General features: G+C 35.1%; 1 protein-coding gene across 1 annotated transcript; it reads right to left on the reverse strand.

The window, feature by feature from the left end:
* Nucleotides 1–47498: 47498 nt before the first annotated feature.
* LOC131876597 (uncharacterized) lies at nt 47499–58676 on the reverse strand. The gene is made up of 3 exons (XM_059222037.1): nt 58662–58676; nt 56930–57243; nt 47499–47811 (listed from the first exon to the last, which is right to left on the reverse strand). The coding sequence occupies exons 1-3, from the start codon at nt 58674–58676 to the stop codon at nt 47499–47501; spliced, it is 642 nt and encodes a 213-aa protein (XP_059078020.1).
* Between the last annotated feature and the right edge of the window lie 12659 nt (nt 58677–71335).

The following is a 71335-nucleotide window of genomic DNA, read 5'->3' on the forward strand; positions in this document are numbered from 1 at the left end:
TACTTGATTACTCGACTACACTACACTTTTGCACTTTCATATGCGATCCTACTTGCAACCACACTTTTGTTCTTTGTTGAGCTCTTGTGCACTAAAATCTAAGAGCAAATATATCAAGCAAGATCAATGGAGATAGGAAGAATGGATATCCAAACCCTATTGGACATGTGATGGTATAATCTTTGTGATTTCATTTGATTTGCATTGTCTTAGGTAATCTTCATATGTTATGGTAGATCTTTGTTGTTGTTAGGCTAAGGTTTTATGGTTGAATTCATCTAGTCTTTCAATATTGTTGTTATCCATTTTCACCGTATACACCACCTATATATACAATTCATCAACTTTGACTACAAGGTCGGCCAAACCCTCAACCCTCAATTATAAAATTATGTCTCACGATACATAAATCTACCACCACAGCAATACAATGACATAGTATGGACCTAAATCAAAATTCCAAACATGCATCACCATTGAAAATCTTGCCAAGATCAACTGCAACACGTTACACCACCAAGAATAGTGCATAACATGAAAAATATCACCGGATCAACAAAATCATCAAGAACATGCACAAGAATTAATGCGGACCATCAATAAAAATAGGACATGATCAAGAAACACCAATAAGAACATTAAAACCATCCACAATAGCTGCACCAACACCACTTATTCAAATCTTCGTCGATCAACATGCTAACTCATAGGAACACTCAACAATAGCAATTCGAACTAGAAAAATGACTTGCAGAGCACCAAATCATGAACCATCTAAAATGAAGATACACATGAACATCCAAAACATTCTCCCAAATCCAAACCAAAGATATGATCATACCAGAGCTCACTGGATCAAACACCAAACTCTGCCAACCATAGAACAGAAAGACTGAACACCAAACTAGTTCAAATAATATGATCAAGTAAACTTCCAGATCACTGAAACCAATAAGGAATGAAGTATTCCAACATCCCAAATAGATAAACCAGCCATATCAACTCAATGTAATCACCAAAACACTAGACAACTCTCTACAACACAAGGATACAAGAATATGTTGACATAAATGACAACAACATATCCTAGCAGCAACAATATTGAATAATAGCATCTCCCATAATTATTATCAACTCCTAACCCCATCTCTTTCATGACTCCCAAGAGAATAACATTTATGGTTGCATCGAAGTCAATCATACAGTTTTTCACAAACTTTTTGTTTATCAATAGAGTCAGATAGAAGGGGTCAACCTAAGAAGAGTTTTTTGTTATAACTTTTACCAGATATATCTCAGGAACTTTCATAACATCTTTCTCAATATCATTAATATGTACATCATTATTTTATACAAAAATAATTCTTTAATATTCTGAGATGTACATGTAGCATTTGATATTAAAGACAGAGCATTATTTCTATATTCTTCTATCTTCATCATTTTGAGCAAGCGAACAAATACTTTTATCTGAGACAATGTTTGAGCCATATTAAAAGAGAAAACTCAATGAATACCTAGAACAACTATAAGGCCTTCCCCAAACCAAGCTTTGATTTACTTAGCTGACCATGTTTGACCCTATTAATAAATACTATAAAATTCAATAGAATGGACTGTGTTAGACAGATAGATTGGTGAGAAAAATAATCGAACCAGGTTATGGAATCATTTTACCTTGAGGTATACATTTTGATGTGTTATGGATACATAACTTTATATGATTCTAGAATAGGATAACTTTGAGATGATGTATGTCATTAATGAATTTGCAAGACTTTATGATGATGATAAAAATAGGATGCATGTCTTATGTATAGATCAAAATTATGAGAATTATGATAATGGCTTATGTGGATAAATTGGGATATATGAGATATTGATTTGTTAATGTCAATTGTATGTAGATTGTTGATGTGTATTCTTATTCATGTGTTTAATATTTTATGAGGGTATTTGAAATTACTAATGTGTAATTGAGATGCACAGGAAAACTATCCACGTGACCATGGAAATATTATGGAGAACCAAACCTAGACCTATGTACGTTCGTAGAACTAGGGTTTGTCTATTTGGAGAGACAACACCCCATTTGTATCATATTTTATTTGTGAAAGTGAATGTTGCATGAATGTTAAATTGAATTTTGTTAATTTGTGTAATTCCAACAAGACACAAAATTTCAAGCATAATTTTATAAAAGTATTTTTATTATGCCACTTGACACATATGATCCATTTATGTTTTGATTTTTAAATTGTCTCTTGGAAGGAGTTTTTTAACCATAGCTTTTTCAAATAATTTAATGTGGTTCTATTTTTGCCATGGGTAGAGAATTTTTGGGGTGGTCAACTTAGGTTTGACCCGAAAATTAACTTCAAATGGGTTTAAAAAGGGTTAAATGGACTCCTAGGGGTAGTTTAAAAGTGTTTCCTAAAGCCCATAAGGTATACCTAAGGGTTAGGAGTAATTTTAGGCATGTACCAACTCCCATGTGACCATTTAGACACACTAAAAAGTGGGTTTCCTAATTTGAGCGAAAATTGAAAATTAAAACGCATCATCTAAGTTGTTAACTTTCCTTTTTGATGAGAGATCCCTTTTGATCTTTTTTCTAACTTTTCCTTTTTCAATTTTAGAAACCTATGAGAACTCTCACTGAGGTCTTCTTAGGCAAGAATGAGAGATTTTGTGGGTAATCACCCACTCTCCATTTTTGGAGACAAGAATTTTTTTTAAAAGAAAAAGATAGATTTGAATTAGGTATTTGGCTAAGTGTAGAGAAGCAAGGGGTTGTGGAATTGGGCTGCTCATCCTCAACTAATCTAGTGTACCTTTGGGTAGTTTGAAGGTTGGTTTAACTTTTCTTGTAATGTTTTTCATATTGCATGTTATGTAGAAAAGAATTGCTTGTGTAAAAAGGCTAGTTTCTTGTATGTTTTCCTTGGAAAATTATTTGTGTTGTATGTTTTACTTATTGTATGCATTTTATGTGCTTTGGGAGTAACCTTGGCCTCCTACTCTTGGGAGAGAGGATAGTCTTGTGGGTGGTAGAAGTTTGACAGCCCTTAAGTGAGAGGCTATCGTTATGAGAGTGATCACAAGGGATATTTATGTGACCCTTGCTGCATGACTTGTTTATGCATTTGGAGGTCATAAGGAGGGAAATACAACATGAATGCCTTGGGGGGCATAAGGATGTGGGTTTGTTATACTTATGATGTATTTGGTTTTCCATGAGGTGGCTTTGTGTTTTACCATACTTGTAGTCTCCTCAAGGTACTTGGTCCACCACCACCCTTGAAAAGACATCACATTGTGTGGTGCAGTATAACCTTGGTTGGGAATATGTTTGTGATTGTTTTCCCCTGCTTGTTGTGTTTGCATGTGTGTAACCTATCTAGGGCTTGGTTCTCCAAGCTCAAGGGTGGCTACTAGTTAGCCTAGGCTGGGAGGTGAGCACTCCATGGTCATAGCCTTAAAGTTTGTTTTGCAGGATTGCTTGGATAGAGAAGGAAAGGAAAGAAGGCTACGAGTTGATCCTAAATTTCATTGTATTTAGTTGCAAAATGTATATGTTTTGGGAAGCCCTCATTTAGTAGACATGAGAGGCTTAGTTTTGAGATCTATCTAATGTAAAAGTTATCAAATGTATTAAATGTACTTATTTGTTTTCATTTAATTATGAAGTAAAGATGTAAATTTACTTGAGTATATTCTTACAAGGAAAATAAATAAAGGAGTGGAGATATCTCCTTATAAATATTTGAGATAAATTCTATGTTTACTTGTTGCAATGTATTATGAAAGAAAATTAGTTGTGCCTTATTAAGTTTTTGAAAATAAATGAAATAGGTAAAAGTTAGTGGTGTTGTTGTGCAAAAGAAAAAAAAATAAAAATAAAAGAATATAGTATAAATCTAGATGTTAATAAAGCAATCTCTTTTGAATAAGAAATGAAAATATTGATTTAATGATATTTAAAGAGAAGTTAGTTGCAAATAAAATAAATCTATTTCTATCATATTCCTAAGGCTGAAAATATTGATTTAATGATATTTGAAGAGAAGTTAGTTGCAGTTAAAAATAAATTCATTTCTATCACATTTCCTAATGCTGAAAATACATGTTAGTGGGAAGTAAACAAATCTAGATCTAATTATTTTAAAGAAAAAGGAAACCGTATGTAATAAAAGAAAAAAAAAAGATAAAGTTTTATTCTCTTCTGTTTATTTGAGATTAGCATGCTCTAAGCTATAGGAATGTAGCTTCAACCATATAAAATTATATGTAAAGATATTTTATTTAAGAAAAGGCAAAATGTTTTTAAATGTAATACTAAGCTAGTGTATTGTTCTAAGAAAATAAATGCATTAAGTTTGTGCGTGTGTCTTATTTAATCAGATTAAATAAACTAGTCTTAATATTGACCTTTAAATCAGATCGAACAAGTGTATTGAATGTTATATTAATTGTTGGAGCAGGCTGCCTTATTCATACATATATCTAAGTGTATATTAGCAACCATATAAAAATATAATTGTGTATGTATGCTAATATATATATATATATATATATATATATATATATATATATATATATATATATATATATATATATATATATATATATATATATATATACATTTAACTATTTAAAAAAAAACAAAAACAAAATATTAAATTAAGTTAAAAAAAAAAAAAAAAGGTTGGGGACTGCCCCCTGTTGGCGGGCTGCGGAGCTACGGCCACCCACCATCGTAGGCTTACCCCTATGACTGTGGGGAGACTACCCCATAGTTACAGGGCCAAGGCCCTGCAGACTGTGGGAAGGCATCCCCATAGCGAAGCCGCCTCCGCGGACCTTTCCCCCCCGCAGACCCTGTGTGCCACCCTCCCTATCGGTGTCACCGCTCCCTTCGGCACCGCCCTGCCATTCAGTGTCGCCGCTCCTGATGGTGCCATCCGCACCCTTCAACGCTGCCGCCTCCCCTTCCTCTGCTCTCTCCCTCATACTCAAACCCCACCCGCGGGTATCATTCCAGCCTGTAGCAAAAAAAAAAAAAATTCTCCATGAAAACTCATTCGTGGTGGAACCCTAATTTGACCTAGGGTTAGGGGCAAGGTAGTTTAAAAGGAAGTAAAGAGAAGATATGTTAGGGTAAGGAGAATGAAAAGAATAATATAAAAAAAAAAGAGGGGCTCAAAGGATTCTAAATAAAAACCTAGTTAGGTTAGATGTAGATTTAATAATAAAATAAAAGTTGGAGAAAAAGATTTTCCTTTTAAAATTTGAAATGGGAGTTTCTCATATTTTTCTTAGTATTTATTGGGGTTGGCTCTTATGTTGGGAATTTAATTATTGTATAACAATATTATTTTCATAATTGAGTAAGTCCATTAAAGAAGAATATTTTTGGAATGTATATAATTTATTGATTAAACCTAAACCAAAGGGTAATGTGAATATTGCATATAATATATTTAATATTTAATGTTTGGGAGTAGTAATATAAAACAACTTGATTAAAGTTATATAAATACATTTTAGAGATCTTAATTATTTCCATAATTAAACGGAATAAATATACACAGTTATTAAATATTTAATTTTATTTATTCAATTAGATAATAATAATACATTGAAATTGTATAAATGTTAAATTAATAGATGCAAGAATTAATTAAGCTTTAAAGGAATGATGTAATAACATGATGGAGGAACCTTGATATTAATTAAAAAATTGATATTGAATCAAGTAATTATATTAATGTCTATTTAGTAGAAGTTGATCTAATTAAGAATTATTAAACGCAACTGAAATGAAAGGGACATTTGAGTGAATTGAATAGTACCCTTATAAAGTTAATTTGATCTCTTGATTATTAGAGTTATCATAATTGTTACGTAAGTAATATTTTGATTATCATCTAGGAGTTTTATCGAAACTTTAGGTTTCTACTTAAACTTTAATCCACCGTTCTCTTTAGAAAACCATTTTCCTTATAATGTTAATTAAGGTTTCATTTGGAACAAATTTGTTAAGTTGTCACAATTAATTAAGCTAGGGTTACTTATAATTAAGTGTCAAAAAAAAAAATTGTTGTTTGTGTTTTTTCCCAAAAGTTTTGGCATGACAACAACATCCTTGTGGGTAACCTCCCTTGATTGTATCTCCTTTTCAACAGCTACAACTAGGCTCAGAGAAGCCTCTGCAGTAGCTTCTTTGTCAGTTCTCTTTCCATTGGGATTAAATTTGGGGACATATTGCTGAGGTTGAGGAGCCCTAGGAATTTTACCCTTATCTTCCTACTTATATGTTAAAGGTTGTTCCTTTGGGTCTAATTGCTTTTCTCTCATAAACAATCATCCCAATATTTCTTGATTAGGTGTGGCAACTTTAGATCTCAAGTTGTAATCACTTCTGACCTAAGCAATTGTAGATATAGTGAGTTCTTTGATTTCCTCTTTAGTTGGCCTCCTCAAATTCACATCCATATAGTGATCATGAGAGGCATTCATCCTATACTTTTCCACATCTTCGTCATCAAAGAAGACCTCTTGGTGTTCTCCTTTGTTCCACTACCTCTAATTATCCACGTCAAGCTCTGATCCATCTTCCTCAGAGGAAGAATACCCTTCATCATTATCATAAAGTGACAACATATTGACCATATGGTCAGGCTCAAAATTATCCTCCCTACAGCTAGCATAAACTTCATCTTCATCTATCACCCTAACAATAACACATTGAGCTTGGGAATATGGTAAGCTACATACAATACACCAAGGTTTTTCCTCTACAAAATGCACTCCTAGATTCTTGAAGGAATCAAGAATTTTCTTGTTGTTTATTGGTCTCTGATGATTGTTTTGTGGCCTACCATCTTTCCAATTAGTATTATAAGGCATATCATGAAGCCTTGGCCTATCATGCCTCTAATAGTTGGGCCTATCATGAGATAAACCCATTTCATTCTTTGCAATCTTGTCGTTTAAGTCCTTAAGGGAACTCATGACCTTATCCATCTTGTCTTCTTCCTTGGGTTGCTTGGTATGATGTCCTTTAGGATTTTATAAAATTCTGACATCATCCCTTTTGGCTACTTTACCAGAAGCCTTTCTATTTTTTTTAATAGTAGGTGCAGCCTTGAATGCCTCACTGAGAGTAGGAGGATTCCTAGACCTCATCTCATATCCAACCTTTAGATCAAAATAATCATAGTAAAAAAATAAACACATGTGGTCAGTAGGTTTGAATAGGGGAGGAATCTTATTGAATAACTTGATGAATCGGTTGTTGAAGCATGACACTTCCTCATTCTGATTTTTCTTGATATTCAATTCATGCAAGAAAAATGTAGGATTTGAATGGTCTCCATATTGATCCTTGAACATCCTTTTAAAATTATAAAATCACCTTATTGATAAATCAGGCAAGCTCTTATACCATTCTCGGGCATCATCAGTGAGTGACTGCATTAAGAGTTTCATAAACACGACCTCATTTTCAACCTTCAAAATTATCCATAATATTATGAAATGCCCTTATGTGTTCCTTGATGAAATAGCTTTGATGACTGGGAGACAACTGAGAGGGGGGATGAATCAATTGTCATAAAACTTAAACAAATTAAAACTTGATCTTTGATCTGATTATTTACCATGAAAGCATAAATCAGCCACACATCAAGAACACATATAACACCAATATTTTTGATGTGGAAAACCCGGTCAAGGGAAAAACCGCGGTGGGAACCTCCCCACAATATGATGATTCTCTATTAGAAGTATATTAAATATTACAATGGGGAATGCACATGAATTTAGGAACACTACGTAGAGCTCACTTCTTTGAAACAAGAAAGGGCTACAACCCAAGTAAGACTCATTGTCTTACAAAAAAATTTAGATCACATTCGGAAGATCATGAACCGAGAAAATAATATCTCCTTATTCTTGGTTATAGTTCTAGTTAAGAACAAATCAACTTCTTATTCTCACTCTTCTCTGCCTCTGAAAGATAAATACATTATTCGCACATACACTCATCCACGACATATAATTACAAAGATATTACATTTATTTATACATGACATCAACCTTGGAAAGATCAACAAGGTCGGCTCAACACACATAACTTAATTACAAAGATATAAGAATACACACTACAATATCATATGTAGACCAAGCAATGTCAGCTAAGACATAGCACAAACCTATATCACACACCTCAAATGTGAAACACCTCCAAGAATTATGCATTGAACATCCACAACACGCTACAAGCATTTGGTCGGCCAAAATAATGAAGAATACTAATACATTGAAGAAAATCATCAATTATGTGCACAAAAATCAATGCAGGCCACCAACACAAAAGGTACATGACCCAGAAACATCCACAAGCATCATGAGTTACCACCACAACATCCACATCAACTCAAATTACTAGAATCATATCATCATCATACTGAACTTCAAGAACACTAACTGGAACAACTGTCAACCTAGAAAAATCACTTACGGAGCTCCAAACCATGAACCAACCGAATTAAAGATACACATGAACGTCCCAAACACTTATATAGATCTGCAAATCAAGATATTACAATGTGGAGCAATACAGATCAAAATATTAAATACTCTAGCATCACTAAATAACAGAGAAACCAACCATTACACATATATCCATAAATCACTTAGATCTTCATGCAGACTTCTGAAAATTATACAGAATCATCTATACACAATCCTCTGTAAACCTTTTGATCCACAAACTCTGATCATCACCATACAGAACAAACCAACTCATTGAAATCACTGCATCACTGTTATAGATAGAGAAATATGTTGACATCAATGACAACACATCTCTCAAACATCCTCAAATGTCTCTCAAGAACATATTTGCAACATACTATTAGCAATCTCCAACAATCTCCCCATTTGGAATTGATGGCAACATATGATGTGAAAAATAATCAATGACAAAGAAAAGGAAAATCTCTCTCCCTCAAATCTCTTATGATACTCACTCCCCCTAAACTCTTCACAATTTTTCAAATGCATCTCTCTCTCCCTTTGACATCAATGGAAAATTCACATATTTGTATTAAAAAATACAATAACTAACTCACAAAAATGAATCACTGACTACTCCCCCTGAGTAGAAACCTCCACTCGTCAATCTGGATCACAAGATATGACTATGAAAAGCACTGGACTGATGCATACCAATCCATCTTAGTTCTCATCAGGAGAGACAATCACCCCTAGCTTCTCTCTAAGATACTCAAAATTATCCTTAGACAAAGGCTTTGTGAAAATGTCTGCAGTTAGTTCCTTTTTAGGCACATACTCCAATTTGACTTCCTTCTCATTTACCTTGTCTCTCAAAAAGTGAAACTTGATTGATATATGCTTTGTCTTGGAATGCAACACCAGATTCTTAGAAATGTTAATTGCACTTGGCTTGTCACAGTAGATAGAGATAGGCTCATCATACATTACTCTGATATATTTCAACATTTTCTTCATCCATATTACCTAAGTACAATTGTTACCAACAACAATAAATTCTGCCTCTACAGAAGATAAAGAAATTTAGTTCTTTTTTTTACTCAATAAGAAACCAATCTCTTACCCAAGAAAAATGCACCACCGCTAGTACTCTTTCAGTCATCAATATCTCCTACCCAATCAACATTAGTAAAAGCACTCAAAGTAAAATCATCATCTTTAAGATACCATAAACCAAAATCAACAGTTCCTTTCAAATATCTAAAAATTCTTTTAATAGCTGTAACATGAGATTTCTTAGGTTCAACTTGGAATCTAGCAACAAGACAAACAACATTCATGATATCCATCCTGGTCTAAGTCAAATAGAGAAATCCACCAATCATATATCTATATCTGGTTTGATTTGCTTTAGGGGAATCATCATCCTTAGTCAATTTATATTCGGCCACCATAGGAGTACCAACCAGGACTTTGTATCATCCAAACCAAACTTATTCAACAATTCCCTCACATACTTGGACTGATATATAAAGATTCCTTTATCTAACTGAGTAAATTCCAATCCCCAAAATAATTTCATCTCTCCAATCATAGACATCTCAAATTCATTTTGCATCTCATTAGGAAACTCTTTGCACAAACCATCATTTCCTCTAAAAATAATATCATCAACAAAAACATCAACAATCAGAATATTATCATGATCAATCTTGAAATACAAATTACTATCAATGGTACCTTTGTTAAATCCTAGCTTCAGTAGATACTTATCTAATGTAATGCCCACCAAAATACCCTAGAGAAACTAAACATCTAACATACTAAATGGAGATAATTATTTTTAAACATCTAATGCTACACATAATATCATCTATAGAAAGAATCAACATTCATTATCATTTAAGCATAAAGAACATAAACCAATCACATAAGTTCATTAACCAAATATGCAAGTAGAATAAACATCACAACCATTACAACTATCTATCTATGGTACTTCAATGTCATTACTTAGTTAACTATCCTAAGCCATATCTTTCTACTCTCTTGATTATACCCTCTTTATTAATTAATCCTTTATCATATTTAAATGCAACATATATATTTTCTTCCATTACCATATGCAACCTACTTGATTATTTAATCATTATGAGATGCACTCTACTCTACATGATATGTGTACTCTTTCCATGAAAAACTAACCCCTTTTCTCTTAAATTCATTTTATGACCAACTCCAAATGTGCTTAATCCCCTACCGATTTTCTATCTAAATGATCTTTAACCATTCCTAACGATAATGCAATACTTAATGCATGAACGTAATCCACTTTACATATCTATCTTATCCACACTACACATGCATCCATATTCCTAGCATGATCAATTATTTAACATGAGTTCCATATGCATGATACAAGAATCCTAATGCCTTTCTTTAGTTTAATCATCTTGTGTGTTATTCATACTTCCTTACATTCAATTCAATCTCATAAATGACATTATCAACTAATCATGATATTATTAATCAACCACAATTCCTACATTATACATTCTATTTACTCAAGGTTCTATTACACATTGATCTATGTCCTAAGTGATAACCATGGGATTTAAACAGTATAATAACTCATCACATGAATTCATTCTATTACAAACATCTAAGTACATGAAACTCATATACTTTGTCATGCCCAAACTTTTGGGCAAAAACCCAAACAATTTTTTTTTTTTTGAAACATATAATTATATGCAACCTATGCTTAATTAGATGTGACAACTTAACAAGTTGTTCCAAGCGGAAATCTTAAATTATAATAAAATGTTTTCTAACATGAGCGATGAATAGAACAAATCTATCTAGAAGCCTTAGGTTTCTATAAGACTCCTAGATGACAAAGTTAGGATATTCCTAACATAACAAATTACGATAACTCCTATAGTCAAAAGGAATAATATGATTTTATAAGGACAATAATAAATTTACATCCCATGTCCCTTTTATTACAGTTGCAAATTATAATTCTTAATTAGATCAACTTCTACTAAATAGGCATTGATATAATTACTTGATTCAATAATAGTTATTTATCTCCTAACAAGTTTCCTCCATCCGTGATAATACATCCTTCCTTTATAACTTGATTAAATCTTGCGTATATAAAATAATTATAATATGATTTTAACGTAATAATACTAATTAATCAAGCAATTGAAAATTGAAGTGTCAAACGTTAAAATGTTAATTGCTTTATTTAGTATAAGATTCCATCTAGGCTAAATGAGTTTGCAAGAACAAGGTCTTGGACTTAGTTTTGAATATATATAATTCCACCATGATATCCTCTTCCAAAGAAATTATTATTATCTCACCATTTAATAAATAAATAAATTCGTTTATGCTAAAAACCTCTAAATTAATTTGACAAGAGGTATTATCAGTCTCAATTTATCTTTTAATCGTTGTAGGAATTAATTAAATTAACTCTAGCACTTAGATTTTTAAAACACCTATATTTCAATTTAACAATGATTATAACGTGTATTAAATTTAACTAAAGGGCTAAATAAATCCATAATAAAATTTGCTCTTTAAAGTTTATTCTCGACAAGCCTAAATCTAGGCGAACTAAAAAAAAAATCCCCTATGGCCAAAATAACTTACAAAGTCATTATAATTTACCAAAAGATTAAACTCCAAAATATTTTATAATTTTTTACGGCATATTTAAATGTTTATATAACATATATACAAAATATGAATGTTTAATTAAAATAATTAAACTCAAGTTAAATTCATACACTCATAAATTAAGCTATATATATATTTACATTAAACACATATATATTTATATAGAAATATTCATGCAACCTAATTAATAATATTATAAAATGCCTTTCCAATCCATATTTTTCTTTACAACATCAAACTACCCTAACCCGAACCGGGTTAGGTTTTTATGTTTTTGTGCAGGGCTGAGGGTGAGCGGGCAGAGGTGTTTAGAGGCGGTCGTAGGGTTAATGGAGGTGCGACAGTGTTGGGGACTGTGGGGGCTCCCTACAGGGACGGCTGAAGCCTCCCCGTCTGTGGGTTGCGGCCCACAGTGTGGCTGCGGTCGTCGCTAGGGGTAGCCGCCCATAGCGTGGGGGGGCCGAGGCTCCCCCATTTTGTTTGTTCCCCTTTTTCTTAAAAAAAAATGAATTAAATCTCCCTTTTTTTTATATATATAAATGTATATATATATATTTATGTATATATATATATATGTATATGTATATATATATATATTTATGTATATATATATGTATATGTATATATATATATATATATATATATATATATATATATATATATATGTATATATATAAACAAATGTATTTTTCTGTGGTTAAAATATTTTCAAACAAATAGTTTCAAAGGCTGGAAATATTAATAAATAATATATATACATATATATATATATATACACACACACACACTTAAGCATTCTGTCTTTTTTTTTTTTAAATATATATATTCAAGGATTTTTTTTTAAAGGCTGATATAAATGGAAAAATAAACTAGCAACTTAAATGGCTAGATATTCCCTTTTATTTTGTATAACTCTCTTTAATATGTATGCATACATATTTGAATTTAAAGTACATGGAATTTAAACTTAGCCCTATTCTTTTTTAAATCTCTTTGGATATTTGGATTTCCTTTTCATGGCAAAAATCATATCTTTTTTAAAACATTTAAGGCAGAATATATAACCTAACAGATTTTAATAGATATATATCTCTCTATTTTAATAATCATATAGTTAACTCTAGAGCTAGTTTAGTTTATCTAGGTTTGTATTCTGCAATATTTGTAAGGAATAAAATGGCAGACTTAGATAGTTTACATCAACATTAATATAGCTTAAAATTTCATATAAAGTTATTTTACTAAGATTAATACCACATTTATATCCATACTAAACTCTAAGTTACTATATTTGCACTTGAAATTAAATAAATAGGATTAAGAGTTCATTTCTATCTTAATACTTACATGCTATTCTAGTTTATGTAACTACACTATTTTCATTATGCATAAGAGATGAAATGGATTTTTATTTTCAAAATAAACATAAATACAACAAACATTATTTCAATAGCTATAGGAACAAATTTTCAAATATAAAAATTTCATTTTTGCAATATTAACTTGATAGAAGAATTTTTGTTTTTTGATAAAACAAGAAATAGCAAACTGTTATCATTCCCAAAATAGTAACTTTTACAAAGGGGAAGAAAACCCCTCTTAGCCTCTCTTTACTATCAAGGAGGCTTAAACAAATAAATACATTTCTTTTCAAAATAAATACAACATATAGTTTTTCTTTTACATTGTTGCAACTAAAACATAATATCCCATTTCCAAATTTTTTTCTGTAAATCAAGTAAAACCAGCAACTCCTAGCTTGTCTTTTTCTTTTCTTTCATAGCAACCTGCAAATAAATCATAAGGTTTTGACCATGGAGAGCTCACCTCCTAGCCTAGGCTTACTAGAAGCCACCCCCGAGCTTGGAGAACCAAGCCCTAGACATGTTACACACATGCAAACACAACAAGCAAGGAAAAAACATATAGCAACCACTTTCCCAACCAAGGCTACACTTCATCACAAAATGTGATGTTCTTACATGGGTGGTAGTGGACCAAATACCCTGAGGGGACTGCAAGAATGGTAGATCAAAAAACCACATCATGGCAAACAAAAATATATCATAAGTTCATTAACCCCACATCCTTATGCCCCCCAAGGCATTCATGCCATACTTTCTCCCCTTATGATCCCCAAATGCATAAATCAGGCCATGCAGCAAGGGTCACATATACACCCCTTGAGTTCACTCTCATAATGAGAGCCTCTCACTCGAGGGCTGTCAAACTTCTACCACCCACAAGACCATCCTACTCCCAAGAGAGTAGAAGGCCTTGGTTACTCTCAAATCACAAGAAAATGCATAAAAGAAGTAACAGATAGGTCACATAATAATTTTCACAAAGGAAAATACAAGAAACAACTTTTACATACAAGTAATCTTTCCAACATAAACATGCAACATAAAAAGAAACAAAAGGAGAAGATGAACCAACCTTTAATCTACCCAAAGGTTTGCTAGAACTAGTTTGAGGATGAGCAGCCCAATTCCACAATTCTTCCTCCTACACTTAGCCAAAATTCTATCCCAAAACCTATTGTTTTTTTAAAATTGCATGATCTCCAAAAATGGAGAGTGGGTGATTGTCCACAAAGTCTCTCATTCTTGCCTAAAAATACCTCAGTGAGAGTTCTCACAGGTTTGTAAAACTAAAAAAGGAAAAAGTAAGAGAAAGTGGGAAATAAAGATCTCACATCAAAAGGGAAGGTTATCTAACCTAGATAGCACCTTCTAATTTGAATTTTCGCTCACCTTAGGAAACCCACTTTTTGAGGTGACTAAACAGTCACATGGGAGTAGACATGTGCCTAAAAATACTCCTAACCCATAGGTATACCTTATGGACTTTAGGAAACACCTTTAAACTACCCCTAGGAGTCCATTTGACCCCTTATAAACCCATCTGAAGTTAACTTTCGGGTCAAACCTGAGTTGACCACTCCAAAGACTCTGTACCCAAGGAAAATTTAGAACCACATTCAAATTTTTGAAAAGGCTATGGTTGAAACAACTCCCTTTAAGAGACAAGTCAAAATTCAAGAAAATAAATCAACACATGTGTCAAGTGATGCAATAAAATACATTACAAAATTACACATGAAATTTGTCTCTTGTTGGATTTACACCAATTAATAAGTTTAATTTAACACACATGCAACATTTAATTTCACAAATAAAATACGATACATACGGGGTGTTGTCTCTCCAAATAGACAACCCCTGGCTTTACGAACATACATAGGTCTAGGTTTGGTTCTCCATAATGTTTCCATGGTCACATGGATAATTTTCCTGTGCATCTCAATTACACATTAGTAATTCCAAATAACCTCATATAATATTAAACACATGAATAATATTACACATCAAACACTCTGCATACAATTTACATTTAAGCAAATTGATATATCTTATATCCAAATAAATCCACATAAGCAATTATCATAATCCTCATAATTTTGATCCATGCATAAGTCATGCATCCTATTTCTATCATCACAGTAAAGTCCTGCAAATCCAATAATGACATTCATCATCTCAAAGTTATCCCATTCTAGAATCATATAAAGTTATGTATCCATAACACATCAAAATGTACATGTCAAGGTGAAATGATTTTGTAACCTGGTTCAATTACTTTTGTCACCAATCTATCCATCTAACATAGCCCATCCTATTAAATTATAGCATTTATTAGTGGGGTCAACCATGGTCAACTGAGTTAACCAGAGCTTGATCGGGGAGGGGCTCTACATACTTTCATTAGACAAGATCATCACCATACATCTCATAGTCTCATTATTACAAATCATCATCCTAAGGTATCAACTACAATACAATTACATTTAAAATCATAAAATTAATACATCATGAGCACAACTCTTCCTAATACATCTATATCCTTTACATGGTAATACATTACATAAATCCAAGATATCCACTACATAAATCTTCTACAAGAACCATTCATAACTATTGAAGAATCCACATCCATACATGAGAATCCAAGAGAATATCCCAATGGTTGAAAAGAACCAACCACCCGACCATGTGTAACCAAAGGAACCACCCCGCATCCTAGGAGATGACACATGGTCCCAACACACACTCTAGACCTAAGATGGCACCTAACAACCAAGGAGACTAAACAATACAAGGACTCTCAAGATGGAACCAACCACAAATATTCACAAGAAGAAACTCCCAGAGGCTTACAAAGCATCGAGTCGTAATTGCAAACCCACAAGGCATAACTACAAATCAACAAGGGGACACATGTAGGAGTGGAGTGTCATCACATGCCATCCTTTAACATAACAAATACTATAACACAAGGCATAATCCTGATGGACATGTGGAGCCATCTCAACCTATAAGAGATCAAGGGAGATTGACTTACCATCACAATGGTCTTCCCATGCCTATTCTAAAACATCCTCCCTAGGATCAAGTCATGGGGCTCAACTATTCATTATCTTGTTTAGTGAATTATTTACCCATCCCATTAATTTATTATTATGATATCACTTGTTTACATCATGGTAAACTTCCATTGTGCCTTGGTAGTCTAGACTTCATGCATCCTTACAAGGAACCTTATACAATCCTATCTCTCGTGACCCCAGTCATCACATGGAAGCCCACTCCCCCTAACATGTTCCCAAAATAAAATCTCAACAAGAGGCTCATAATCAACATAAAAATATGAATCCATATGTAACACCATGCAACCATAAATCATGTATGATCATCCAATTGCCATTTTTAGGATTCCCAAAGATACTGAGAGGTGGGGGGGGGGAGGTGGGGGTGGAGGGCGGGGGTGAATCCGTATCTAACCGATTAATTGATTTTCTTAACTTATTAAATGAAAAGAATTCCAAAACTATGTACCAGTAAACCAAAATTAATGCAGTAAATAAGAACAACAACCACAACATAAAAGACACACCATAACACAATATTTTTAATGAGGAAACCTGGTGTGGGAAAAACCTCGGTGGGATTTGTGACCCAAAATATTCACTTACTAGCCAATAAGAGAATATTACTGTTACAATAGGGTCATGCACATGCAGGAATGCCAACTGCCTAAAGCTCACTGCTTACATACAAAAGAGAAGTCTCACTGACTTACAAAAGTGGATTATAAAAATCTAATGTCATGTACTGCTACAAAAGGGCATATGCTATGCCATATCCAGTATCGGTTTAAGCTCTACAACTTCCAAAACCTTATTCTAAACTCTACCTTAATGTTCGCACATAATATCCATCATTTATCCTACATACAAATGTTCTCTAAGATCTCATACTTATATGTGAGCCTTATTACAATATGCCTTGTCGACTTTCAAAAAGATATTACAATTAATTACATTTTGCAATAAATAAAATCATGTCAGCCAGGGTGTCGGTAATCAATCTTTTTGATGCCGGTGAATGTATGTTGGTGTAGAGTCTGCCTGTGCCAGTGCCTAATGGTATCATATGATTGTAAGGTTGCCATCAATGAATATACCTTCATTCACCTACAATTTCTCATCAGAGTGTGCATTTGCCAACAATATCCCCCTTTGGCATTGATGGCAACACTCATGAGAAAAATCCAAAAAGTGTTGTCCAAAAAGGTGTCTTACCAAAACTGTCAAAACTGTGTTCTCTGCGTGCTCCCCCTGAGCTAATGATGTCTTCTGCTGATCATTTTTCTCATCTCCACAACTCCCCCTTTGACATCAATGACAAAGGTTGTCAATGAATGTCAATTGAGTATGGTTCCTGCCTAGTTCCTTGTAATCTATTTATTACAATCCAATTAATTCCTGTTAAGGCAACATTCAGACTGTTGTAAAATCTCTCACTGTCTTTTAGTGTTGCTTCAGTTATTTGAATTGTACTAGTGAGAAAGTGCATTTTCCCTTCCAGTGTCTTAAGTCTTGGAACAAGAGCCTCATAAATCTATTTTCTCAAAGAGATGAGGATATCCAGTTTAGGACTTAGTCTGCATTTAAGTTCTTTTGCCTTAAAATTTATCCTTTCCTTGTTTTTCTCAAGCTTTTCTATTTTCTCTTCAAATCCTACAATTTCATGTTCAATTACTGATATTGAGTCTGATGAACCTATCAAGTTGTCAACAATATCATTTATTTCCTTCTGGGCTATGCCAATATCTTTATCTATGTCTTTTGTCAAAATGTTTGTTTTACATGCATCTCTATACAATTTCTTGAAGTCCAAAATTGCTTTTCCTAATACCGATAATAAGGTTTCCATATGTTCCTTATTATTCTTTACTGTCTCCTCAAAGAATTTTTCCTTCTCCTTATTCATTTTCTCTCTGAAGGTGTCTTCATTTATCTGATCCAGTGTTATTAGGTTACCAATTATATACTTAGACAATGTGTCTAATTGGCTCAAAGAATCTTTATTTTCTATGTTGCACTTTGGAGCTATCATCTTCAAAATTGGTAAAGTATCATCTATAGCCTTATAAGCTGGTGCATTACACTCTGTTATTTTCTTTATTGAATCTAATATTACCTCTGTTACATTTGTAGGTCTAAAATCTTTCATAGATGTTTCAGATGACTATCTAATTGTCTTTACAATTTGTAAACCGCTGGTGGTTGTGATAGCTTTACTTTCCTCTTTTTTTGGAGGATCTGTTTGTGTTTGCATTTCCACTACCAAAGGCTTGGGCTTGTCAGATGAAGCTGGTGGTATTGTCTATGAAGGAGCCTATTTCTCTGTCGGTTTCTTAGTGTTTTCTTCAGTATGAACCTGTTGCTCTACCAGTTTCTCAGTGTTCTCTCCTAATGGTGTCTCTGTTTGTGCCTCTGAAGATTTCACTATAGTGACCACTGCCGATTTTTCTTTGTTTATGTAGTACCCCTACCCTAATCAATCTCTAATCTTGGTTTAATCTTGGTTAGTGTATCTTAATATAATGTTATAGTCAGATGCTTGATTTAACGCATAGCTATTGATGTGATTTTCACACTAGTTGTATGCAAGATGTTAGTGTACCTAGTTTGTGGTATTAATATCGGGCTAACGTTTTCATTAAATTTTATATATGTATGCATGTATGACTCTTGGTTGCAGGAGATTTCAGGTACAACGCCGCATGAGTGCGAGGTTCGTCTTCACCTAGATGTGCAGGTTTGAGTGTACCTCTTTAATCCTTAGAGTTGGATTAGGTGGTCATAAGACCCTAGTTGACCTTCATCGTGCTCAAGTGAGCATCATCAGTCGTCGTCGGTGTTCCCTTTGTGTTTGGGTTTGCGAGTCATCTGTTTGGTTGACCTTCTCGGTTTGCATGCTTGGTGTGCATGGTTAAATTGATTAATTAGTCCTTAGTAATTATTTTGATTAAATATGTATTTGTGCATTAGAGATAAATGGAATAAAGTAATCGGATATGTCGTTATGCGATTTTCGTGATTTTGGATTACTCGTTTTAAATTGGGAGTAAGTTCGATTAAATGTCTGATTTTGAATATTAAATGCATTTCGTATATGCTGTTGAAAAGAAAGTTTTGTATTTTATCGCAATAGATTGATTGTATTCTGTTGGCTTTTGAAATTAGAAAGATTAAATTTCAGTTGAATGAGAAAATCGATTTTGAATTGAAAAGCAAGTCAATTTGTTGTGATAGTTAGAAAGGATTAAATTTGGAGAATTATTTTTAAATAAAAATTTTAATTCCAAAAATGGAATTTTTTGGTCAACTCTTCCATATAACCCAAAATTTGGGGAAATTTTAGAGGATGGACATTTTTGGAGAAGTTTTGGTTGGAAAAGAAATTTTGGAATGAAATTTGGGGGTTTTTGGATGGAAAAGGAAGGTTTGGTAGCTGGGGTTCTTCAACAGATCTTGCCAGGAACGCGAGATCAGGTAGGATCTAATTCTCAATTTTAGTTATCGTATAAAATGGAAATGAGGGTTTGAAGGTATTCATACTATTTGGTTCCAGATTCTCCATTGAATGCCATGCTTATGAACTGATTTAGTAAATTAATTGGTTTGGCTGGAAATGTATTTGAGGTGATGTTAAATTCCTCTATTCTTTGTGGGTGTTTGAAACCCTTGGGTGTTTGTAAAGGATGAGAAAACCATCAAGAAAATATAATATCAATCGCAGTTCGTTTAAACCGAATTCATAGTAACCGAAATTTATTATCATATTTGTGATGGGCATTTTGGTTTTTTTTCTTGTTTCGAACCTGTGTGTTTTAAAAAAAAGAAGTTATTTATTTGTTTATAGCGAGCTGTGCGTATGTTTTTATAAACCGTGGGTTTGGGGTTTGGAGGGCGGGGAGCAGAGCTCCACCCGCCCCTCCTCCCCTCTCCCCTGCTCGTTCCCCCTATTTCTTCCCCTCGCTGGTGTTGGAAACCCTGGCCGTGGCACACTGCGGTGGTCGCAGGGCGCCGCGGACCTGCGGGCACCGCAGTGGCGCCGCCCGCCAGGGCTATGTTGAACGGCGCTGCGGCTAGGGCACGGCCCGCCCTCGCCTCTTATTTTTAAAATGCATTTTTTTTTTTAAAGAAAACATAGTTTTAAAATGGTATTTTTTTTAATGTATTTTTTTTTATTATTCAAAAAAAAATGCATATAATAGTTAATATCATTTTCATGTAAGTTATATTATTGTTAAGTGGAAATTAGTTCTTAATTTTGATTAAGGTGGCATAATCGTGACAAATGTTAGTTTGATAGTGATTAATTTTATAATGGAGTTTATAGGTTAATTGTTATTCAACTTCATTTCGTGACTTATGCCTCCTTTTAATTAAGTTCTTAAACTGCGAATTTTCGCAACTGAATATCATTGATTATATTTTGATTGATCTTGGATTAATATATTTATATCTTACCTTCTAGCTGATTAGGGGAGTTGGCTAATTGAGGTAGTATTGTTTAAAAACAAATAGAATATTATGCTATTGGAAAATCGTCGAAATACGATGTAATTACTAATTGATTATGTGAATTATTATCTTAGAACATATCATTTGAGTAATCGAGAAGTAAGTGAGATATTTTACCATTGATTGTAGAAATTGAAACAATGTGCTTTTGGAAATGATTAGCTTCATTAGATTCTCTTTTTATAATTATATTTCATGATCCGTATTATGCATCTGGGTTTGAAAAATATGAAATTGTAGAGGTTGGTTTCAAACCAGTATGTCAATGATGTTTTGATTGGAGATTAAATATCTTATTTTAGTTGATTAATGGTTGTCTGAATTTTTATTAATATGAATTGGTTTAAAAACCCATTATGACTTTATATGTCTGTTCGATGCTTTGAACCTTAGAGAGTTAGAAAACCGAGAACAACTCATTCCTAGATGAGGTAGATAACTGTAATCTGATTTAGATCATGTTGGAAACTTGATCGACGTTTAATGTTTAGATCAATTCGGAAAGATTGAATCTGTCGAATATTGTCTTTTCTGTTTATTGCCTTTGCGATTTTAATTGCTGTATTCACTTTTAATTATGAAATGGCAAGAGTGCTTTGTTTGATAGGACCCTGTCGTATGGAATGATTTGAGGTACCTGTTTCAGTCCTTGATTTCGAGTTGACTGTGGTTTTGTGGTAATGTCGTATTTGGTCATATCCTCTTTGTGTGAGTCGAATGATGATTTGTGGTTGACCGTTGTTGGTCAGGTCTCTAGTTAGAGTACCGTTAGTAAGTGTGCATCTGTGAGTCATGTTTGACCTGATGGTTGTTTCTCTCTTTTTGAACTCTGATCGTCTGACCATGTGTAATCCTTGGTTTTGAGTTCGTCTGAGTATAGCCTAGTGTCGTATGGGAAAGTGGCTTTCGATTAGGGGCCACGCCCAAAGTGGCTGCTGGGTAACCCGTCGAAAGTGAGTCTAATAAGTGATAACCTAATAGTAGATTAGAATGTAATCTCTAAGTAAGATATTGTGCCTCACACATGGGACGAGTGCTATCATAGATTCGACATGCTGTGAGAAGGCCTGAAATGGCAAACCATCATCCTTGTCTTCACGAGAGGATGTGTGGGTCCACATGAGGCTTGGATGGGCCGGAAGCTCGGATTAGGTTGCCAGGGAACCTAGTGTATGGGGCCGGGACCTATGAAGACTTGCCATGGTATCCATACCAGGTTGTGTGATGACACTTGTCCCTACGTTCGCTAGTGTGTTGTCATTTTGTCCTGTTAGGAGTACCTTGTGGGTCATCCTTTTGTTTATGCCCTTGTGAGTGTCAGTTTCATGATAGACCTTGGGTGGTGATGGCTTAGTTTTATGGATGCTCTTCTGGACTTATGTTTTTAGCTTTGATTATGTTCAGCTGGATCCTGTTCTTCTCAGGGATCGTTTATGTATTGATAGACCGATGCGGTCGTTTGTATATTGTTTATATTTCGCCTTGATGGCCGGATTGTAATGGTGTAACCTCTTGTATTCTTAACTTTATTAATTATCAGAGGGGTCTTGCAGTTGAGCAGACCCGAAGATGTAGCCCTTTAGGGGTGAACTCCGAGATCATTATGGTGTTATGTGATGTATTCTCTTATGATTCCTTTATTCAGCTTTATCATGTATGAATAGCTTATGTTAGAATGGTTAAGTGGATAAATGGAATTAACTTTAAATGGTTATATGTAGTTCTTTCTTGAATGGCATGTTGATTGAATGTGTAAGTGGTTTAGATGAGATTTATCGTAGATGTATGTATGTAATCGTCTTTTAAAATGCAATAAGTTGGAATATGAAAGAATGTATCTTGGAGTAATGGAATCTATTCAGTTGTGGTTAGGAAATTAAGTATGCTGAATAGACCTCTTATGTTTATGATGGAACTCTAGTGTGTTAGAATATTAGATGTATGGCTTGTAATTTTAAATGAAAAGCTTGAATGAAGATTATGAATAGATCTTAATGGATGAACCTTTGCTTGTGATTTATATTTCCATCTTCTGAAAGAAATTATCCTGATTAAGAATTATCTCATTGTTAAGATAATCCGCTTGTTGGATTAATTGTGTGAGTTAGTGAATTGTGAAATTTAAGTAATCTCGTTGGGAAACTCTTTAGGTGTTAGTTGATGTCTTCCGCTATGTAATCTGAATCTTTGATATCTTGTTGTATCTTATGTGGTGTAGTTTAAAAAAAAATTATTGCACTCTATTCTTGTGTTATGGCTTAATCCCTTCAGGGTTTCTTGGCGGGGCATTACAGTTTACCTCTATGTTGTCTACTACCGGTGACTCAGTAGGTTTTTCAATTTCAGTAGTTGTCGATGGCTCAGTAGATGCATCAGTATGCACATCTGTGGTCTTTGCCTTTCCAGTGTCCGGGGGTTCATTTGTTCCTTCAGTTTGTTGTTGTTCCCCAATTCCAATGTTTTCAACTCTAATATTTCCTATTGGTGGCTCAGTTGCCACATCTCTTTTGTCAGTTGTTTCCTTATCCACCATAATATTGACTTCCTATGTGTCAATGTTCATTGTGTATAGCACCTCAAAATCAAGATTCGTATCCTCATGTGGTATTTCCATACTCTTTGTTGCTAGTTGTGTGTCAGCAGTTTGTACCGACGGAGTATCAGAAGGAGGTGGGGGTAAGTTATGTGTCACCTTTATGCTTGGAGGTCCACCTACCTTACCTTTCCCCTTATCCTTGTCCTTTTCTTTTTGGTAGACTCTGATAGTCTCTGGTCTTTTTAGCTCTTCTTGTTTCTCTTTTTCAACAAAAAATATATCCCACTGATCTGCAGTCTCTTTTGTTATTTCATTTATTCTGCCTACCATCATTGCTTCATGTCGGTGACTAGTCAAAAATACTATCTAGTTAGCCTCACTAATTAATTCATCTATCTCCTGAATGGAGTTCACTGGGTGAACTGCAAGTAGTTTCTCTATTTTTATCTTTTTGTCCAATTCCACAATGACTACCCTTCTAGCTTCTAATATTTTGTACAAGTCATTGGGTATCTCATCCATAATTTCCATCAGAAATTTCTTATAGATGTCTAAGTGTAAGATTACACTATTTTCTATGCTCTCATTTTCATCATTTGATAGTGTTTAATATAACTTACTGATGTTTTTCAATTTCCCATCCTCAGTAGTCTCATCTAGAAGTTTGTCAAAAGGTGGAATAACTTGTCTTTTCTTTCTTTTCTTTGGTGTCAATTTCTTAGTCGGAGGCCTAACTGGCTATTGCTTTTGTCTTGTCCTTTTGGGTGTAGGTGAGGGTACCAGTGAGGGTTTTCTTTTCCTGACTACCCTTTTAAATTTTGCTTGTATTTCACTATCAGGGGAAGTAGCAATTGGTGAAATATGTGCTTCTGGTTGTAGTCCTTCCAATTCACTCTCCTTAATACCAGTTTTGTTTAATACATCTTCTTTTATTGCTTTTACCTGCCTTGAACCTCTCCTAATTATCTGCTCAGTTTTCTTGATTCTTTTCTCAGATTGAATTTTGCTTTCTATGGTCTCTACATTGCCAAAAAATTTCTCAGTTGGTTCCTTAGGTGCCTCTAAGAGGGCTTTTGCATAGGTTTCAACTATGTTGTCATATTCCTCATATCCCATCTCTGTAACCCAAACAGTCCTAGGGATAACTGCCTCCATCCAAATTTCATCTTTCTTGATCACAAAGCATATCTCCTTTTGATACTTATCAACAATTGCTTGAGATAGCCTTATTCTTGTATTCATCTTTTCTTTCAAGGTTTGAAAATGTTCATTTATATTTTTCTCTTTGTCATCTCCCATGTTGTTTAGTATATCAAGAAGTTATTTTCCTACTAGGATATCAAAACCAAAGTCTTTCCTACGAATACCGAGAACTTGCCTGGTAATGTACAACATTAAACATACAATCAGGTTGCCAAATCTAAAAGTTCATTTCTTATCACCTTTAATTTTCTTCAAGTTGTTTATTAGTTCATCTTTTAGCCACTCACATACATCAATCATAGCATTTTTATTCACCGTGTCATATACACTTTTAATACATAAGCTGGAAACAGAGTTTAGTCGGTTTGCATGTGTAGCCTTATAACCAAGAATCATACTAACAAATATAACATTGATGTCCTTCACATCATTGACTCTGAGGGATCTTTTATCAAATGTTGCACCGGTTAGGGTCATCACAGTGTCATTTGGAACCTTTTAAGTTTTATCAGGCCTACTACTGGTGGACGGTAAGCCTATCACTGCTCTAATTACTTCTTTGGTAATCTTATGAATGGAATCCAACCAAAAGAACTCTCCATGAACTCTTCTCAAGACTATCCTTATCACATCCTTAGGAAAATCAGGGATAGTAAGAATGTCTACAAAGCCTAGGGTTTCCACTATCTTGTGTTCCGGTTTAACATTTCCTTGTTCATCACAAATAACAGTCCTATACATGTTCATTATTTCTTCGGCTCCTAGTACCTTAATATGACAATGTATATATATTCTAGGATCTTCTGCATAAACTACTCCCTTAGGTATTTTTGAAAATGCTCCTAGGGTATCATCTTTCTTTGCAATTTCGGGAATAAGTTTGAACACGGGTCTAGGGTGCTTAATAACTTCAATCATAGTAGGGTTCGCAATGGATTCAAGTGTAGATGAAGAAGCCATAGTTATAAATACCTTAATCTACCTTTTAGGATGATTTTCTTCACTTTTCGCTATGGATGCCTTCGCTCAAGAATTTCACGCTCTCTGGAGATTTGAATGCTCAGTGAATGAAAAAGAGCCAAAACACTTGCTTTATAATGTTATTTCTTTCAACTACCACATTTAATTCCTACCAGTTAAGTCAAAACTTAACTCATCTATTGGTAAATAAGTAATTCAACTTTTCACCATCAACCGAGGGTAAACTAGCATGTTTTTCAATTTGTTGCTATACCCCCAAATGATTATTTCTTAGTTAGATGAAGAATTTCCTACCGGTGGAGTGATACTTTGTTCTATCGGTGAAGGAATAGCTTCACTATCATTCATGTCAGACTTTTTAATCCATTGTTTTGAAAATTCTTTCTTTACCTCTTCAACCTTCTCTGTACCTTTCAAACTGGGTTCTTTGTTATTTGCCGGTGATGTCTCACTTCTACAAAATTTTGCAATATGTCCAATCTTGTTACAAGCATAACAAGTCACATTGTTTTTCTAAATAGCTTTCCCATATCCTATGTAGGTATGTGTTCTGCATTGATTAGATAAGTGTCCAAATCTTCCACAAATATAACATCTTACATTCATTTTGCAATTTTCTGAATTATGATCAACTTTGTTACATTTGGAGCATTGACCAGTGATTGCATTATTATTCTGATAGCTTCTAGATCTACACTAATTTTCTCTATGACCATACTTGTTACAATTAAATAATTTTCCATTGAATTTATAAGCATTACGTTGTCTTACTAGTTTGCTATGATCATGTTTGTTTGCAATACCAGAGCTTTCACCAACTTCAAATCCAAGGCCATTTGTATCTCCATTAGGTTTCTGATTCTTCCGCATATCATCAAGTTCTTCTAAACTTTTCTTTAATTTCTCCTTGTGTTGATTTGTAGTAGCCAATTCATTTTCCAAGAAATCTTTGTCTCATGAGTTCAGTTTTATCATGTTCCAAGTGTATTAGATCTGTCTTTAGCATATCATTCTCATGACTAAGTCTCATATTTTCATTTGCAATATAATTGATTCTTCTAGCCAGATCATCTTCATTCTTCTTTCTATCTTCAGTGTCTTTACAAAATCTCATGGTCATAAATTACATCTCATTCTTCATTGTATTGTTTTCTTGTCTTAGTTTGTTCACAAGGTCATTAAGAGTTTCTTTCTCATCATCATCACTCTGCATCTTCTCAAAAAGTTCTCTTCTTTTGTTCCTAGCAATAGTGAGATTTTTTTGAAGTCCTCGAATGATTTCCCGTGCAGCCTTTAGATCATCTTCAAGTTTGATATTCTTCACTTTTTCTGCATCATAATCTGCAAGAGATGTTTCTAGTTGCTTTCTCAGATTATCCATCTGTACTGGTGTCAGAATCTTCCTCAAGCTATTAGGATTTTGAAAATAGAGGACCAAGCTATGATACCAATTGTTAGGATTCCCAACAATACTGAGAGGGGGGGTGAATCAGTATCTAACTAGTTAATTGATTTTCTTAACTTATTAAATGAAGTGTTCCAAAACTATGTACCGGTAAACCAAAATTAATGTAGTAAATAAGAACAACAACCACAACATGAAAGACACACCATAACACAATATTTTTAATGAGGAAACCCAGTGTGGGAAAAACCTCAGTGGGATTTGTGACCCACAATATTCACTTACTGGCCAATAAGAGAATATTACTATTACAATAGGGGTCTGCACATGCAGGAAGACCAATTGCCTAAATCTCACTGCTTACATACAAAAGAGAAGTCTCAATGACTTACAAAAGTGGATTATAAAAATCCAATGTCATGTACTGCTACAAAAGGGCATCTGCTATGCCAAATCGAGTACCATTTTAAGTTCTGCAACTTCCAAAACCTTATTCCAAACTCTGCCTTAATGTTCGCACATAATATCCATCATATATCCTACATACAAATGTTCTCTAAGATATCATACTTATATATGAGCCTTATTACAATATGCCTTTTTGGCTTTCAAAAAGATATTACAATTAATTACATTTTGCAATAAATAAAATCCTGTCGGTCAGGGTGCCGATAGTCAATCTTTTCAGTGCCGGTGAACGTATGCCAGTGTAGAGTCTGTCGGTGCTAGTGCCTGTCGGTATCATATGATTGTAAGGTTGCCATCAATGACAATACCTTCAATCACCTACAATTTCTCATTGGAGTGTGCATTTGCCAACAACCATAATGCCAAGTAAACCAATAAAGAGCCTCATAGAAAATTAATACATCAAGGACCACAAAATGCCATCAAAATATGTCACAAATATGAAATGAAAGTAACATCAAGGAACATTCACTTGTTGCTTGAACAAAAATAGAACAACACTCACAATCATGACTCATCAAGAGAGTTCAAAACCTGAACAAAGAAGCTTAACAATAAATAGAAGAAAAAACAACAAAAGATCATCAAATATGATCAATCTCAAAGCTAGAAAATATTAATAAACCTCCATAAATGCCTATGGTATGACACCAAAACTAGAAAATATTAATCAAAACACCTAACATGGCCAATTTAGCGCATTTGTGGCATAAAACAGCGCATTCATTATGTTCTGCAACACATATATAACATCCTACAACACCTTTACAAAGCTCTAAAGTGTTTTTGCCTAAAGTTACAATGCATTTATTCAGATACAGTGCATATGCCAAAACAAACATCACAAATAAAATATAGTGTAGCGCATATGCCCTAAACAAAATCACATTTGAACAAGGAAATAGCACATTTACTCAAATAGCGCATTTATTCAGAATGAGGCACAAACTCGGAAAACTTACAACACAAAAATAGAATTGTACAAGTTATCAAACTTCTTAAATGAGGGCTTAAAAGAAACACCCAAATGATACAAAATGGCTGATATGAATGTAATATGTTGTCATTGACTATAATGAAAGATATGTTGAAATACAACTTCATAGTTGCACACTCAAAATGCACTTTATAAACTCACAGAGAGTTTAATAAACCAAAATGATATCTACAGAACAAAGACAGGCCAGAGACCAATTACCCAAATATATTTTCCCTTCCTAAAGTCTAAACTATATAATAAAAACTATGCAAAAAAATATTTCTCTTCAACTATAGTAAAACTATATCAACTAATTTTTTCCAAGAATATTCCCACACAGGACATCTGTAGACACGACAAATATAGGAAAATTAAAACAAGAACAAATGAAGGGCACCACCTACTCGCAACTAGAAGTGATGGAAGAAAATTGTAAGAGCGCCCACACAAAATCTAGCAAACTCCAAAAACCAAAATCCAAGCTCAAAGTTAAATTTGCAAAAGAATTTCAAAATATGGTAACTTGACAACAAGCTTAGGCAACTTGATAAAAAGAAAACCAAACCTAAACCCTAGCCTCCAAGTCAACCAATGAGAATAGAGGGTAGGTAAGGAAAATATTAAAACACTTTAATAAATATAAGTTGGATATAAAAGATATATTATAAGATACTTTATTTCTCCCACATAAATAATAATTAAACTATACAAACAACTATAGGCTAAGATCAAATAAATAAATTGGGTAATTAAATAAATAACCCAAAGGCTAATAAAATAATTAAATAACCTTTAATAAATATTACTCAACATTAAAGCTAAAAGGCTTTATTAAACAATAAATAATTAAACCTCAACTATTAAACACTAAATAAATAAATATATCGCAAATACAAATTAAACAAAATAAATAAATAAATAAACATTAAATTGTAAATAAACAATAAATGTATATTAAATCTTAATTAATTAAACACCAATAAATTAATAATAAATGAATGGGCATTAAATCCCCAAAACTAAATAATCGAATAAAACTATATTAAACCAACAATTAAATTAATCAACCATAAACCATATTAAACCAACAAAAAAAATTAATCAACCATAAACTATTTATAGTAAGTTTTGATTTGAGCATGAAATGTTGTGAAATTCTTCCCAAAGCTTCTGGTTGGATAGATAAGCATTCCGGTAAAGTTACGTCGCAAGATCACAACTAGTTTTGAAGATATTAAATTTTTCATTTTGGAGGGGTCCAATGAAAGGTTTAAATTTGATTTTGAATATTTTAGAGGCCCCAAAACACCCTACAAATTGGGTGCAAATGGCATAGCTTTTTACAAGGCAATAGAGCACTTTGTGAGCTTTCCAGTGCTTCAAACGATTCATCAATAGAACACACAGTTCTCAAGTTATGGCCTCCGAAAGTTTGTACTCATCAAATAGGAAATATAAAATACAATGGACACATAAATGAGTTGTAAAAGGGGAGGTATATGTCAAAGGGCATCTCGAAGGAAGATAAGGTTGGCTACACCTTATTGGGTGGTTTTAGCCCAATATATAGGAGGTGCATGAGATAGAGGTTGTGTATAATTTTCTTATAACTATTGAGTTACCTTTGAATCGCTGATTAGTGGTACTCCTGCGAAGAGCTTGCTCTGTAAGTATATTGTAATCTATTTTGATTGTTGAATAATATATTGGACAAATTTTGGAGTGTGGGGTTTTTCTCCTGAAAGGGTTTTCCCCACATAAATCATTGTGTTATGGTTTGAATGTTATTTTATCTATTTCTGTTTTCTGTAACTGTTGTGATGATCTGTAACAAAAATTTGCATTACCCTCCTCTCAAGGTTAGTGTAGGAAGTTGTTCCACTACTTAACTTCCTTACAAGTGGTATTAGAGCTTGATCACCTTTGGTTTCAATTGTGGGTTGTTGGGTTTTTTGAACTAATCCAGATTTGAGTGAGAGCTTTTGAAGAAGACACTTTTTGATCTTGTTGCAAGAATTTTTAGATGGCAAGTTCATTAGGGAAAATAAAGGTGGAGAAATTTAATGGAACAAATTTTGAGATGTGGAAGCTAAAGATGGAAGATCTGCTAATACATCAAGATTTATGGGTTGTTGTTGATGTGAATGTCCAAAGGCCCTCAGATCCTACTGTGGCGACTCAGTATGATGTTATGGACCAAAAAGCCAAGGGTCTAATCAGACTGTTCCTATCAGACTCTGTTCTGATTAATGTCCACAAAGAAAACACTACAAAGAAGCTATGGACTAAGCTTGGTGAAACGTATCAATTGAAATCTTTATTAAATCAAATTTTCTTGAGGAAGAAATTACATTCCTTGAAGATGGAAGAGGGTGGACGAGTTGTAGACCACCTGGAAGCATTCAATATGTTGGTGGCTCAATTAGTATATGTCGGTGTTAAGATGAATGAATAGGAGAAATGCCAAATCTTGCTTTATTCTTTTCTTGATTCATGTGATTCTCTTGTTATGGCTATCGATAGTAGTTATGTTGTTTTGAAGTCTGAAGATGTGGTGGGTGCCTTACTTGGTGAAGAGATGTGAAGGAAGGTATTCCACAGTTCGAAGGAAGCCCTAACTATTCATGGAAGACCTAAGGAGAAAGGAAAGAAGAATGAGAAGCATGATAAGTCCAAATCAAGAGGGAGATTGAAATCTCCTGGACAGTCCAAAGTCATTTGTTGGAATTGCAGTAAACCAGGTCACGTCCATAAGGACTGCAAAGAAAAAAAGAAGAAGAAAAAGAAGAAGATTGATTCTGATTCTGAGTCCAAGAAGGGAGATGGTGATGTATTTATTGCATCTTTGGTGACTCATGCAGGTAATGATTCCTGGTTAAGTGAATCAGGTGCATCTTTTCATATGACTTCCAATAGAGATTGGTTTTCTGGATATGAAGAATTTAATGGAGGTAAGTGTTAGGGTTTCAAGAAGATCCAAAGTAAATATGAACTAACAATTATATGCATATTTAAATACAAAAGATAAATAAATAAAATAGGACACAGGTAACACAAAGATTTAACGTGGTTCACCCAGAATAGGTTACGTCCACCATACACTGTAGTACCCCTGCCCTAATCAATTTCTAATCTTGGTTTAATCTTGATCAGTTTATCTTAATATAATGTTATAGTCAAATGTTTGATTTAATGCATAGTTGTTGATGTGGTTTCGCACTAGTTGTATGCAAGTTGTTTAGTATTCCTATTTCGTGGTATTAATATCGGGCTAATGCTTTCATTAAGCTTATATATGTATGCATGTATGACTCTTGGTTGCAGGAGATTTCAGGTACAACGCCGCATGAGTGCGAGGTTCGTTTTCACCTAGAATTGCAGGTTTGAGTGTACCTCTTTAATCCTTAGAGTTGGATTAGGTGGTCGTAAGACCCTAGTTGACCATAGTCGTGCTCAAGTGAGCATCGTCAGTCATCATCGGTATTCCTTTTTTATTTGGGTTTGCGAGTCGTCCGTCTGGTTGACCTTCTTGGTTTGCGTGTTTGGTGTGTATGGTTAAATTGATTAATTAGTCCCTATTATTTAATTTGATTAAATATGTGTTTGTGCATTAAAGATTAATGAACTAAATTAATCGAGATTTCGTTATGTGATTATCGTTGATATTGGATTGCTCGTCTTAAATTGGGAGTAAGTTCAATTGAATGGTTGATTTTGAATATTAAATGCATTTTGTATATGCTATTGAAAAAGAAAGATTTAAATTTAATTGCAATAGAATTAATTTAATCTTTTGGCATTTTTGAAATAGAAGGTTAAATTTCAGTGAGTGAGAAAATCAATTTTGAATTGAAAAACAATTTAATTTGTTGATATAGTTGGAAAATAGTAATTTTTGGGAATTATTTTAAATAAAAATTTTAATTCCAAAAAAAATGAAATTTTGGTCAACTCTTCCTTATAACCTAGACTTTTGGAAAATTTTGGAAGATGGATATTTTTGGAAAAATATTTTTGGGATGAAATTTGGGGGTTTTGGAAGGAGAAGGATTTCTTGAGCTATAGGTTGGGGCTCTTCATCAGATCCCTTCCAGGAATGCTTACTAAGGTAGGAATTCTGGTTATCAGTTAGTTATTGTTTAAATTTTAAAAAATGGGCATTGGATGTTCTTCATGCTATTTGGTTTTAACTTCTCCATTGATTGCCTCAAGGTTATGAAATCATTGTGGAATTAGTTGGTATTGGTTAATTGTTTGCATCCTTCCATGGAAAATGAGCTTTCTTATGCCCAAAAGAATTATCCTTTCAATTTTGAAAACCTCTCATATTCTGGAAATTTCTATGTTGTTTTTCAATAAAATAAAAATTAAGTCCCATATGAATACCTTCAGTTTCATGCCTTAAATCAGAGATTTATGTCTGTGGTTGGATATATGGAAGTTAATAAATCTTTGTACCAAATATGTTGTTGGTTTAAGAGAATCTGGGTTTTCTTTGAAACTATAAATGGAGAATAAAATAAAAATTTAGTTATTTTGGTCTCTGCTGAGACTGGCTGGAAACTGTGTTTTTTTTTAGCAGTGACTGTTTTTTTTTTTTTTTTATAAATTTAATATATAAAAAAAAAATTGTTTATATTTTGGGGAGCTGCGTATCCCATTGGGATAGCAGCGCACCCCAAGGGGTGCTGCGTGCTTCCCTTTGGTAACAGCAGCGCTCCCTTTGGGGAATGCTGCATGCTCCCTTGGGAAGCAGCGCTTCCCCTTTTGGGGCTGCGTGAGCTTCCCATGGGGACCACGTGGGGTCCACGTGGAAACCCCCACCCCCTCCTTTTTTTTAATTTGTATTTTTTTTTATTATTTTTGTTTAGTTAAAAAAAATAAAAATTAAGAAATAAATTTATTAGTTTTAAAAGTTTTTTTTTATAAAGTGTTTAATTAATTATTAATTAATATTAATATATATTTATCAATGGGAATAAATGTATATATGTTGATTAATACTTAATTGGATTATTATGCAAGATTTAATATTAATTGTGTATATTTTGGGAAGATGAAATATTGTTTATATTGGAAATTTTTTTGAGATAAAGCTTACTTTATTCAAGAATATATATTGTTTGAAGATTTTAATGATATAGGCCATTTGGAAATGTTAGAAATGAATATTTAACCCTTGGCATTATGAATTTACACGATGTGCTTTTGGAAATTTAATTAAGTATCATTTGGGAAAATTGTTTAGTTACTGATAATCTCATTTAGTAAAATGAATGGTTAATTTATATTTTTCCTCTGCTTGAGAAATAGACAATGGTACTATTGCAAATTGTGATATTGTATTCACCTTGCAATGATGATTTCCTGCTAGCGTATTTTTGGAAACATAGATCATGTAGAAAACTTGATCGACTTTTAATGTTTAGATTAATTCGGAAAAGATTGTATCTGCTGAATATTACCTATGCGAGTTTAATTTCTATATTCGCTTTTGCTTATGTAATGGCAAGTCGTGCTTTGTTTGATAGGTCCCTGTCGTATGGATTGACTTGGGGTACCTGTTTCAGTCCTCGGTTCCGAGTTGACTGTTGTTTTGTGGTAGTGTCGTATTTGGTCATATCCTTTGTGTGGGTGTCGAATGATGATTCATGTTTGACCAGATGGTTGTTTCCTCCTTCTTTAACTCCGTTCGTCTGACCATGTGTATTCCTTGGTTTTTGAGTTCGTCCAAGTTTAGTCTAGTGTCGTATGGGAAAGTGGCTTTCGATTGGGGGCCACGCCCAAAGTGGCTGCTGGGTAACCCGTCGAAAGTGAGTCTATTAAGTGATAACCTAATAGTAGATTGGAATGTAATCTCTAAGTAAGATAATTGTGCCTCACACATGGGACGAGTGCTAACACAGACTCGACATGCTGTGAGAAGGCCTGAAATGGCAAACCATCATCCTTGTCTTCATGAGAGGATGTGTGGGTCCACATGAGGCTTGGATGGGCCGGAGGCTTGGATTAGGTTGCCAGGGTAACCCAGTGTATGGGGTCGGGACCTATGAAGACCTGCCATGGTAACCATACTAGGTTGTGTGATGACACTTGTCCCTACGTTCGCTACTGTGTTGTCATTTTGTCCTGTTAGGAGCACGTTTGTGGGTCGTCCTATTGTCTATGCCCTTGTGAGTATCGGGTTTCATGTTAGACCTTGGGTGGTGATGACTCAGTTTTGGGGATGCTCTCCTAGACCTTTGTAGTAGCTTTGATTATGTTCAGCTGGATCCTTTTCTTTTCTGGGATCGTTTATGTATTAATTGACCAATGCGGTCACTTGTATATTGTTTATGTTTCGCCTTGATGACCAGATTGTTATGGTGTAACCTCTTGTATTCTTAACTTTATTAATTATCAGAGGGGTCTTGCAGTTGAGCAGACCCGGAGATGTAGCCCTTTAGGGGTGAACTCCGAGATCATTATGGTGTTATGTGATGTTATTCTCTTATGTTTCCCTTATTCAACTTTATCATGTATGAATAGCTTATGTTAGAATGTATAAGTGGATAAGATGGAATTAACTTTAAATGCTTATATGCAGTTCTTCCTTGAATGCCTTTTGATCGAATGCATACGTGGTTTAGATGAGATTTATCGTAGATGCATGTATGCAATCATCTTTTAAATGCAATAAATTAGAATATGAAAGAATATAACTTAGAGTAACGGAATATATTCAGTTGTTGTTAAGGAAATTAAGTATGCTTGAAAAGATCTCATATGTTTATGATGAAATTCTAGTGTGTTAGAATATTAGATGTATGGCTTGTATTTTAATGAAAAGCTTAAATGTAAAGTATGAATAGATCTTAATGGATGAATCTTTGCTTGTGATTTATATTTCCATCTTTTGAAAGAAATTATCCTGATTAAGAATTATCTCGTTATTAAGATAATCAGCTTATTGGATTAATTGTGTGAGTTAAGTGAATTGTGAAATTTAAGCAATCTCATTGGGAAACTCTGTAGGTTTAATTGTTGTCTTCCACTATGTAATCTGAATTTTGATATCTCGTTGTATCTTAATGTTGCATTTAACTTTAAAAAAAAAAATTATTGCACTCTATTCTTGTGTTTTGGCTTATCCCTTCGGGGTTTCCTGGCGGGGCATTACATTTGGTATCAGAGCCCATGTTGCAAACACTGGGATCTCTGGTGTTGCGTGTGCCCTCTATTGGTGTGAGGTGTATTGACCTTATGTGTATGCTTGTCCTCCTTTTGCATGTGAGTGATTGAGCAGACCTTAACTTGTGTGTAACGTGTGTGTGTTCACACCTTGTTTTCACCTTCTTGATGTTGGTGTTTGAGTGTTTATATGTGCTTTGTTTGCCTATTGATGTATTGGTCTACGAATACTCTTATTCTAAAAGAGAGTCATATGAACCTTCCTTATTGAGTTTTGTACTCTTTAGACTAATCCATCTGGGTTGGTCAGTGCTTGTCTTGAATCTGAAAGTGCGTATCATGCTTGTTTAAGATTATGATCTAGCTTAGTGTTGTCCACTTGAAGGACTAGTATGGCAATTATTGAATGCTTATTTTGTAGAAAATTAAATGATCATCACCATTCCTCTCTCTCTCTCTCTAGGAATTAAAATGATTAGGATATGTGTAATTATCTTTGATTCGAGTTTTCTTGTTTGCGAGAGAGAAAAGGGTGTGACTTCTTGAACCCTTGTGTGAGCCTTATGACGCTTATGTTTTTAGATTATTAAAGGGCTATGGGTTTAAAAATTTATTTTGGTTATTGGGAGAAAATTGTATGTGTACGTTTAAAGAATTCTCCATGTGTATTTTGTGGGAGTAGCATAATTAAATTCTATCTTAGTAAGGTGCATTACTATGTGAATAGTTGAATTATGTGGAACTGCTTGGTTTGTAGAAGAAGTATTAAAAGGAGCATGTTATTGTAGCTTCGAGAGAGTATTAATGTGTTTCCCGAAAGATTGTTTTATGTGTTTCATTAAACCAGTTTGATTGAAAATTTATTTTAGCAAATGCTCCATTGAACTCATTTTTGGGTATATGTAATTACCTTAATGTGTTTAGAAAGTGTGAATGAAAAGCTTGTTTGATGTGTATGCATTAATATGTTTTAATTGGGTGATAGCTCCTTGCTTATCTTTTGATCATAATGTGATTTCTATAATAGGTTGCAAATTGTGACATGTGTCTGTATTGTATTAAGTATAAGAGAGTGTTCTCAAGAGGTCTGGTATTATCGAAAAGATTGCCTATCTTGATCTCTGTTTTGTTTGGAAAACTAGAACCTCCTGTTGCAACCATAATTATTGGAAGTGTTTTGTTAGGCTGATTGTCATCCTTCCAAACAGTAGTGAAATGAAAACCGTGTAATTAAAATGATAGGCTTATAGTGAGAAATTTTATGATGTAGTGTGACCTTGATTGATCTTGTGTCTTTGTAAGAAACAGTTTGATTATCAAACTCTCTTTCCCTTCTCTTTTCCTAATCATAAGATTTTTAGAAATGGTATTAAAGAATGCATTGATTTAAATAGAATGTTTATAAAACATGTGAAATTGTATGTTTGCTTTTGGGCTTCTTATGGAAAGATGAAAGTCTTAAGCTTTAGAAAAGAATTTGCATAGCTAGTAATTTAGTTATGAATGCTTAGTGAAATTTGATAAAGATATAGGAATGATGTTATTTCCTTATATAATTGTGAATTGTTAATAATTTCAGTACCTAAATCTAGAGTAAACTTGATTCAGTCATTTATATAGAAAGCATAATTAAAATCTTCCTTGAATAGATGTTAGCGTACTGAAAAGTACTCCCCGTAAATGTGACTAAACCAGTACTGGTGTTTTCGTGTGTATTGTAAGAAACCCGTGCTTATTATATGTGCCCATGGATTGGTGAAGTAATCAACCATGGAGGATATGTTGCTTATGAGTATGGGAAACCATACTGTTTATGTGATGTTGCTTATTTGTTTCCCTACTGAGCACCAAACCTTGGGTTGTGGGTAACTCAGTATGTTAAGGGGTAGTATTCGAAGTAACCATTCCTTGAATAGTATGGATTGGCGTACGAGTAATATCGGCACGAAGCGACTTTAGCTTCTCTACTTCAAGGAATGATATAGTTGTACTATTAAACTGTATCAAAGGTGTACTCAATACTTTCCCTTTTGATGAATCTATTTATAGGTTTATATGTGACAGCCTATTCCCTTCCTTTATTTGAGCATTTCGATGATGATTCTTGTGTATAGTGATGGTGTGATTTGGAGGATCCTTTGCCTTGTCTTCATGAAAGGTAGGTTTATTCAGATGTGCTGCTAGTTAGTACGTGTTGGTGGGCATGTGGGTGGACCCTAGTCATGTATACCTCTGACTTACAGCGAGTATCCTTCTAGATACGTCGCTATGCGGGATGTGACCTGCGCGTGCTTTTTCTGTGAGGTACACTACCATACGGGATACGCCCATTGCGTGTTTTCTCCGCTTGGGGTATTGCCATGCCGCGTGACAACGTGATGTGGGGTGATGTCGAGGTGCACACCGCCATGCCATGTGGGTAGTGTGACTATGACGCACCACATGATGAGCTAGTGCAATAGCTAGTTAGTTGTTCCTTCCTTCCTCGTTGGTGGCTAGATGCTAGTCACATAGTGATGTTATGTGCAGTTGTGATATTCTTTATATTTATTTGGGGATCAACAATTTATTTTACTTTGACTTTGAAGGTTTAGCCACGATCTTGTGATCTTTTTTACTTTTGACTTGGTGTTGCAATTCCGGATTATTTTCTTGCCTTACTATTGGAATTGATGATTTATTATCTTTATTCATCTGTACTTTGGTGGCTAAACTGGCTTATCCTTATTGTTTTCATATGTTGGTCTTGTGTTGAAATGTGAAATTCCTCTCCAAAGACGTATGACATGGATTTGGTAGAGTGTGTACGAGGAAGTGGTCATAAGGAACCTTGAGGATGGGGGTATGTGAGGCTGTGATGCAACTAGGATCCACTACCTACCTATGTGTGGTGACTATCTCTTGGAGGATAACCACCTTGCTCAACAAGGGATATTCACAAAGGTCTTGTATGGAAGGTAGCACCACTATGGTGTGCCTAGCACCATCGAGCCTTTGAGTGAGATATTGGATATTTATGATCATATTGTTGTTCTGAGATCAGGCATAGAGATGCTGATCATGCATGTTACCTTTGACCAAGCATTAGACATGCTCACATGTGGCCTTTTGAGTTATGCATTCTAGTTATGTGGATAGTTATTATTTGTATCATGGAGTAAATTGTGTTAACTTGTCTTTGAAAAGGTTTTTATATTCCTAGCAAGTGTAAACAATTGAGTTATTTATGTTGCTCTTATTTCATGAAAGTTAATTTGGTTGTAGAAATTGATATTTAAAGCTAGTTCTATTCAATAAAATTTTATGATAAAGATGGATTGGTAAAAGAAATTGATCATGATGGCATGTTTCTTGTCTTTTTTGGTAGATGATTATGGTAATTGTTGTTTACCTCTTTGTAATGCTTTAATTTGGTGTAATGAAAGGGAGAGAATTCTTGTTTCTCTGCTATGATTGTGGATAATTCCTAGAATATTTTAAGGAATGTATGGTTTTAGATGTATCTTGCTAATGGATAATGGCGTTTGTAAAGGATTTTGCAATAATATTTCATTTATTTATGGAAAGATTTCTATGTGCAATTTGATCTTTGTTGAATGAGTTTCAGGGCTGAGGCATATGACATGTTCTCCATCTAGCCTTACGACTTCCAGGAGTAAGTCAGAACCTAGGGGGGGAGAATGTAGTACCCCTGCCCTAATCAATTTCTAATCTCGGTTTAATCTTGATCAGTTTATCTTAATATAATGTTATAGTCAGATGTTTGATTTAATGCATAGCTGTTGATGTGGTTTTGCACTAGTTGTATGCAAGTTGTTTAGTGTTCCTATTTCATGGTATTAATATCGGGCTAATGCTTTCATTAAGTTTATATATGTATGCATGTATGACTCTTGGTTGCAGGAGATTTCAGGTACAACGCCGTATGAGTGTGAGGTTCGTCTTCACCTGGAATTGCAGGTTTGAGTGTACCTCTTTAATCCTTAGAGTTGGATTAGGTGGTCGTAAGACCCTAGTTGACCATAGTCGTGCTCAAGTGAGCATCGTCAGTCGTCGTTGGTATTCCCTTTTTATTTGGGTTTGCGAGTTGTCTGTCTGGTTGACCTTCTTGGTTTGCGTGTTTGGTGTGTATGGTTAAATTGATTAATTAGTCCTTAGTATTTAATTTGATTAAATATGTGTTTGTGCATTAAAGATTAATGGACTAAATTAATCGAGATTTCGTTATGCGATTATTGTTGATATTGGATTGCTTGTCTTAAGTTGGGAGTAAGTTCAATTAAATGGTTGATTTTGAATATTAAATGCATTTTGTATATGCTGTTGAAAAAGAAAGATTTAAATTTAATTGCAATAGAATTAATTTAATCTTTTGGCATTTTTGAAATAGAAGGTTAAATTTCAGTGAGTGAGAAAATCAATTTTGAATTGAAAAACAATTTAATTTGTTGATATAGTTGGAAAATAGTAATTTTTGGGAATTATTTTAAATAAAAATTTTAATTCCAAAAAAAATGAAATTTTGGTCAACTCTTCCTTATAACCTAGACTTTTGGAAAATTTTGGAGGATGGATATTTTTGGAAAAATGTTTTGTTGGAAAAATATTTTTGGGATGAAATTTGGGGGTTTTGGAAGGAGAAGGATTTCTTGAGCTGTAGGTTGGCGCTCTTCATCAGATCGCTTCCAAGAATGCTTACTGAGGTAGGAATTCTGGTTATCAGTTAGTTATTGTTTAAATTTAAAAAAATGGGCATTGGATGTTCTTCATGCTATTTGGTTTTAATTTCTCCATTGATTGCCTCAAGGTTATGAATCATTGTGGAATTAGTTGGTATTGGTTTATTGTTTGCATCCTTGCATGGAAAATGAGCTTTCTTATGCCCAAAAGAATTATCCTTTCAATTTTGAAAACCTCTCATATTCTGGAAATTTCTATGTTGTTTTTCAATAAAATAAAAATTAAGTCCCATATGAATACCTTCAGTTTCATGCCTTAAATCAGAGATTTATGTCTGTGGTTGGATATATGGAAGTTAATAAATCTTTTTAGCAAATATGCTGTTGGTTTAAGAGAATCTGGGTTTACTTTGAAATTATAAATGGAGAATAAAATAAAAATTTAGTTATTTTGGTCTTTGCTGAGATTGGCTGGAAACTGTGTTGTTTTGTAGCAGTGACTGTTTTAAAAAAAAAAAAAAATTTAATATATAAAAAAAAAATTGTTTATATTTTGGGGAGCTGCGTATCCCATTGGGATAGCAGCGCACCCCAAGGGGTGCTATGTGCTTCCCTTTGGGAACAGCAGCGCTCCCTTTGGGGAATGTTGTGTGCTCCCTTGGGAAGCAGCGCTTCCCCTTTGGGGGCTGCGTGAGCTTCCCATGGGGACCACGTGGGGTCCACGTGGGAACCCCCACCCCCTCCTTTTTTTTAATTTGTATTTTTTTTTTTTTTTTGTTTAGTTAAAAAAAATAAAAATTAAGAAATAAATTTATTAGTTTTAAAAGTTTTTTTTTATAAAGTGTTTAATTAATTATTAATTAATATTAATATATATTTATCAATGGGAATAAATGTATATATGTTGATTAATACTTAATTGGATTATTATGCAAGCTTTAATATTAATTGTGTATATTTTGGGAAGATGAAATATTGTTTATATTGGAAAATTTTTCGAGATAAACCTTACTTTATTCAAGAATATATATTGTTTGAAGATTTTAATGATATAGGCCATCTGGAAATGTTAGAAATGAATATTTAACCCTTGGCATTATGAATTTACATGATGTGCTTTTGGAAATTTAATTAAGTATCATTTGGGAAAATTGTTTAGTTACTGATAATCTCATTTAGTAAAATGAATGGTTAATTTATATTTTTCCTCTGCTTGAGAAATAGACAATGGTACTATTGCAAATTGTGATATTGTATTCACCTTGCAATGATGATTTCCTGTTAGCGTATTTTTGGAAACATAGATCATGTAGAAAACTTGATCGACTTTTAATGTTTAGATTAATTCGGAAAAGATTGTATCTACTGAATATTACCTATGCGAGTTTAATTTCTGTATTCGCTTTTGCTTATGTAATGGCAAGTCGTTCTTTGTTTGATAGGTCCCTATCGTATGGATTGGCTTGGGGTACCTGTTTCAGTCCTCGGTTCTGAGTTGACTGTTGTTTTGTGGTAGTGTCGTATTTGGTCATATCCTTTGTGTGGGTGTCGAATGATGATTCATGTTTGACCAGATGGTTGTTTTCTCCTTCTTGAACTCCATTCGTCTGACCATGTGTATTCCTTGGTTTTTGAGTTCGTCCGAGTTTAGTCTAGTGTCGTATGGGAAAGTGGCTTTCGATTGGGGGCCGCACCCAAAGTGGCTGCTGGGTAACCCGTCGAAAGTGAGTCTATTAAGTGATAACCTAACAGTAGATTAGAATGTAATCTCTAAGTAAGATAATTGTGCCTCACACATGGGACGAGTGCTAACATAGACTCGACATGCTGTGAGAAGGCCTGAAATGGCAAACCATCATCCTTGTCTTCACGAGAGGATGTGTGGGTCCACATGAGGCTTGGATGGGCCGGAGGCTCGGATTAGGTTGCCAGGGTAACCCAGTGTATGGGGCCGGGACCTATGAAGACCTGCCATGGTAACCATACCAGATTGTGTGATGACACTTGTCCCTACGTTCGCTAGTGTGTTGTCATTTTGTCCTGTTAGGAGCACGTTTGTGGGTCGTCCTATTTTTTATGCCCTTGTGAGTATCGGGTTTCATGTTAGACCTTGGGTGGTGATGACTCAGTTTTGGGGATGCTCTCCTGGACCTTTGTAGTAGCTTTGATTATGTTTAGCTGGATCCTTTCCTTTTCTGGGATCGTTTATGTATTAATTGACCGATGCGGTCACTTGTATATTGTTTATGTTTCGCCTTCATGACCAAATTGTTATGGTGTAACCTCTTGTATTCTTAACTTTATTAATTATCAGAGGGGTCTTGCAATTGAGCAGACCCAGAGATGTAGCCCTTTAGGGGTGAACTTCGAGATCATTATTGTGTTATGTGATTTTATTCTCTTATGTTTCCCTTATTCAACTTTATCATGTATGAATAGCTTATGTTAGAATGTATAAGTGGATAAGATGGAATTAACTTTAAATGCTTATATGCAGTTCTTCCTTGAATGCCTTTTGATCGAATGCATAAGTGGTTTAGATGAGATTTATCGTAGATGCATGTATGCAATCATCTTTTAAATGCAATAAATTGGAATATGAAAGAATATAACTTAGAGTAATGGAATATATTCAGTTGTTGTTAAGGAAGTTAAGTATGCTTGAAAAGATCTCATATGTTTATGATGAAATTCTAGTGTGTTAGAATATTAGATGTATGGCTTGTATTTTAATGAAAAGCTTAAATGTAAAGTATGAATAGATCTTAATGGATGAATCTTTGCTTGTGATTTATATTTCCATCTTTTGAAAGAAATTATCCTGATTAAGAATTATCTCGTTATTAAGATAATCAGCTTATTGGATTAATTGTGTGAGTTAAGTGAATTGTGAAATTTAAGCAATCTCGTTGGGAAACTTTGTAGGTTTAATTGTTGTCTTCCGCTATGTAATCTGAATTTTGATATCTCGTTGTATCTTAATGTTGCATTTAACTTTAAAAAAAAAAATTATTGCACTCTATTCTTGTGTTTTGGCTTATCCCTTCGGGGTTTCCTTGCGGGGCATTACATACACAGTCGTCCAATCTTTCTTATTATCCAACAAAAATAGTACATCAACCTTCCAATGCCTTAAGCATCCTAGCCGCTTATAACATGCATTTTTAGGGCAACAAACAAAGTTGGCCTTTTTAGGGTTTTATTACAATGTCGGTTTTCATCAACAAAAAATTGACAAAAAAAATTTCTCAGGGGCTCCCGCCCCCGAACCCCCATTTTTCTCTGGGGCCGTCGGCTTGGCCCCGAACCCCGGTGAGGATACGTACTAAGTGTACAGTACTTTGTTGATCAGTCACCACATTTCAACAATCTCCCACTTGGAGACTGATCAGGCTCCACACCGAACAGTAAGGTGTACGTGGCTGATGATTCACATTTAGACATTGTTAGTAGAGGTAAAATTTGAATCAAGTTTTCTGATGGTAGAATAAAAAGGATTAATGATGTGCTGAATATCCTTGGTTTAAAACTAAATCTATTATCTATGAGCAAACGGATAGATGTTGGTGTGCAGGTAGTATTTTCTTAAGCAGAATGTAAAGTGATTAAGGGTGCTATGGTAATTGTTAGAGGTGTCAAGTTTGACACGTTGTATAAAATAGATGCATACACTGTTGTGTGTAATAACACTTATGTAAAAGGTAAATCTATGGAAGATTTGAGGGTTTCACCTTCAGCAAATGGAAATGGCTTTTGGGTACCTAAGGGTTCTCTTTCTTTTGAAGAAAATTTACTTGCAGATAAGACTATGTTATGGCACCAGAGGCTTGGCTGTGAGGCCCTACCCCGATTCAGTTTGACATTTTCAGTTATTTGCATATTGAGACTATTATGGTTGCTTTATTTTATGCATTATGGACTTAGAACTTATATGATTCCATGATTTGGATCACACTGACATTTGTTGATGTTTTATTTCATGCACGATGATTATGAAACTTTAGATTTGTTACTAGAATAGAATTACATTATGATGGTGAATGTCGTTATTGGAAAATTGCAGGATTTCATTTTGATGATAGAAAATGATGCATATTTATGAATGGTTCATTTTTGGGAAATTATGTTAATTGCATATGTGAAATTGAATTTGAAACAAATGAGATATTGAATTATTGTTGTCAAATGTATGAGTGTTTGATGTGCAATGGAATCCATGTATTTGATTATGTATAATTGTGATTATTTGGAGTTACTAATGTGCTAATTGAGATGCGCAGGAAAATTATCCATGTGACCATGGAATTTAATGGAGAACCAAGCCTAGACCAATGTGTGTTTGTTAAGCCGGGAGTTGTCTATTTGGAGAGACAACAACCCCTCCCTTGTAATGTATTTTATTTGTGATGTGTATAATGCTTGAGTGTAAAATTTAATTTATATGTAATTTTGTAATCCTTCAAGAGACCAATTTTCCATGTGTGATTTTTATATTGTATTTTGTTGTGTCACTTGACACATGTGCTGATTAAGTGTCATTGATTTTGACTTGTCTCTTGGAGGGAGTTTTGTTTCTACCAAAGCCATTCAAAAACATGAGTGTGGTCCCAAATTTGTCTTGGGTAGGGAGTCATGGGAGTGGTCAACTCAAGCTTGACCCGTAGGTAAACTTCAGTGGGGTTTCCAAAGGGTTTAATGGACTCCTAGGGTAAGTTTTTAGGCTTTTCCAAGGGTCCAAAGGGTATACCTATGGGTTAGGGGCATTTTGCAACATGTGACTTCTCCCATGTGACTAAGTAGTCACTTCGAAAAGTGGTGTTTTCAAGATGCACGAAAATTCAACTTAGGAAGTTCTTCCTAGGATAGAGAACCTTCCTTTTAGAAGTTAAACTCTCTTCCCCATCTTCTTCCACCTTTTCCCTTTCCAATTTTGGTAATGTGTAAGAGTTTGGGAAGGGCAACCAATGGGAACTCACACCTCACCCAAGGGGTTGGGAAGTGTGTGAGAGGCCTTCTTAGGCAAGAATTTGGAAACTTAGTGAGTAATCACCCACTCTCCTTTCTTGGAGATTATGCTTGTTTTGAAAAAGTTAGTAGGAGTTTAGCATTTTTGGAGGAATTTGGAGAAAGTTAGTGTGGAATTGGGCAGCTCATCCCCAACTAAAGTTAGCAAACCTTTTGGCAGAATAAGGTTGGTTACTCCCTTCTTCCTCTTGTTATGTTGTAAATGTTAGTTTATGTTGTTTTGTAAAAGAAAAGAGTTGCTTGAAAGATTGTGTTTTATGAAGTTTTTGTGTTGAAGTTAAAATGTGTAGTTTTCTTTTCTATGTGTTTGTTTGTGTTTCTTGTTGTTTTTTGGGAGTGTCCAAGATCTCCTATCCTTGGGAGGGTAGGAAGATCTTGGGGTGGAAGGAGTATGACAGCCATGGGTGAGAGACTCTCCTCATGGAGAGTGTTCTCAAGGGTGTCCTTGGTGACCCTTGATGCATAGCCTTGTGTATGCATTTGGGGGTCATAAGGGGAGTAAATATGGCCTTGAGCCTTTTTGGGGGGCATAAGGAATGAGGAAGTATTTTTGGTTGCATTTGTGTTGCCATGAGGTGGTTTATGTTGTATTGTTTTGGCATGTATTCTCCCCATAGGTACTTGGTCCACTTCCACCCATGGAAGAGTCACCATGAAGTGGTGAATGTGTAGCTTGGGAAGGGAAATTTGAATGTAAGTGTTTTCCTATGTTTGTGAAGAGTTTGCATGTTTGTAGCCCGTCTAGTGCTTGGTTCTCAAAGCTCGGGGGTGGCTTCTAGTAAGCCTAGGCTGGGAGGTGAGCTTCCCATGGTCAAAAATGTGTTTAATGCAGGTTGCATGGGAATGGGAAAGGAAGGAATGAAGAACTAAGTTGCTGTTTTATGTTGCAGAAATTAGTTAATAAGACAATATATTCTCTTTTGGAGTTGTAAATGAAAAGAAAAGAAAAGAGCTAGATTGTGTTATTTATAAGGAAAGAGGATTTTGTATTCCATGTTAGCTTGTAAAAGAAAAAGATAGGCAATGATGTATTTATTTTCCAAATAGTAAAGCAATGTATTGGAAAGGAAAAATGTAAATGTTTATTTGCCAAAATCTTTGTGTTCATCTTTATTTGTAATAAGTTTCAAAAAAAAAAACACATGTATAATGTCCTCACTCTAGTTAGTGTTGCAAAGAGGTGAAGGAATGTACTAAATAGGGTATGAATCTTCATGATTTGCAAAAGAGAAAATAAAAGGAAAATTTTTACCAAATGCCTATTTAAGATTTCTGCTCCTAGATGTAGTTTATTACTGCATGTTTCTTATGTTAATAAGCTGCTGTATATAAATAAATCAGTTAGGTATTTATCTCTGATTAGCAGAAATAAATCTTTTTTTTATATTAGTCTAGTTATCCTTCAAAAAAAAAGGAGCACTTAGTGTTAGGTATATTTGCTATACAAAAGGTCACACTGCTATTTTCTGATAGATTTCCTTATTAGTTTTAAAGAAAGTTATGCCTTTTTGAGTTGCAAACTATCCTTATACAAATATATATATATATATATATATATATATATATATATATATTTATATATATATATTTATATATATATATATGTATTTATATAAAAATTTAAACAATAAGTATCATTTGAAGAACCTGTATTAAAAAGAAAGAAAATGATAGGGTTTCAGATCTGGTTCTAATACAAAAAAAGAGAGACTGATTTTAGTGCTAAGTCTCTCACTATATATATATATATATATATATATATATATTTATACATATATTTTTAATTACAATGATGTTATTAAAAAAAATATATTATAGAAACCTGATCGTTTAACCTTGCTTTTAGGAAAAATAAAATAAAAAATGAAATAAACTCGAAATGGTGCGTTTAACAACCATTAAACGTTTAAGTGAAATGAAACCCCCGCAAGATCGGCTTGGCGCGGGCCGCAGCAACCGGCAGCGGCGGCCGCAGCCTGCGGCATCCGCAGACTGCGGGCGGTGACGCCGTAGCCTGCGGCGGCGCCGTCCGCAGCCGGCGGTGTCGCGGCTGCGGTGGCCGCTCTGCCCCTCCCTTTCTCTCCGCCGCGTGTAGACCCTACCTGCGTCGTGTTGAAAACCTTACTCCGCCTCCCCGCGCGCACGATGGTTGCTGTAGACCCTCCGCCCGGTTCCTCTCGCTCGGCCCTGCTTCGTCGTCCACCCTGCACTCTTCACACCAACGCAAAAAAAAAAGATGTGTGGTTATGACGTGTTCGCCCTAACCCTAATTTCGGGTTAGGGCAACACTCACAAAGCTTTAAATATAAAAAGGGGGGGAAAATGATTTTTAAAAGGATAAGTATTACTTCTTTCCCCTCCCATTATGATAAATAAATATAAACTCATTTTTATAAAGTTATGAGTGCATGCATGGGTAAAAATGTAAATATATATATATATATATACAAATATATATATATGTATATATATTTATATATTTTATATAAATAAAAATAGTGGGATTAGTTTGGCATTTAATTTGTATTAAAATTGATAGAATGTGAAGATAAGTTTTGTACATTTTGGTTAATATTGGGCATAAGAAGGAGGAACGATATAAAATGATTTAATTACCTAGGTGGATTAGATTTTAAAAAGAATAATATAGGGGTGTGGCCACTAAATTTTTGTAGGGGCCAAAGAGGGCCAAATTAAGTATATGATTATAACGTAGTTTTAAATTATGGGGGTCTAAATTAAATAAAGTATATTATTCCAAGAGGTTTTTATTTTAGTAAAGTGATTTTAGACTATGGGGGCTTCAATTAATTAAGGTGTTTTAAATTACCAGGATAATTAAATTAGGAATCCTAGTGGATTAAGATAGATAAATAAGATAAATTTTAAAAAGTATATGGTCGAGATTAATTCGCCATTTTGGGATATTAATTATTTATTAATGAAGCTTAGTGAATTTCCGTTTTGGGAGAAATTTTAGTTCATTGATAACTTAGTTACCCTCTCTTCCTAAATTGGATTTAATTACCTGATTGACTCAAACATAGTTATGACCTAACCCAAAATGCATTATTTATTAAAGTTGATCGCACTTAGTTGATTATTTTAACTAAGTAAGTCACTAGTTAGTAAGTATTTTAACAAAAAAAAAAAAATTTCCGTTCGTGCCCAAAAGTGGGCATGACATTTTGGTATCAGAGCAAGGTTGCCAACACTAGGGAACCTTACTCCATTACGTTTCGCTACAATTGTTTAATTAATTAAATTGTATTTAATTTTATTTTTTAAACTAGCTAAAATATTTTCTCATAAAATAGTTATTTGTTTCATTTTATTTTATTTTCTTAAAAAGGATGCCTCCAACTACGCGACAAGCTCGCAAACGTGGAAGAGGCCCTAGGCGTGCATGCATGGCACGCGAAGAGGTCATTAGGGAGGAATCGGTTCAGGAAGTGAACCCAGCAGCTCCTCCCGAGCAATCAGTTGACCCAAACCGAGACATCTTGGTAGCCCTTCAGAACCTGATTGGACTAGTACAGGATAGGCTCCCAGCAGTAGATCACAATGTTGAGAACCAGAACTCAGGAAGTCATAGAATAGTAGAACGGGAACGGAGTAGGAGTCCACCTCCTAATCCCGTGGAGAGTCAGGCTGGGCATGAGCCCGAACCCATTCACCTACCAGCACCACCTCCAGCCGTAGCACCAGTGTATATTGAGAGGGCTCATCGGGATCCAGGGGATCTAATCAGAGAGGTTATGCGTCTTCAGCCACCATCATTTGGGGGATCTACCGATGGGGTAGAGGCAGAGGCATGGCTTTTAAGCCTAGATAGGTGCTTTGCATTGCGCTATTATGAGAGCAATCTAAAAGCACGTGCAGCGGTTCACCTATTGCGAGGAACAGCCTCCACATGGTGGAGACAGGAAGAATATAAGTGTGGCTTAGAGATAGAGACCCTCACTTGGGAGATTTTCACAGAGAGATTCAGGGAGAGGTATTTATCAGAGCATTTTAGACAGTGTAGGGTGGATGAGTTTCATGACCTCTAGCAGAAGGGTATGTCAGTGACACAGTACGAGAACAAGTTCTTTGAACTCTTACCTTATGTAGACTACCTGAAAGATGAAAAGCTTCTCGTCAACCGATTTATCAAAGGATTGAATTCCAGCATAGCAGGACCAGTGAGAATGGCCGCTCCAGGGAGCCTCCGGGTTGCCGTGGAGAAGGCTTTGATAGCTGAGGAGATTCAGGCTAGACCACATGACTCGAAGGATCGGTTTCAGAACCATAACCCTTCACCACAAACATATGGGTTTCAGAAACCCCATTGGAAAGGTAACAACAGGCACTCATCGGGGTTCTCCAAACCCCCTCCTCCGTAGCAGTCTCAGCAAAACCAGAGGCAAAAGCCTCCGTAGAATCAGCAGGGCACAAAGCCCAAGCAGTGGCAGTCACAGGGTCAGAGGCGAGATCAGAAATCTCAGGCTCCTTACACACCTCCGGCTAGGACTCAGCAGTCCTCTAGAGGTGGGTACAGTGGTTCTAGTAAGACAGGGGGACAGTCTTTCTCCAGACCACAGGGAGTACAGTTTCAGGCATGAGGCCCTTGCTTCACATGTGGAGCCATGGGACACATAGCGAGAGAGTGTCCTCAGGGTCAGATGACAGGGAATCAGAGGATGGCAGCATCAAAGCCGACAGTTGGGGACATGGGCAAGTCCCATAGGGTCTTCGCAGCAGTTGACAACCGCCAGGCAGAGCATCAGGCCACGGTTATTGAGGTAGCAGGTATGATTAGAGGTAGCAATGTATCTATATTATTTGATTCAGGAGCTACTGATTCTTTTATATCTCCATTGGTTGTGGAGCGTTGCGGGCTAGTGGCAACTAGGCAAGAGGTCAGTTGGGAAGTGGAATTAGCTTCAGGGGCCAGAGTGTCAGTGGAATCAGAGGTTAAGGGATGTCAGATTCAGATTGGCAACATCACCACCTTAGTAGACCTTAGAGTTACACCACTTGGATCATATGGCGTTGTACTTGGCATGGATTGGCTTTATGCCCATAGAGCCAAGATGGATTGTCACCTGAAAAGGATCGAGTGTGAGGATGATCATGGCTCTCCTATAGTGATCACTGGAATTCAGAGACCCGTGTCTCTTTGTATGATCTCCACCATGCAGCTTAAGCGGAGCATGCGAAAGGGATGTCAGTTATTTGCCATCACCATTAGCGATAGAGAAGAAGAGGAGGAAAGGGAACCATCTATTGACGACCATCCTATCCTTAGGGAATTTTCGGATGTATTTCCTTCAGAGTTACCTGGTATGCCGCCCCGTAGAGAGATTGATTTTCATATAGACCTTGTTCCAGGAGCCGAACCAATTTCAAGAGCACCATATAGAATGACCACAAATGAGCTTAATGAGCTCAAGATTCAGCTTGAGGAACTCCTAGAGAAGGGCCACATTCGCCCTAGTGTATCCCCTTGGGGTGCACCAGTCATCTTCGTGAAGAAGAAAGATGGATCTCTCCGATTATGCATGGACTACCGTCAGTTGAACAAAGTAACTATCAAGAACCGATACCCATTGCCCAGGATCAATGACTTGTTTGACCAACTTCAAGGTGCCAAAGTATTTTCCAAGATTGATCTAAAGTCAGGATACCATCAGTTGAGGATAGTGGAAAGTGATATCCACAAGACCGCATTTCACACTAGATATGGCCACTATGAGTTCACCATGGTTCCATTCGGTCTTACGAATGCCCCAGCAGTTTTTATGAGTCTCATGAATGGAGTATTCTGTACATTCCTCGACCGCTTTGTGATTGTGTTTCTTGACGACATTTTGATATATTCACGGAATGAGGAGGAACATGAGGAACACTTGAGGCAGGTTTTGCAGTGTTTGAGGGAAAATCAGTTGTATGGCAGTTTGTCGAAGTGTGCTTTCTTTAAAACTGAGATCAAGTACCTTGGTCATGTTATATCCGGTGATGGGATCTCAGTGGACCCATCCAAGATCAGAGCCATTATGGATTGGCCAGCACCCACCAGTGTGACAGAGGTCAGGAGCTTCATGGGCTTAGCAGGATATTACCGACGTTTTGTCGAGGGATTCTCTAGAATTGCTCATCCTATCACTTCTCTTCAGTGCAAAGGGAAGAAGTTTGAGTGGATGGAGAAGTGCGAGAAGGCCTTTCAGGAACTTAAAAAGGCACTTACTACCGCACCTATTCTTGTAGTACTAGATCCTTCAGCAGATTTCATGGTTTGCACGGATGCTTCCCTAGATGGTTTAGGAGCAGTACTTATGCAGAATGGCAGGGCTATAGCTTTTGAGTCTAGGAAACTCAAGACTCACAAGCTTAATTACCCCACTCATGACCTTGAGCTTGCAGCCGTAGTGCATGCACTTGTGAGATGGAGACATTTCCTTTTGGGTCATCACTTTGAGTTGCACTCAGACCATCAGAGCCTTCAGTACATATTTACTCAGCCGAATCTTAATGCACGACAGAGGAGATGGATGGAATTCTTGTGTGAGTATGATTTTGATGTTCACTACATCAAAGGGAAGGAAAATGTAGTTGCAGATGCTTTGAGTAGGAGACGTCACGAGGTATATACCATGTCTATGAGCACGGATTTGAGAGATCAGATCTTGCAACGACTGCCAGAGGACAGATGGTATTTAGAGGTTTGCGAGGCTATTCGATCTCAGGGAACTTTAGAAGGGAAATATGTGGATTATTCCTTAGAGTCCAATGGTTTATTACGCCATAGAGGGCACATCTATGTACCTTCTTCCGGGGGATTGTGAGAGTTCATTATCACAGAGGCTCATAGAGCTCCTTATGCAGCGCATCCCAGTGTCAAGAAGTTGCATGCAGACTTGAGAGAACTATATCATTGGTCTCCCTATGTCATCTCACCGCCATGATGCCATCTTGGTGACGGTTGACAAGTTGACCAAAGTGGCTCACTTTTCACCAGTTCGTACCACCTTCACAGCACCAGCAGTAGCACAGGTGTTTTTGCGAGACATTGTCAGACTTCATGGTGTTCCACGTAAGATCATTTCCGACAGGGATTCCCTCTTCACTTCATCTTTTTGGAAGGCATTACAGGCAGCTATGGGTACCAAACTCAATTTCAGTACAGCCTATCATCTGGAGACGGATGGCCAGACAGAGAGAGTTAATCAGGTGTTAGAGGATATGCTTCGCATGTACGTCATGGATCACCAGACCAGATGGGAGGAGTATCTTCCCTTAGTGGAGTTTGCCTATAACAATGGGCATCACACGTCCTTGGGAATGCCACCCTATCAGGCATTATATGGCAGGCCTTGTAGGACACCATTGAGTTGGGACCGCATAGAGGACAGAGTTGCTATTGGTCCAGAGATAGTTCAGGATATGGAGCAGCAGGTGGATTTGATTAGGCAGCGTCTTAGAGAGGCCCAGGATAGACAGAAGAAATATGCAGATGCGAAGAGGGTTGATCGTAGCTACTCAGTTGGAGACAGAGTCTTCTTGAGAGTGCGACCACATAAGAGTCCAATCCATTATGGAAAGGGTTCTAAGCTCGCACCTCGATTTGTAGGACCATTTGAGATCCTTGAGAGGATAGGGCCAGTTGCCTACCGTCTAGCATTGCCACCTAGCCTGTCACGCATCCATGATGTGTTTCATGTTTCAGTTTTGAGGAAGTATATCTATGATGAGTCTCATATTTTAGATTGGGATGCTTTGCAGGTGGAGTCGGACAGGCAGCTAGCTTTGGAGCCCATTCGCATTTTGGCACGCCGGACGCTAAGCCTTCGAGGGCAAGAACTGGACCAGGTTAGAGTCCAGTGGGATTGCTATGATGAGGTCACAGCCTCATTGGAGGATGCAGCACTTATGAGATCATAGTACCCCCACCTTTTTGATGAACTCCAGGAGGAAGTTCATGCCTAGAGGGGGAGGGTGTGAGGCCCTACCCCGATCCCGATTCAGTTTGACATTTTCAGTTATTTGCATATTGAGACTATTATGGTTGCTTTATTTTATGCATTATGGACTTAGAACTTATATGATTCCATGATTTGGATCACACTGACATTTGTTGATGTTTTATTTCATGCATGATGATTATGAAACTTTAGATTTGTTACTAGAATAGAATTACATTATGATGGTGAATGTCGTTATTGGAAAATTGCAGGATTTCATTTTGATGATAGAAAAATGATGCATATTTATGAATGGTTCATTTTTGGGAAATTATGTTAATTGCATATGTGAAATTGAATTTGAAACAAATGAGATATTGAATTATTGTTGTCAAATGTATGAGTGTTTGATGTGCAATGGAATCCATGTATTTGATTATGTATAATTGTGATTATTTGGAGTTACTAATGTGCTAATTGAGATGCGCAGGAAAATTATCCATGTGACCATGGAATTTAATGGAGAACCAAGCCTAGACCAATGTGCGTTTGTTAAGCCGGGAGTTGTCTATTTGGAGAGACAACAACCCCTCCCTTGTAATGTATTTTATTTGTGATGTGTATAATGCTTGAGTGTAAAATTTAATTTATATGTAATTGTGTAATCCTTCAAGAGACCAATTTTCCATGTGTGATTTTTATATTGTATTTTGTTGTGTCACTTGACACATGTGCTGATTAAGTGTCATTGATTTTGACTTGTCTCTTGGAGGGAGTTTTGTTTCTACCAAAGCCATTCAAAAACATGAGTGTGGTCCCAAATTTGTCTTGGGTAGGGAGTCATGGGAGTGGTCAACTCAAGCTTGACCCGTAGGTAAACTTCAGTGGGGTTTCCAAAGGGTTTAATGGACTCCTAGGGCAAGTTTTTAGGCTTTTCCAAGGGTCCAAAGGGTATACCTATGGGTTAGGGGCATTTTGCAACATGTGACTTCTCCCATGTGACTAAGTAGTCACTTCGAAAAGTGGTGTTTTCAAGATGCACGAAAATTCAACTTAGGAAGTTCTTCCTAGGATAGAGAACCTTCCTTTTAGAAGTTAAACTCTCTTCCCCATCTTCTTCCACCTTTTCCCTTTCCAATTTTGGTAATGTGTAAGAGTTTGGGAAGGGCAACCAATGGGAACTCACACCTCACCCAAGGGGTTGGGAAGTGTGTGAGAGGCCTTCTTAGGCAAGAATTTGGAAACTTAGTGAGTAATCACCCACTCTCCTTTCTTGGAGATTATGCTTGTTTTGAAAAAGTTAGTAGGAGTTTAGCATTTTTGGAGGAATTTGGAGAAAGTTAGTGTGGAATTGGGCAGCTCATCCCCAACTAAAGTTAGCAAACCTTTTGGCAGAATAAGGTTGGTTACTCCCTTCTTCCTCTTGTTATGTTGTAAATGTTAGTTTATGTTGTTTTGTAAAAGAAAAGAGTTGCTTGAAAGATTGTGTTTTATGAAGTTTTTGTGTTGAAGTTAAAATGTGTAGTTTTCTTTTCTATGTGTTTGTTTGTGTTTCTTGTTGTTTTTTGGGAGTGTCCAAGATCTCCTATCCTTGGGAGGGTAGGAAGATCTTGGGGTGGAAGGAGTATGACAGCCATGGGTGAGAAGCTCTCCTCATGGAGAGTGTTCTCAAGGGTGTCCTTGGTGACCCTTGATGCATAGCCTTGTGTATGCATTTGGGGGTCATAAGGGGAGTAAATATGGCCTTGAGCCTTTTTGGGGGGCATAAGGAATGAGGAAGTATTTTTGGTTGCATTTGTGTTGCCATGAGGTGGTTTATGTTGTATTGTTTTGGCATGCATTCTCCCCATAGGTACTTGGTCCACTTCCACCCATGGAAGAGTCACCATGAAAGTGGTGAATGTGTACCTTGGGAAGGGAAATTTGAATGTAAGTGTTTTCCTATGTTTGTGAAGAGTTTGCATGTTTGTAGCCCGTCTAGTGCTTGGTTCTCCAAGCTCAGGGGTGGCTTCTAGTAAGCCTAGGCTGGGAGGTGAGCTTCCCATGGTCAAAAATGTGTTTAATGCAGGTTGCATGGGAATGGGAAAGGAAGGAATGAAGAACTAAGTTGCTGTTTTATGTTGCAGAAATTAGTTAATAAGACAATATATTCTCTTTTGGAGTTGTAAATGAAAAGAAAAGAAAAGAGCTAGTTTGTGTTATTTATAAGGAAAGAGGATTTTGTATTCCATGTTAGCTTGTAAAAGAAAAAGATAGGCAATGATGTATTTATTTTCCAAATAGTAAAGCAATGTATTGGAAAGGAAAAATGTAAATGTTTATTTGCCAAAATCTTTGTGTTCATCTTTATTTGTAATAAGTTTCAAAAAAAAAAACACATGTATAATGTCCTCACTCTAGTTAGTGTTGCAAAGAGGTGAAGGAATGTACTAAATAGGGTATGAATCTTCATGATTTGCAAAAGAGAAAATAAAAGGAAAACTTTTACCAAATGCCTATTTAAGATTTCTGCTCCTAGATGTAGTTTATTACTGCATGTTTCTTATGTTAATAAGCTGCTGTATATAAATAAATTAGTTAGGTATTTATCTCTGATTAGCAGAAATAAATCTTTTTTTTATATTAGTCTAGTTATCCTTCAAAAAAAAAGGAGCACTTAGTGTTAGGTATATTTGCTATACAAAAGGTCACACTGCTATTTTCTGATAGATTTCCTTATTAGTTTTAAAGAAAGTTATGCCTTTTTGAGTTGCAAACTATCCTTATACAAATAAATATATATATATATATATATATATATATATATATTTATATATATATATATACATATATTTATATATATATATATATATATATGTATTTATATACAAATTTAAACAATAAGTATCATTTGAAGAACCTGTATTAAAAAGAAAGAAAATGATAGGGTTTCAGATCTGGTTCTAATACAAAAAAAGGGAGACTGATTTTAGTGCTAAGTCTCTCACTATATATATATATATATATATTTATACATATATATCTCTTTTATAAGAAATCTGCCAGTCATCTTACAGAAAACCTTATGCATTTTTTTATTTTTACCAGATTATATACACATGTATAGACACATATATATATATATATATATATATATATTTATACATATATTTTTAATTACAATGATGTTATTAAAAAAAATATATTATAGAAACCTGATCGTTTAAGCTTGCTTTAAGGAAAAAAAAAAAAAAAATGAAATAAACTCGAAATGGTGCGTTTAACAACCATTAAACGTTTAAGTGAAATGAAACCCCCGCAAGATCGGCTTGGCGCGGGCCGCAGCAACCGGCGGCGGCGGCCGCAGCCTGCGGCATCCGCAGACTGCGGGCGGCGGCGGCCGCAGCCTGCGGTATCCGCAGACTACGGGCGGCGACGCCGCAGCCTGCGGCGGCGCCGTACACAGCCGGCGGTGTCGCGGCTGCGGTGGCCGCTCCGCCCCTCCCTTTCTCTCCGCCGCGTGTCCGTAGCCTGCGGCGGCGCCGTCCGCAGCCGGCGGTGTCACGGCTGCGGTGGCCGCTCCGCCCCTCCCTTTCTCTCCACCGCGTGTAGACCCTGCCTGCGTCGTGTTGAAAACCTTACTCCGCCTCCCTGCGCACGCGATGGTTGCTGTAGACCCTCCGCCCGGTTCCTCTCGCTCGGCCCTGCTTCGTCGTCCACCCTACACTCTTCACACCAACGCAAAAAAAAAAGATGTGTGGTTATGACGTGTTCACCCTAACCCTAATTTCGGGTTAGGGCAACACTCACAAAGCTTTAAATATAAAAAGGGGGGGAAAATGATTTTTAAAAGGATAAGTATTACTTCTTTCCCCTCCCCTTATGATAAATAAATATAAACTCATTTTTATAAAGTTATGGGTGCATGCATGGGTAAAAATGTAAATATATATATATATATATATAAAAATATATATATATATGTATATATATTTATATATTTTATATAAATAAAAATAGTGGGATTAGTTTGGCATTTAATTTGTATTAAAATTGATAGAATGTGAAGATAAGTTTTGTACATTTTGGTTAATATTGGGCATAAGAAGGAGGAATGATATAAAATGATTTAATTACCTAGGTGGATTAGATTTTAAAAAGAATAATATAGGGGTGTGGCCACTAAATTTTTGTAGGGGCCAAAGAGGGCCAAATTAAGTATATGATTATAACGTAGTTTTAAATTATGGGGGTCTAAATTAAATAAAGTATATTATTCCAAGAGGTTTTTATTTTAGTAAAGTGATTTTAGACTATGGGGGCTTCAATTAATTAAGGTGTTTTAAATTACCAGGATAATTAAATTAGGAATCCTAGTGGATTAAGATAGATAAATAAGATAAATTTTAAAAAGTATATGGTCGAGATTAATTCGCCATTTTGGGATATTAATTATTTATTAATGAAGCTTAGTGAATTTCCGTTTTGGGAGAAATTTTAGTTCATTGATAACTTAGTTACCCTCTCTTCCTAAATTGGATTTAATTACCTGATTGACTCAAACATAGTTATGACCTAACCCAAAATGCATTATTTATTAAAGTTGATCGCACTTAGTTGATTATTTTAACTAAGTCACTAGTTAGTAAGTATTTTAACAAAAAAAAAAAAATTTCTGTTCGTGCCCAAAAGTGGGCATGACATTGGCCACATTGGAGAAAAGGGTCTAAGGACATTGAAAAATTAAAAACTTTGTTGAAGGTTTGAATTATTGTAATCTTGACTTTGATTTTTGTGAGCAATGCATTTATGGAAAAAAAAACTACGTTCAGTTTTACTCGAGTTCTCATAAAACTTGTGGTGTTTTAGATCTTATTCATTCTGATGTGTTTGGTCCTGTAGATGTTTCTTCAATTGGAAAATCCACATATTATGTCTCTTTTATTGATGATTTTAGTAGAAGGACATGGTTATATTTTCTAAAGAGTAAATCTAAAGTTTTCAGTTGATTTAAAGAATTTAAAGCAATGGTTGAGTTGCAGAATGGAAAGAAAATTAAAATTTTGAGGACTGATAATGGTGGTGAATTTTTCTCTAATGATTTTGATAGATTCTATAAAGATTGTGGCATTAGCAAACAAAAGACAACTCCATATTCTCCACAAAAAAATGAAGTTGCAAAAAGAATGAACAAGACACTGATGGAGAAGGCTAGGAGTATGTTGAGTGGTGTTGTTCTAGAATAAATGTTTTGGGCTGAAGCTATTGCCATTGCTTTCTATCTGATTAACAAGTCTCCTACATTAGCCCTTGTTGATAAAATGCCTATCGAAGCATGGTTGAGTCACAAGCCTTCATTGAGACATCTTAGAGTTTTTGGTTGTGAGGCATATGTACATGTACTAAAGGAGAAGTAGACAAAGTTGGAGAACAAGGTTGTGAAATATAACTTCATCGGGTATAGTTATGGTGTGAAAGGATACAAGCTTTGGGACCCTATTGTACAAAAGGAAATTCATAGTAGAAGTGTTATTTTTAGAGAAATTAAGTCTCCTTTTGTTACATTGCAGCTAGAATAGGCTAAAAAGGAAGATGTGATTCAATTTCCTTCTACACCTGAAAGAGTTGAATCAAGACCCCTAGATAGGCAAGAAGTTGAGGAGAGCTCGTCTAGCTTTGAATCTTTAGAAGAGGAGGAAGAACCTCCAACTCATATTGTTTGAAGGTCTACAAGACATAGATAACCACCCGATGATTGGAGATGTATTTTTTCTTTGAATACTAATGTGGATGAACCAAAATTTGTAGAAGAGGCATTAGGTATGAATGATGCAGAATCCTAGAAGATTTCTATGGAAGAAGAAATGACAGCTTTGAAAAAGAATGATACATGGGATCTTGTACCATTTAATAAAGGACAAAAGCTTGTTGGTTGCAAATGGGTGTTCAAGAAAAATATTGGTTTGGATGGAAACATTGAGAAGTATAAAGCAAGGTTGGCTGCAAAAGGTTACTCTCAGGTTGAGGGTGTTGATTATGGTGAGATATTTTCTCCTGTTGCCAAAATAACATCCATTAGATTTTTTCTTTCTATTTTTGTTGCTTATGATTTATAGGTTGAGAAAATGAATGTGAAAACTTCTTTCCTTCATGGTGATCTGGAGGAGGATATTTATATGACACAACCGGTGCACTATGTGGTGAAAGGTAAAAGTAATTTGGTTTGTAAATTAAAGAAATCCCTGTATGGCCTCAAACAGAGTCCTAGGATGTGGTACCAAAAATCTGATACATGTGTGTTAAGTCTAGGATTTGAGCATTCTAAATCAGATAACTGTGTTTATTATAAAACTAATGGTGATCATTTCCTGTACATTGCATTGTATGTTGATGATATGTTATTCATTAGAAAAGGGAAAGGTATGATTTCAGAACTAAAGTCTCAGCTCACTACTAAATTTGAAATGAAAGATCTTGGTGCAGCGAAACACATTGTTGGGATGGAAGCTAGAAGAGATGGTGTTAGGATTCCCAAAGATGCTAAGAGGGGGGGGGGGGGTGAATCAGTATCTGACCGGTATAATAATTTTCTTAACTTATAACATGAAAAGCATATCAAAACTATGTACCGGTAAACCAAAAAAAATGCAGTAAATAAGAATAGCAACCACAACATAAGAGACACACCATAACACAATATTTTAATGAGGAAACCCGATGTGGGAAAAACCTCTGTGGGATTTGTGACCCACAATATTCTCTTACTGGCCAATAAGAGAATATTACTATTTACAATAGGGACCTGCACATGCAAGAAGGCCAAGTGCCTAGAGCTCACTGCTCAATTACAAAGAAGCCACATTGACTTATAAATGGATTATACAAATCCAATGTCTTGTAATGCTTCATATCAGCATCTACTAAGCTAGATTCAGTACCAGTTTAAGCTCTGCTACATACATAAACCCTTATCCTATATCTATCTTACAATTTGCATATTAGGTCTGCATTAATCCTTCCATCTCTCTATCTTTTAAATGATCTATAATGATCTCATATGTAAGGCCCTCCCCAACCAAGCTTTGATTAACTTAGTTGACCATGTTTGACCCTATTAATAAATGCTATAATTCAATAGGATGGGCTATGTTAGATAGATAGATTAGTGAGAAAAGTAATTGAACCAAGTTATAGAATCATTTCACCTTGTCGTGTACATTTCGATGTGTTATGAATTTGAAATCCTAAAAGATCCACTGATTGGATAATCTTGGTCTAATGTATGTCAGCTATATCTGGATTCGCAAAACTTTATTATGGTGTTGGAAATATGATACGTATCTTATGAAGGAATGAAATTATGAGGATTATGATAATGGCTTATGTGGATAAATTGGGATATATGAGATATTGATTTGTTAATGTCAATTGTATGTAGAGTGCTTTGATGTGTATTCTTAATCATGTGTTTTATATTATATGAGGTTATTTGGAATTACTAATGTGTAATTGAGATGCATAGGAAAATTATCCATGTGACCATGGAAACATTACGGAGAACCAAACCTAGACCTATGTATGTTCGTAAAACCAGGGTTTGTCTATTTGGAGAGACAACACCCCATATGTATCGTATTTTATTTGTGAAAGTAAATATTGCATGTGTGTTAAATTGAATTTATTAATTTGTGTAAATCGAACAAGAGACAAATTTCATGTGTAATTTTGTAAAAGTATTTTTATTGTGTCACTTGACACATGTGTTGATTTATGTCTTGATTTTTGAATTGTCTCTTGGAGGGAGTTGTTTTAACCATAGCTTTTTCAAATAATTAATGTGGTTCTATATTTTCCTTGGGTAGAGAATCTTTGGGGTGGTCAACTTAGGTTTGACCCGAAAATTAACTTCAGATGGGTTTAATAAGGGTTAAATGGACTCCTAGGGGTAGTTTAAAGGTGTTTCCTAAAGCCCATAAGGTATACCTAAGGGTTAGGAGTAATTTTCGGCATGTGAAAACTCCCATGTGAGTGTTTAATCATCCCAAAAAGTGAGTTTTCTAAGATGTGCGAAAATTGAACTTAGAAGGCATCATCTAGGTTAGTTAACTTTCCTTTTTGATGAGAGATCTCTTTTGATCTTTTTCTGACTTTTCCTTTTTCAATTTTAGAAACCTGTGAGAACTTTCACTGAGGTCTTCTTAGGCAAGAATGAGATATTTTGTGGGTAATCACCCACTCTCCATTTTTGGAGACAAGGAATTTTGAAAAGAAAAAGATTTGGTTTAGGAATTTGGGAAGTGTAGAGAAGTGAGGAATTATGGAATTGGGCTGCTCATCCTCAACTAGATCTAGCATACTTCTAGGTAGATTGAAGGTTGGTCTAAATCTTTCTTGTTTGCTTTCATGTTGCATGTTATTTCAGAAAGGTTGTCTGTGTGGAAAAAGTTGTTCCCTTGCATTTTATTTTGTGAAAATTATTACGCATTATGTCTTTAATTTCTTGTATTCATTCTGTGTTTTGGGAGTAACCAAGAACTCCTACTCTTGGGAGAGAGGATGGTCTTGCAGGTGGTAGAAGTTTGACAGCCCTTGAGTGAGAGGCTCTCGTTATGAGAGTGATCTCAAGGGATATTTATGTGACCCTTGCTGCATGGCTTGTTTATGCATTTGGGGGTCATAAGGAGGGAAATAAGGCATAAATGCCTTGGGGGCATAAGGATGTGGGGTTGTTATACTTATGATATATCATTGTTTGCCATGAGGTGGCTTTGTGTTTTACTATACTTGCAGTCTCCTCAGGGTATTTGGTCCACTACCACCCGCATAAAATCATCACATTGTGTGGTGCAGTGTAGCCTTGGTTGGGAATATGTTGTTGTGATTGTGTTCCCTTGCTTGTTGTGTTTGCATGTGTGTAACCTGTCTAGGGCTTGGTTCTCCAAGATCGGGGGTGGCTACTAGTTAGCCTAGGCTGGGAGGTGAGTACTTCATGGTAATAGCCTATGATTTATTTGTAGGTTGTTGAAAGAAAAGAAACAGACAAGTAGAAGTTGCTGGACTTATGTGTTGCAGAAAAAGAATCGGAAATATATTAGTTTATATTTTAAAGTTGCAGTAGTGTGAATGGAAAACTATATGTTGTAGATACTTTGAAAGGAAAATGTATTTATTTTAATTAAAGGTCCTCATTTAATAGAAATGAGAGATTTCATTTGTATTGATGGCTATAATGTATTTTAAATGTACACTAAAGAAATGCATTATTTTTGTTAAGTATTATTTTGTTGCAAAAGAAATATGTTTATCTTGGATTAAGTTCACTATAGTTACTAAAATTATATTGTAGTATGCATGTCAATTTTGAAAAATGAAAATTTATTTTGCATGTTAATTCTGAAAATAAATGTTTAGTCTATTTCCTTATTGCATATCTAGATAAATAAGTTGTTGTTTAGAATCATTAAATTCTATCATATGCTTATTTGCAGAAAAAAAAAAATTAGAGTTAAATAGACTATTTGATTTAAATAATTTCATATTTCTATAGTTGTTGTTTAAACTTATTTACTTCTATTAATTCTAATTATTTGCAGAAAATAAATCTAAGGATTAAGTAAACTATCTGATTTTATTTTTAGCTGCATGACATTTAAAATAAACAGAAATATATACATTGATTTAAATCTGATGACTTTAATGTATATGTTGAAAATGTTTCAAAATAAAAGTATCATCATATATTTACATAAAAAAAATGCCCTAGATTCAATATAAATTAAAATATATTTATATATATATATATATATAAATAAATAAATTTATATACATGTTTAAATGAATTCATTTTTAAAAACATACTTATATATATATATATAGTTTATTATATTTTTAATAAACAAAAATATTAATTAAAATTTTCAAAAAAAAAATTTAAAACAAAAAAAAATTAATACCATGAAAGGGGCTCGGCCCCTGCGGATTTTCCCGCAAGGCGGCCCCCCCTCTGCATTGTGGACGGTGACCCCCAACGACGGCCGCAACTGCCACTGTGGGCCGCAACCCATAGTGGGGAGGCTTCAGCCCCCCTGTGGGCGGCACCTCACAACGGCGACGCTGTCGGGGTTGTGGGTCGTGTTCCACAGCGACGGCCTAGGCCGTCTCTGTGGGCCACAACCCGCAGGCTCAGCAGTGGCTGCCCCTACGGGTAGCCCCCTCCATGGCCGCCATCCCTCCCCTCTTCAACAGAAAACTTTGGCCTCTTGCCTCTCCACTATCATGCATTTGGCCCCCTGTATCATAAGAAAATTCGAAACCCTAACCCGGTTGGGGTTAGGGTATTCGAAAAGTAAAGAAATAAATAAGGAATGAAAGGAATAAAAATGACTTTATTATTATAATAATAAAGTTAGGGTTTGCATGGATAACTTTTAATAAAAGGAAAACATATTTATTTATAAATATATATTTATATGTATATATATTTACATATATATATATATATATAGATATATATATATATATATATATATATATATATAGATATATATATATATATATATATATAGAGCTTAAAATATGAAGGGATAGGGCAAACTTTAGATTAAATATTTTATTAAGTGTTTTTAATCTATATATATGTTTATAATAAACATATGGGAAAATATATGATTTTTGATAAACATAAGGGTATATTTTAAATGATATTTAATATTTTATTATTATTTTTGTAGTTTAATCTGATTTAGTTTTTGGAGATTAAACCTTATAGGATGATTTTTCGTTATGAATTTAATTGACCCTATGTAAATTTAGTGTAATCATATTTTAATTATTATTAAAATAGATTTTAGTCATTATGAACTAAGTGCTAGGACTAATTTATTTAGTTCCTTAAAAAATTTAAAAAAAAACAATTAATGGTTATTGGAGATTAATTTTTTCTACGTCATTTAATTGACTAAATTAATTTATTGATTAAAGATTGATGAGATAATAAATAATCATTTTTGTATTCTGCATTTAAGTTAAATATTATTTTCACTTACTTGAGTTAGTGGTTAGAGTTAACTCACACATAGTTAAGGCAAACATGCTAGTGCATTTCATTTTAGCAAATTTAATGTTATTAAGTTGTGATTTTAAAAAAAAAATTATCCCGTTCGTGCCCAAAAGTTTGGGCATGACATCATACATATATGAGTCATATTACAATCCACCAAGTTGGCTTAAAAAAGATTTTACAATTAACTACAAAATATATTTATACAAAATTCTTGTCGCCCAGGGTGTCGGTAATCTTTCTTTTGGTGCCGGTGATTTGTATGTCGGTGTAGAGTCTGTCGGTGCCGGTGCCTGTGTCTGCCTGCCGATATCACATGATTGTAAGGTTGTCATCAATGACAATACCTTCAATCACCTACAATTTCTCATTGGAGTGTGCATTTGCCAACAATCTCCCCCTTTGGCATTGATGGCAACACTCATGAGAAAAATCAAAAAGTGCCCAAAAATGATGTCCAAAAATAATTTCTTACCAAAATCGTGTTGTCAAAAATCCATGCTCCCCTTGAGCTGATGATGTCCTATTTTGGTCATTTTTCTCATCTCACTACTCCCCCTTTGAAATCAATGACAAAGGTTGTCATTTGCCGTTAGTGGAGTGTGTTTCCTGCCTAGATCCTTGTATCCTATGGGTTACAATCTGAAAGAGTTATGCTAATACCAAATTTAGACTCTTAGTGAACTTTTCACTATCTTTCAGTGCAGCCTCTATTCTCTGAATAGTACCGGTGAGGTGATGCATTTGTTCCTCTAATGTCTTTAGTCCTTGAACAAGTGCCTCAGAGATCTCTTTACTCAAAGAGATGAGGTACTTCAATTTGGGTCTTAGTTTGCATTTAAGGTCTTTTGCCTTCCCTTTTATTTTGTCTTTCTCGTTTTCAAATTTCTCAAGTTTTTCTTCAAGATTGTGTATCTTCTTCTCTGTAACTAATAATGGTTCAGATGAACCGATGAGGTTATCAACTATATTGTCAATCTCCTTTTGTACCTTACTTATTTCCTTGTCTATATCTGTTGTCAGAACATTTGTCTTGCATGTATCTCTATAGAGTTCCTTAAACTCCATTATTGTTTTTTTAAGTGTCGGTAAAAGGGTGTCAATATGTCCCATGCACTTCTTTAATGTTTCATCAAAGAATTTCTCTTTCTCTTTATTCATTTTCTCCTTAACCGTGTCCTCATTTATTTGATCAACTGTCAAAATGTTGCCGGTGATGTATTTAGACAATGTGTCTAGTTGACCTAAAGAATCTTTATTATCCACAATGCAATTGGGTGCTATCAATTTAAGAATGGGGATTGTATCATCAATAGCCTTATAGGCTTGTGCATTACACTCTGTGATTTTCTTTATTGAGTCCAATAAGACCTCTGTTACATTTGTAGGCCAGAATTCTGTTGTAGAAGTACCAGATGTTTGTCCAACTATTTTTACAATTTCCATGCTGTCAGTTGTAGTAATAACCTTGCTTTCCTCTTTCTCAGGAGGATATGTTTGGCTATGCATTTCTATTAGCAAAGGTTTTGGTTTTTCAGTTTTTACCAATGACACTGTCTCAATTTGAACTTGTACATCAACTTGTTTATGTTCTAGTGCCTCAGATGGTTTCTCTGAGCTCTCAACTGCCAGTTTCTTAGATGTAGTCTCTAAATGTACTTCCAGTTTCTGTGTGTTTGCCTCTGCACTATTCATTCCCAGTTTCTCTGATTGTTTCTCAATAGAGCCCTCTGTCGGTGTCTCTGTCTCTGTGCTAACATTAATTTCCACATCTGTAGTTGGTGTCTCAGTAGCAACATCTTTCTTCTTATCCTCAGTGGTTTGTTTATCTACCACAATATTCACCTCTTGTGTATCAATATTCATGGTATACAAAATTCCAGACTTAGGATTTGTATCCTCTAGAGGAGTCTCCATACTCTCTATAGTGGGTTGTGTGTCAACTGTTTCTTCCGGTGGAGTATCAGAAAGAGGTGGGGGTAAGTTATCAGTTATCTTAAGGTTTGGAGGTCCACCTACCTTACCTTTCCCCTTATCCCTATCCTTTTGATATACTCTGATAATCTTGGGTCTTTTGAGTTCTTCCCGTTTATCCTTTTCAACAAAGAATATGTCTTATTGATCCGCAGTCTCTTCTAAAATTTCATTCATTCTCCCTACCATCAGTGCTACATGTCGGTGACCGGTTGAGAATATAATATGGTTGGCCTCACTGATTAATTGATCAATTTCTTTTGGTGAGTTCACTGGGTGGCCTGCAAGTAATTTCTCAATTTTTATTTTCTTATCCAGCTCAACAATAGCTACCCTTCTAGCTTCAAGTCTTCTATAAAGATCAATGGGTATTTCATCAACAATTTCCATCAGAAATTTCTTGTAAATATCCAAGTGTAAAATTACACTATTTTCTATGCTCTCTCTGTCATCAGCAGAAAGTGTATTGTATAGTTTGCTAATATTCGTCAACTTTCCATCCTCTGTTATTTCACTATGGAGCTTATCTAGTGGAGAAATGTCTTGTTTTACCTTTTTCTTCTTAGGAGTCAACTTCTTTACTGGAGGGCTCATTGCTTGTTGCTTTTGTCTGGTTCTCTTGGGTGTGGGTGAGGGTGCCAGTGAGGGTTTTCTTTTCCTTTCCACCCTTTTGAATACCGTCGGTATATCACTCTCAAAAGAAGTTCCAACCGGTGAAAGATGAGCTTCCGATTGAAGTCCTTCCAGCTCACTTTCCTTAATACCAATTTGTTTCAAAACATCTTCCTTAATTGCCTTTGCCTGTTGGGTTCCCTTCACAGTTTCTTCAACTTTCTTAACCCTTTTTCTTTACTGAATTCCACTTTCAATTGTTTCTGCATTTCCAAATAATTTCTCAGTGGGTTCCTTTGGTGCTTCAAGGAGGGATTTTGCATAAGTTTCTATGATGTTATCATCTATTTCATAGCCCATTTCAGTTACCCAGATAGTTCTAGGGACAACTGCCTCCATCCAGATTTCATCTTTCTTAATTACAAAACATATTTCCTTTTGATATTTATCCACAATTGCCTATGACAGTCTTGTTCTAGTCTTCATTCAAGCTTTTAGTGCCTGAAAAATGTTCATTTATGTTTTTCTCCCTATTATCTCCCATGTTGTTTAGTGTATCCAAAAGTTGCTTTCCTACCGGTATGTCAAAACCAAAATCTCTCCTACCAATACCGGGTACTTTCTTAGTAATATACAACATTAAACATACAAGTAAATTTCTAAATCTAAAGGTTCCTTTCTTATCTCCCTTTATCTTCTTCAGATTGTCTATTAATTCATCTTTGAGCCATTCACACACATCTATTCTAGCATTGTTGTTAACCATATCATATGCACTTTTGATACATAGGCTTGATACTGAGTTTAACCTATTTGCATGTGTAGCCTTGTAGCCTAAAATCATACTGACAAATCTGACATTGATATCCTTCACATCATTTACCCTTAGAGATCCTTTGTCAAATGTTTCACCAATTAGGTCCATTACTGTGTCATTAGAGACCTTTTTAGTTCTGTCAGGCCTGCTACTAGTGGAAGGTAACCTTGTTACTGCCTTTACTGCTTCTTTGGTGATCTTATGAATTGAATCCAACCAAAAGAATTCACCATGAACTCTGCTTAGCACAATCCTTATAACATCCTTGGGAAAATCTGGGACACTAAGGATTTCAGTAAAATCTAGGGTTTCCACTATCTTATGTTCCGGTTTGATATTTCTAGATTCATCACAAATCACAGTCTGATACATGTTCTTGATTTCATCATCTGCTAATTCCTCTATATGACAATGTATGTATATCCTAGGGTCTTCAACATATACTACTCCCTTAGGAATTTGAGAAAATGCAACTAGGGTATCATCTTTCTTTTCTATTTTGGGAACAAGTTTGAATGCAGGTCTAGGGCACTTGATAGCTTCAATCACAGTAGGGTTTGCAATAAATTCAGGAGTGGATGAGGAACCCATAGTTATAAATACCTCAATCTATCTTTAGGATGAGTGCTTGGATGAATTGCTTCACTTCTTCGCTAAGGATGCCTTCACTCAAAAAATTTCGCGCTCTCAAAGATTTGAATGCTCGGTGAATAAAAAAGGAGCCAAAACACTTACTTTATAATGTTATTTTCTCCAACTACCACATTTAATGCTTGCCGGTTAAGTCACAACTCTTTTGGTAAAGAAGTAATTTCAACTTCTCACCATCAACCGAGGGTATGTTAGCCTATTTTTTCAGTTTGTTGCTAAACCCCCAAAGGATTTTCCTTCAGTTAGATGAAGAGTCTCCTGCTGGTGGAGTGTTACTCTGTTCTACTAGTGGAGGATTATTCCCATCAACCTTTTGATCCATTGTTTTGAAAATTCTTGCTTTACCTCTTCAACCTTTTCTTTACCTTTCAAACTAGGACCTTTGTTATTTGCCATTGAAGTCTTGCTTCTACAAAATTTTGCAATATGTCCAATTTTGTTACAAGAATAACAAGTCACATTATTTTTCTGAATAGCTTTACCATATCCTATGTCGGTATGTGTTCTACATTGATTAGATAAGTGTCCAAATCTTCTACAAACATAACATCTTACATTCATTCTGCAGTTTTCTAAATTATGACCAATTTTGTTGCATTTAGAACATTGACTGATGGGTGTATTAGTGTTCTGATAATTTCTAGATCTACACTGATTTGCTCTATGACCATACTTTTTATAGTTAAAGCATTTCCCATTAAATTTGTAAGCATTAGGTTGTCTTACTGATTTACTATGATCATGATTGTTTGCAATACCAGAGCTTTCACCAATTTCAAATCCAAGGCCATTTGTATCACCATTAGGTTTCTGATTCTTTAGCATGTCAACAAGTTCTTCTAAACTTTTCTTGAATTTCTCCTTGTGTTGATTTGCAGCAGCCAGTTCACTCTCCAAGACTCCTTTTTGTCTCATGAGTTCAGTTCTATCATTTTGTGTATGCATCAAATCTATCTTCAACATATCATTTTCATGACTGAGTCTTGTGTTTTCATTTCTAGCATCATTTAGTCTTCTACCCAAATCATCTTCATTCTTCTTTCTATCTTCAATTTCTTTACAAAATCTCATAGTCATATCTTGCATCTCATTCTTCATTGTACTATTCTCTTATCTTAGTTTGTTTACTAGATCATTAAGAGTTTCCTCTTCACCCTCATCATTCTGCATCTTTTCACAAAGTTCTCTTCTTTTATTCCTTGCTATAGTGGCATTTTCTTGAAGTCCTTGAATGATATCCTATGCAGCCTTCAGATCATCCTCAAGTTTGATATTCTTTACTTTTTCTGCATCATAATTTGAAAGAGTTGTTTCCATTTGCTTTCTCAAATTTTCCATCTCTACCAACGTCAAGATCTTCCTCAAGCTATTAGCCTTTTGAAAATAGAGGACCAGGCTCTGATGCCAATTGTTAGGATTCCCAAAGATACTAAGAGGGGGGGTGAATTAGTATCTGACCGATATAATAATTTTCTTAATTTATAACATGAAAACCATATCAAAACTGTGTATCGGTAAACCAAAAATAATGCAATAAATAAGAATAGCAACCACAACATAAGAGACACACCATAACACAATATTTTAATGAGGAAACCCGGTGTGGGAAAAAACTTGGTGGGATTTGTGACCCACAATATTCGCTTACTAGCCAATAAGAGAATATTACTGTTTACAATAGGGCCCTACACATGTAGGAAGGCCAAGTGCCTAGAGCTCACTGCTCAATTACAAAGAAGTCACACTGACTTACAAATGGATTATACAAATCCAATGTCTTGTACTGCTTCAGATCAGCATCTACTATGCTAGATTTAGTACCGGTTTAAGCTCTACTACATACATAAACCCTTATCATATATCTGCCTTACAATTCGCATATTAGGTCTGCATTAATCCTTCCATCTCTCTATCTTTTAAATGATCTACAATGATCTCATACATATATGAGTCATATTACAATCTACTAGGTCGGCTTACAAAAGATTTTACAATTAATTACAAAATATATTTATACAAAATTCTTGTTGGCCAGGGTGCCGGTAATCTTTCTTTTGGTGTCGATGATCTACATGCCAGTGTAGAGTCTGTCGGTGTCAGTGCCTATGTCTGCCTATCGGTATCATATTATTGTAAGGTTGCCATCAATGAAAATACTTTCAATCACCTACAATTTCTCATTGGAGTGTGCATTTGCCAACAGATAGAGTGAACAGAAAGCTATGGCTAGGCTAGAGTAAGTATGTGAATTTAGTGTTACAAAGGTTCAACATGCACGATTGTATACCATTGGGTGTTCCTTTTATAGTTGGAACAAAATTATCTACTGTAGATTGTCCTACATCCCCATCAAAGATGGAAGACATGAGAAGAGTTCCTTAGCAAAGTGCAATTTGAAGTTTGATGTATGGTATGGTCTGTACTAGCCAGACATTGCCCAAGAAGTGGGAGTTTTGTCCAGATATATGTCTAATCCTGGTAGAGTTCATTAGGATGTAGTCAAAAGAGTCTTTAGATATTTGAAGGGTACCTCAAAGTATTCTTTGTGTTATCATGGTAATTCAGTTGGAGACGTGATTTCCCTTGATATTCATGGTTATGTGGATTCAGACTGGGTAGGTGATATTGATAGCAAAAGATCCACCAGTGCTTATGTGTTTACTTTATTTGGTGGTACAATTAGTTGGATGAGTAAGCGAC

This window comes from Cryptomeria japonica, chromosome 6, assembly GCF_030272615.1.
Source record: "Cryptomeria japonica chromosome 6, Sugi_1.0, whole genome shotgun sequence".
Classification (NCBI taxonomy): domain Eukaryota; kingdom Viridiplantae; phylum Streptophyta; class Pinopsida; order Cupressales; family Cupressaceae; genus Cryptomeria; species Cryptomeria japonica.

Bases quoted from the DNA above. Each gene is read 5' to 3' on its own strand.
- LOC131876597 (XM_059222037.1), bottom strand. The intron at 47,812-56,929 runs GCTGCGGCCGCC...GTTGGTGTGAAG, and splicing joins GTAGTCTGCGGATACCGCAG to AGTGCAGGGTGGACGACGAA.